This window comes from Numenius arquata, chromosome 10 (assembly GCF_964106895.1).
Source record: "Numenius arquata chromosome 10, bNumArq3.hap1.1, whole genome shotgun sequence".
NCBI classification, from domain to species: Eukaryota; Metazoa; Chordata; class Aves; order Charadriiformes; family Scolopacidae; genus Numenius; species Numenius arquata.
The window spans coordinates 46,256,469-46,328,557 of NC_133585.1; the positions used below are offsets into that span (position 1 = coordinate 46,256,469).

Genomic DNA, 72,089 nt, shown 5'->3' on the forward strand with positions numbered 1-72,089 from the left:
CCAGGAGGCTTTGACCTTCTTGGGTGCAAGGGCACATTCCTGGCTCATGTTCAACTTGTTGTCCCCCAGGGCCCTCAAGGCCACCTCTACAGAGCTGCCCTTTGGCCCCCAGCCTGTACTGGTGTCTGGGCTATTCCTCCCCAAGTGCAGGACTTGAAATTTTCCCTTATTGAACTTCATGAAGTTCCTGTCAGCACATTTCTCTGGCCTGTCCAGGTCCCTCTGCATGACAACACAATGGTCTGGTATATCAACCACTCCTCCTGATTTTGGACCGGACTAACTTGTTGAGTGTGCACTCCGTCCCATCATCTAGGTCATTCCTGAGATGGGAGAGCCTGTCAATGCCCTTGCATGAACAGTGCATCTCTTACAGTGTTGCAGAACAATCCCCTGGAAGACAGACTGAGTCGCCTGGATGGTGTACAGGCCATGAGTATGTGGCTTGGAGACAGCCAGCAATATGAGCAACCCAGGGAAACAGCTGAGAATGAAGACAAAGGCATGGGGGCTTGGGGTTGGGAGGGAACCGGATGACTCTACCTGAGCTGCTGGAGGACCACCAAAGTCACGTATTCATAGCGGATAAGAAAGCTACCAAGGATTTCCAGGATAAACTGGCAATAAACCAACTAACAGGCTTTCAGCTGGTCTTCGGCTTATGGACCAAGGTCAGTGGATGGGCGCCAAATGACTCTGAATGGCTTTGGAATTTGCCATGTTACTTACATTTTTTGTTGTAGTATTGCACCAGAAAAGGAAGCAGGTGCTAGCAAGGAAGATGGGTGCAGATCATTATGAGCCTAGTAACTCCAGCTCTGAGTCTTGCTGAGAATCAGCAGTTCTGGTATGACTCATGAAAAAGCACGAAGAACCAGAAAACAATTCAATTCAGTTTGTAATGGGCAACCGTTCAGTTTCAAAAATAAAGAAAGGGTCGCAAGGCAGAAGAGGATGGAGCATCAGAAATACAAATCACTCTCTGAAGTGAATAAAGGAAGGGACATGGAGCAGAAGGGGAAACATCTGAAGGTATGAAAATCACCTTTATGGTTAAGTCTGGATGTGTCGAGCAATTGTAGGTGTTTCACTACTGAGTACAGCATCCAAAAGAGTAGCAAACGCTGTAGTCATAAGACAAGACACGCAAGGTCGTCTGGAGACTGAGGGATTCTGGCAAAAACTGGGGTTGAAAACCAGACATCTCATTCCTCTGGGAAGAGGTCAACTCAAAAATCTTTTTGGACAGCATTACAGCTTCTGAATTTGTAGTAAAAGCCTGGAGTAGTATAATATGCTGGCAGATCCAAACATGAAGATTGTTTTTAACAAGTGGTTTGTGCAATGCTTGGGTAATTTTCAGCCAAACCAGTTAACCTGCCTTCAGAAACTGCTATAGCTTCCACTCACTGAGAAAGGTACCTTGCAAAGCAAAATTGGGGAATGATCAGGCTGCACCCTGACACCAGCGTCTCAGTTGGCTTTATCTGCCCAGGTTCTTGTGGAGCTGAAACAAGAAATTCTGTTTTCTTGTGGATATTCACTATCCAGCAAAGACAATGAGCTCCATCACTTGGTTTTCCTCCTAATCTGCAGGACCCCTCATGTTGGCCAACCATCCATATGAGAAGAGTATCTGCTGTACATTCTGCCATGCATATCCATACTTTTCTTTGCTGCCCCGCCACCCCCAGACTGTGCTGCAGCTGCCACAGAGACTGTGTAAAGCCTGGAGAAGTCTCTCTAAATACACCCCGCTCTCTGCCTGTTGCCGCAGTCTGGACAAGAATTTGAAAAGGTTGTTCTTGCTGTATTACAAGCGTCGCTACCAGAGCAAACCTCGGCTGTGTTTACTCTGCTTTTTGCTGTGCGAAAAAAAAAAAAAATTAAAAAAAAAAAAAAGATTGTTTATCACTGATCTCAGTTGGAGCCATTTGATGGTTTCTTTCTGAGCTCACTTTGCTTCCAATTCAATAAGAACTAAAAATAATAACGTGGATAATCTAATTGCAGATCAGTAGATATCCTGAGCGCTCTCAGCCTCGGAACATGTATCCCACGTACACGAGACGCACACGCAGTGCACAAGCTTTCCAGCAGCAGTAGCTTTTCACCTAGACCAAGGGTGGCATTTGTGAACCGTAAAGCCTATCAATGCTATCCTGCTCGGTTGATATAGTGCAGAGACTTTCTTAAAATAAATAACAAATGTTGATCTCTCTCCCTGATCGCATACCATGGCCGAGGAAAAAATAAAAGTGTTTAGACCCTTGAATTTCATATGCGCTGGAGAAATCTTGGAGAAAAGAAAACAGGAAAGCATTTGTAATATTAAAAATAGATTGCTTCCTGGAAGTAAGAGCCTGATGATCTTGTTGACTTGTTTGTTTCATGTTAAATGCCATATCATGCAGAAGCACAGCCAGCCGGCTCCTGATTTGATTTGAAATTTGCCTGAAAAACAACATTTACATGGTGTATTTTATACTTTGTTTTTATTATTTTATATTTAGTTTTATGTAATATATTTCTATGGAAAAGATACTCTTATAGGCTGTGATGTGAAATACTGACTTCAGAGCCCTCAGAGAAGTATCTTAACCTTAGAAGTCATAAGTAGGAATAAGATAAATATTCCCCATGATAATTAATATCCAGGAAAATAAGTGTCATTCTGAAAAGCTGGGCATTTCCAGGGGAATTCCTCACAAGGAATATCACTGGAAATAGTAGAGATTTCCAATAAGGGAAAAACATTTAATATATCTCCAGGCTACACTCCAGTCTAAAACACGCATCAGGGCTATATGTCTAGATACATACGGCCACCTCATTTGTTGTTATGATTTTACAGCGTGGCACCCCAGCTAACACAAGCTGTTGAGACCACAACAACCTTGCATTCTGCTGGCGTTACCAGTTTCCCAGCCAGTAAAAGGCAGGTTTACATGTGCGGTTTCACGTCAAAGCCCTGCAGCTCGAATGCCGGCAATGATTACCCCTCGCTGGGTAATTGTGAGCTCTTGGCGGAGTTTTCTGGAAGGAAAAGGCCAACCTCAGAGATGGGGTGGGCAGCTCTTTTTCTGCAGCTGTGAAGCTGATGTGCAGATTCCAGCAGGCAAAGTGTACCTCTCAGCATCACCTCAAGCTAAAAAAATCCACTTCTTTGTCCCAGTAGCCCATCAGTAGTCCATCACTATTGCATAGATACAACAAACCAATGCAGCGCGAACTTATTATAAAATGGGGCAATCAGGATTACATGAGGACTTACATGTTATCAGCACATGCCCAGTAACAGCCAACCAAATGCAGAGACCAGAGAAAAGTCCTGTTCCCAATTGCATTGCATACTCTTTCTTCCGATTTTTGCCTTCTAGCTTCTCAAACTTACAAGTGAAAAAAGAGCATCTCGAGATGATACCTGAAGATGCCTTTTGATTTTGATTCTCATCAACTTAGTCTGTTACTCTGCAAAAGTGGAGATAGAAAATACACTTTTTGAATTGATGTCTCTTCAGACAATCTTGTCTATTGATATCTTAAATACACTTTTTTTTTTTTCAAAAAAAATCAATGTAAATGTTATTTCTGCTGTTGTAGTTTTCTGCTTGGGAAGGATTAAAATGAGGGCTTTTTTTTCAGTGAAAGAAACACAGCTTTTCTTTAAACAAAAATTTTTCTTTAAAATTTCAATAAAACAATGATTCTAGTATTACTTGAACATTTTTACTCTTTCAATTTCTACTCAAGTGCTTCTCTCAGGTTTTTCAAGGCAAGGAAAGTGAGTTTTCTGACTTTTCCTTTGGCCACTGGGCAGTTGTGCGTTCTCCTGCTCCCAGTAAGACCCCGGTGCAAAAGACCTGTGAGGAAGCAGGAAGACATTTCTCACACAGCTTTTTCTGCAGTGCAGATTTTTTTCACCGCTGAAGACAATGGTGGTTCCTGGTACATTCCAGCCTCTGAAATCAGACAGTCTGCAACTGTTGCTAGAGATGCTGCGAATTTTGGCATATGGGTATCTTTCAAGTCAGTCACTGAGATACGTTGAGCTCCAGAAGTGGCAGGAACACTAGTGCTGTGCTGGGCTGCCAGAACAGGCGTGCCCTCAGTCTCTCATTTCTAATCTCTGCACTTCTTTTTCCCACCTGTTAAGGGGGGAGAGGACGTTTTCAAACCTTCACATGAGCCTGCACAAGTACACCTTTCGGGTTTTTTTTTTTTAATTTTTGTTTTTATCTCAGCTGTTGCCAGGTGTCATTGCAGATAAAAACTTATATCACAGCAGAAAAATGACTTCAAAGTTAAATATTCTGAATAACATTATATATTCCACTAAAATTCTTGCCATAGACATTTTTGAGATTCAATGGAAGCTTGAAGCACATGGTACCTTGCTGCCCTGTTGATCCTTGAAATACAGACTAATTCCCCATGAAATTAACTGTTTATACACACCTAAGTTGTGTCCTGGATAAACATTGGCTTGGATAAACATTGGGCAAAGTGGTTTATACGTTAAGGCTGTTTTCCTTCTGAAAGATGATCCCTAAAGTAACTTCAATCAAAAGACGTGCAAAGATGAATGATGATTTTCTTCTTCCAAGGGTCTTTCAACAGAACAGTTTAAGGTACCCTTCTTCATTTATGCTCAATTTGTCTATGATTGAATCACTGTTAATTACAAGTTTTTATTAGTCAAGCGTATTTTTTTTCTGTGAAAATATTACACCTCAAGATTAAGATACTGCCAGTCATTTTTATTATCTAGATAAACACAATGCTCTGGGTTTTTTTGAAAGCATGCAGCTTAATTCCTGGACAGATGAGGCAAATGGTAATGACATCCAAATGGTGATGGTAAAATCAGTTTGTTCATGTGCAAGTCTATGAACTCATCCTTTAAGTACTTAGACATGGCTCAGTGTTAAAACCCTGTCCCTCCAAGCACATCTGATTTCACACCCCTCAGGCCCTGGGATATAACTCCGTTATGTGCTGGAAAACGTGAATTGGGTTATTGCAAAACTTAACTCCTCTTATGCTCACTTATAAAATCTTGAAAACTAAATCAAAATAAAATAATTGCTAAGAGTAATAACACAACAGGAACTTGACTTAGAAAAATGGAAGCAAAACCAGATGATCGGATAAATTCAGCTAGCAGCAGCAGAAAGAGAAGAATTCATCTCTTTTACCGAATGAGGAACACAACATTGGGAACCACTTTCAACTGTTAGAGTACCAATGCCACGCACAAAAGCTAGGGCTGGTGAGTTCATCTTTCCCCTTAAGGACGGATTTCCGGGATTTCAGCAGCTGATGTGAAAGAAGATCCTACTTCTTTAGAGAAATTCGCCAAATGCTTCAAAAAGGGGATGTGGCATAGCTTCTGAATCACAAAGCAGAAAAAGGCTTCCTGCCTCAGTCTGGTGGTACATCCCTTTCATCACTCAGATGATAGAGAGAACAGAATTGAAAGCAATCCTTGATAACACAGCCCATTTTCTCTCTGGAACAAAAACATGGGTGGCTTCTGGGTAAGGCAACATATAAGTAGGATGCATTTGGGGTGATACATTTTATCACTTCTGTGAGTTAGTATATGATTTATAGTTGATAGAATTTCTATCTGCATTTTTTCAGGTAAGTCTGACTTTTTTCTCAGAAAATAACTAAAAGTATGTAAATTTTTTGCAGAAAGTATTCCCAACAGTGTGAATTTGGAAATGTCATCCAGACCTGATCACAGTCATTTGATAACATAGAATTTGTTCCTTTTCACAGTAGTTCTGTGTTACAATAGAAAACATACATTTATGTTTATAGTATGATTTTGTAAAAAATGTATATAGATAATGTAACAACTGACATAATAGGTCCTATTTCAGTTTGGAGTTGTTGAAAAGAGGTTTTGAGATTTTTTTAGAGTTCCATGTCAAAATACACACGGTCTTACAAAATAGTCTCAATTTTACTAGAACAGAATTGTTCTATGGAAAGATTTCTGTGGAAACATTTTCCTAGTACAACCTAACACTTCGAGTCATAGCATAATTCAGGATTGGAGGGAGCTCTAGGAGTCATCTAGTCCATCCTTCTGCCCAAAGCAGGACTAACTTCAAAGTTAGATCAGGTTATTCAGGGTCTTGTCTCCATCAGTTTTTAAAATTTGCACGGTTGCTTCTCTGAGCCACCTGCTCCAGTGCTCGTAGTGAAGAGCTTTTCCTTATACCCATCTGAAATTTCTCTTGCCCTTACCTGTGACCATTGCCTCTTGTCCTTTCGCACTGTACCTCCAAGAAGAACCTGGCTCTAACTTCTCTCTATGCCACAACAGGTAGCTGAAGACAGAAATTAGGTCCCCCTGAGCCTTTTCTTCCACAAGATAAACGTACCCAGCTCCTTCAGCATCTGGGTTGTGTTCAACTTGTCCAGCAGGTCTTCCTTTTTCCACAAAACTTGTCCCAGCCCATGTTGCTGTGTGGGGTTAGGGCACCAGGACACAGGACAGCTCAGTTCTCTGTAGGTCTCTGCTGAACTTTGTGATGTTCCTGTTAGCCCACGTTAGTCCATTCCTCCACAATCTCAAGATCTTGCTTCAGGTGGCCTGGAATGGTCTGGAACGGTATGAGAGTCCCCAGCATTTATGTCCAACACATTATGCTACTTATAAATCAAATCCCTTACGACTATGAAAGGCATTCTGACTTCCAGTGATTGTCAGTGCACATTGGCTGTGGAAGGGTATTGAGCATCATGTGCTGAGAACCATGCTTTTTTGTTTCCGACCATACCCGAATGTATGTGCCCTGTGACTATTTTCAGACATGCAGAAACTAGGCTGTCTTCCCAAAGTCAAAGTAGAGAAAAGCACTTCTCATTACCCCAGAAGCCAGAACTTCTCAAGGTGACGGTGCTGACAGGTGTTCCACTCTCTCTTATTCTTTTTTTGAAATTCTGGCTTTTAAGTTTTGGGACTGATTTAAGTGCAGAATCCCATCTTCTTTCATTTTTTTTCTTTTTTTTTTTTTCTCCTTTTTTTCCCCCTTTTTTAAATGAGGGAAATGCTATAATATCTCTTTCAGCACTAACACTTCCATTAATCTCAAGCCGCAGAAGCCGACTTTCTTATTATCTCTCATTTGCCATTTATTACAATGGAAATAACCCACTTAACTGACATACTACCTACTGAATGAGCAAGGAGGTTATAGAAAGGTAAGCAGTAGTAATAATGGTTGTAATGGTAGCAATCAGAAGCCAATAAAACACATCTGATGCTGACCTCAATTAACACCGACATGCACTCCCATTTTAGCAGTAATATCAAGTGACTGGTACAACATAGTTAAAGCCCAGAGCTCTGTTTTCAAGGGATGCTGGTGACAGTTCTGTTTTCAAAACAAACAATTAGAGGCCACAAATCAGGATACCAAGTTGAAACGTGGTCTCCTGAGGATCTCACGATCCTGAGCTTGAGCTCTCAGATAAACACAGCGCTGCTACAGAGAGACTCACGTTGCTTTTCTCATTCCAGATGATAAACAGGTGTAACCTGCAATTTTAAATTCCTGCCAGGAGTGGAGCAAACATCTACAGCTGGGGTGACACAGGCCCTCTTCCAGTTTATAAAGGAAGATAATATAAGATACTCACTGAGTAGCAGGCTTAACCTTTGAGGTTAGAAAGTTCAAACCAATTTGTTGAGAAAAGCTACAGGCTTATATTAACAAGTCTCAGGAAGGGTCCGGGCAAGGACAGGGGCCTGGTAACTCCTACAGTCAAGAACAGTATTCATGGTGGGAAACTCAGGCTGCACCTACATTAGCATTTTTGTTCCTTTTTGAAGGAAGAGTTTGGAAGCCAATCTCCCTTTTTCCCCACAAGTGAATGCTTTGGTCATGTTGGGTCACTGGCACAGAGTGTGCAAACTGAGGTCCCTTCAGACGACACTGGACAGAAAGGTGAGCTCTAGAAACACAACTGATGCGTCCCAGCCACTAATGGGCATTCTGACTATGAGACCAGACTAGAAATGGTTCAAAGCAACCTCCTCTCCCCACGTACAATGTGGTCACTGAGTTCCTTGGCACCAACTGATTGATTCTCTCTACAGAGCTGCATTCATGCTAATTCAGAGATAGCCATCCAGATAATTTCTGTCGGTCAACACAAACAAGTCCTCTTGGAAGATATTTCCAGGCGTATAAGGGAATGAAGGTGATCGGGAGCAGTCAGAATGGATTTACCAATGGTTAGTCATGTCTGACCAACTTGACTGTCTTCTGTGATAAAATAACTGGATTTGTAGATGAGAGGAGAGCCATGGTTGTCCTTTACCTTGACTTCAGCAAGGTTTTTGAGACTGCTGCTCACAACGTTCTTGTATCCCAAGTTAGGACATTACAGTCTGGATGGGTGGATAACGAGATGGCTAAAAGTGGTTTGATAATCAAGCTTAGGACGTTAATGGGTCATCCTCTGCCTAGGGGCTGGTAACAATGGGGTACCGCAGGGGTCTATCTTGGAACCTCTTGTGTTTAACATCTTTATCAATAACCTGCAGGGGGTGGTGAAGCATGTTTTCATCTGATCTCAGAGCTGACCCTGCTTCAGCGGGATGCCAAACTAGAGACCTTCTGCAGTCCCTTCTCACCTGAGTTACCCCATGATCCTGTGAGAAGGTATCAAATGCATGTTGCATGCTGTTGCTTCAGAGGCTATTAGCATTTGAAAAGCATGATGCATCAGCATTCTTTGCACTTCATCACAGCGCCTGCTGCAGGCAGCTTCCATTTTTCTTTTTCCATGCCATGTTTTGTTAATCACAGAAGACCATGATGGGTCAAGTGGCTCTGTTGCTTACAGACCACATGCTGAAGCTGTGATTTAGTTTCCTCTCTGTTCTTACTCAGGCAATGAATTTCAGTGTTCAGTGCGTACTTTATATATTCTGGCTGTCAACTTGGTTTCAAATCATTACAAGGGTTTCCACTCAAAGAGTTAAAAAGAGGAGAAATATTCCAACACTAATGAGTCAAATACTATAGCTGAAAAAGGGCTGCATGTCCTGAAATAGACTGGAGAGGATTAGTGCTGGAACTAAGTTTCCGTGTGAACCTCTGACTTTTATAAATACCAGAGACTCTTTCCTTTCAGATCCCAAGTTTACCTTCCTCATCTGGCTTGTTGCTTCCTTTAGCTGCGCTGGGAGGGGACTGCTGTTTTGTAGGGAGAAGCCTGGGTTATTGTTGTCTAATTTGCCTCGTTGTTTTTTATCACAGACACTGTCCCATGGGCTTCAGAAACTGTGAGACCAGGGAAAGGTGATGTTTCTATGCACAGTTTGTGCGATCTTGAAGAGATAGCAACAAGTAAAATCTTGGCTGGATTCAAGTCAAAGGTGAAACACTCCTGAATTTCAATGAGGACAGAGTTTCGCCCAGTTCCTTTTGCAGGAAGATGTTCCTCAGAGGGAAACGGCTTGTATAAAGGCAAAAATCTGGCTAACTTTAGATAAAACACTTAGGTTTTCCATGAACTCTCAAAAAAAAAAAAGGTTTTTAATGGTTGTGGTATGTTGCGTATGGCATTTAACTTTTTGTGTAACATCACTGATGGTTCCTGCAGACCTTGGGCAGGAAATCACACTAATGTAATCACATTGTCTGTCCTCCCTTCTTGCCCCATGAAGTGACTTTTTAATCCACTGACCATTTTAATCCATTAGTTTTCCATTTTATTCTTTTATATATACTCCAATGCTGAGGAAAGCCTTCAAATGGAGTTTGTGACTTAGTAGGCACTAAGAAATCTGACCATGAAAGCAGGAGCTGCAGCTTGTTCAGCTTTGCTGGTTCCAGGCTCAGGGGGCAGACGAGGAGCCATTTCTGCTGAGGGATTTCCCATGCCTGCTCCCAGCCCCATTCACCCACAAGCACCCACAGCTCCCAGCTCAAACCACAAATTTTGGAGGAAAAGCAAATTTCCTCCAGATTTGTTGGAGGGAAAATTTGAGCAGCAAATTTTGTGCACAAGTTGATAAGATTCCTAGGAAAAATCATGGAGTTGCAACAAAACAGATTATGTTCCAAGTGCATTAAGGAGGTCTGATGAGGCTGTGTCAATGGGGGCTCAACTCAGTTTCTCTCTGTGTTCCTGCAAACAGACCTGTCTGCTTTCACCTTCTATTCGAATCTCGGATAAAGTTAATATACTCTTCCTCTATTAAGTTTTATTTTTATTTTAAAATGCACTTATCTGAGCAGGACTCAGTTTAGAGAAATCCAGCTGTAACTTGAGTTTTCCTTACTGCTTTCCTAGCAGAACAGTAAACACTTGTTACCAGGGGCTGATTAGGTCCTGCTTTGGCAATGCCAATCACAGCCTTACTTGCGTCTTCGTCTACCCCCAGCAATAGTTATGGAAAGCTGGAGCAAGTCTATACAGCCTTGCTCTAAAGACAGAGGGAAGGATGGCTGGAATGTTAAAGTTTCAGTGTGCATGCGAAGCAAGAAAAAAACTATCTGGATATTTAACACCTAAGGGCTAATCTTCAACTTTTAAGGTAGAGTCTTTTTAAAGGGGGAGCTAAGTAAATCACTTCTGAAATTTCCTCGCCCCAGACTTACAGCAATATTTGCAGAAGCAGCTTGTTTACAAGCTCATATCATATCTCTCACATGGGAGAAGGCTTAAAGTGAGACAGTGGCTTGCTGGAAAGGCACACAGATAGTGAGGCGTAAACTGAAAGAGGGAGCTGGACTTTCTGGAATGCAGCTTCATCAGGCTGGCTGCTCGTTTTCTTCAGCCTTATGGGAAAGGCTTGGAAGCAGTCAGACAGGTTAACTGCCGTGTTACGGACCTCTGAAGGTCTCTTACCTGTATGTATCACACGTGGCTTGTACAAATCCTGGATCCAGATCTCTCACCTACGTGCTGTGCACAGGCTGGCAGAGCTGTGGTGATACTGCCGGGTATTTGGTGCTCACCTGACCCATACACCAAGCTTCAAATCTGGCTGGGCTTTTTTTGCTCAAGATCATATTCTGGGCAGTCATTGTCTGTGGAGAAGATGTGGATGTGCGAGTCCCAGCAACTTCAGGACTGAACTCACTGTATCTAGCTACATTTTGTCACTGGAGATTTTCCCAAAGAAAAAATATCTGACTATCTCTTGAAGGTTAGGCAAGGCAACACGTGAAGACACCGAAGTAAACCATGTCTACATCTCATGGACTTTCAGCAGTTGTTTAGCACTTCTACGCTTTAGTCTTTGGGAAGTTTTTCCTTGTAAAATTGCTAGCTGCACATGCTTCCCAATGATGTCAATGAAGTCTCCCTCTCTCTGCATTGCTGAGCACAGTCTGACCCCATGTTCAGTGAACTTTGAGCTAGAAGCATGGAGTGGCAAGAAAAATGTGATTTAGTTTTTCCTTTATTAATCCCCACTTTACATTTACCTTATGTTTTCCTCCGTCTTAAAAAAAGAGTAAACAGGTTGACTTCTTTGCCAAAACTGTGTGGAAATACAGGATATATATATTTAGTGCTGGTCAATCTGTTGAGAATGAGTAGGAAACCCATCAGTTCCTGAGGCTGTAGTAGATTTCCTCTGCACAACTTGTCAGCAGCCTGCTGGAGCTGAGGATATTCTCACTGTGTACTTGAAATGTCAGGAATGCATTGTTTATTTGCAGCCAAAAGGCTGAAAATCAGGGCCTAAAGTCTCTCACCCAGAGGCTGGACGGCTCTTGGACAAGCTACTGACATGAGGTATGAGCTGTGCAGCTGGTACACGGTAGGGCTGAAGCATCATCGTACTCAGACCGATGGTTGCAGTTGCTCATGAGAGCTATGGTGTCTGACCCACTGCCCCTTCCTTCTCTCTTCAGAGAAACACTCATTCTCCAAGGGCTTGGGACCCCTTAGCGTAATTTTAGCAGAATTCCCTTTACAAACCTACACAGTGCTCAGTGCAGAGCAGTTTAAGCATGGCTTGAAAAACGCACGCTTACGATCTTCTACGTGCAGCCTGAAAACCGTAATTCTTGCAGAGAATTACTGTGTCAAGGTTTTAGTTAAGTGTAAGAGCTTACAAATTAACTTATAAAAGCTTCAGGGGGGTCATACCACAGTACACCAAAGCACTCTTCTAGGAGCATTAGCAGTTGGGAGTGGAAGCCTGAGGAAGGGAAAAAGAGCAGAATAAGAACATAGGAAACTTCTCCCAAATATCCCATCTCAGTTTCCCACAATTTGCAGCTCAGAGATTTCTTGAACTTGTGATGGCATTTTTTTATATTTAGGACCTTGGAATGCTTTCTTCTTCCAGTAATTTGCTCCACAGTTTTCTGAACTGATGTAAATATTAGCAACCTGTGGAAAAGAATTTCACTGGTTCAGTGAGCACAGATGAAAACTATATTCCCGTGTTCATTTTAAACACGTCTCCTGTTACTCTCAACTGACGCTCACTAGTTCTTGTGCTGGAAGAGACAGAAAACAGCTTTTCTATACAACTTTTCCCCTTCTGTGAGATACGTACAACTCACGTGAGAAGCTAGTGAAGTATTATCGTTCTTCTCTGTAACACAAACAAAAGAAATGCAGAGAACTGTTTTGCTGAGGAGTTTAAGCATCTGCAGGAATGTCCCCATATTTACTTGAAATCTTTTCAGGATTAAGGAAGAGGGTGAGCCAGTATATACTGGACAGGGAAAGATGTTTTTCTTGCCATTTCAAAAAATACTCCAGATGGAGGACTGGGTCGCTCTCCCCCTCTGATGCTGTGCTGGAACCTGCTAACAGCTGCACAGGCACATTGTGCTGCTGCTGGAAGAGGCCACAATGGCTTTAGTTTCCCAAGCCGTGTTGGCCGGAGGCAGGAACGAAGCTGCCCCTCTCCACCGCTGCCAGCACCCACCGCTTTCCCTCCTGTGGCTGCCACGTCCCTTTTAGCCGTGGGGCTTGGCAAACTGTGTCCTGGGACTTATTTGGATTTAAAGTAAACTGAGAAAACTAAGGAAACAAACAAAAAACCCCACTCTTTGTTTTCAGTCACCCCTGTCCTTTGGCTGGATTCACTCTGTGGTCAGGCAGCTGCTTTGGTGGCACAAAAAAACCATGTGGCATTGGGTAAAGGTTAAGCCTGAGGAAAGGTAGAACAGTTTCTTCTGGTGATTTTGCCACCTTATGTCAGAGTAAGTGTCAGAGAAATGCTGGGCTGAGCTACACCGAAAGTATAGATACTGCAAGTATAGCTCATGAAACAAAAGCTGCCTGAGATGCACCTTCAGGTTTTTACACAAAAGAAAGTCAGGATATTTAAGCTCTAATCAACTGTCATATGCCCAGACCTAAGGAAATGCACGCACTTTAAAAAGAAAAAACACTATATAATGAAAAATAAAAAGCACTTCATCAATTCAGATGAGAAATCTGTCACAGACCTTTCTGTGGCAGACCGTTCTCCACCTTAGATCACCTTAGATCAGTGAATGTTTTCAATGGGTGACAAACATATTTATGGCATGGTGATTTCAATAAACATATTTATATGAATATATCAATTTGCTTGAAAGTTGTGTAGTGGTCAGGAATTTTAATGAAGTCTAGGAGTCAGAATGGGGGGAAGATGTTTATAAACATACAGCAATGATTTCGTGTAGTCTACTCGTAAAACTGTCGCTTGAATGCAAAGATTCAAGACTGAGGACAGATTTTGCAATCCTCTCTTCAGTGTCTAAGTCAGTCATCTATCTCATCATGCAAAGCCCAATTCTGGCAGAATTATAAAGATTCCTCCTTAAATTGACTTCAAAGCTGGTCCCATAACAGACTCAACAAACTGTATAGCCATTAAGAGACTCTACATTATACAATATTGATTTCTCTAATATCCATATAATTATACTGAGATGCAAATTGCTAATAAAACTTAATAAACCTCCTGAAAAATTAGTGACATTAGCCTGAAAGCAGGCTTAAAATGCCTAAAGCCATTGTTTTGATAGCATTACCAAGCCATACGTTAATAATTGCATCGCTTTAGCTGCGTGCTCCCTGCTGTTTTAGTACTTAACTAAACTGTAATGTTAAATAGTTGTTGCCGGCTTAAGAAGTTTATCAGACAATATAAAGATGTCTTTGTGATTGTAATTTAAAACTAAACATAAGTGCACCCAGAAAGTTCCGCTTGCGAAGTTATCTCCTAAGGGCTCCCTTTACGGGTATTACCCAGAGTTTAAAGATAGTTTTTATACCCCCGAGTCTTAACTCGGTAAGTAACTGATAAGATAGGCCCTGCTCTCACTCTGTTCTGCTGGTTTGGGGTAGTAAATGGTGCCCCTGCTCGAGCCATACGTGCTTTCTGCATCTTATCCCTCCCCGCAGCCAGCCGGGAGCCAGCCCAAACAGCCTGGGAATGGGGCGCACACAGGGGACAAGTCCAGCCCAACCCTCAGAAACATTTCACCAGCCAAAAATAGCAACGCCGAGAAGATGCCAGCAGGGTCGGGTCTTGACATGGACCGATGTCTGCCCATGCTGCGGTACATCCGTCACGCGAATGGGCTGACAGAACGCTGTCCCAGGTTTTGCTGACCGTCCCACGCCCCTCCTTCCTCCCGACGGAAGCTGGGTATCTCGTGGAGACCTGCTTGGGCACCGCGCCAAGCGGATGTCACCTTCTCACCACGGGGCCCTGTTTACAGGTTTGGGGAGATGCAAGCCGGTTTTACTGTGGGCTAGGAGTATTCTGGCTCAAAAAGGAATGGCTGAGGGGATAGCTGTCCATAAAATCCAAAATAACATGGAGAAAATGAGTAGGGAATACTTGGTCGGTGTACTGGGAAATAACTGGGGCCACCAAGTGAAAATCTGCATGCAGAAGTTCTTGCTGCAGGACGTCGCAGATGATAAGGGTTTTACATGGGTTCAAAAAGCAAGTGCAAAATCCATCGATGGATATGAAACATAAGGGCCCGTTGCTGGTTCAAAATCCTTGCCCACCTGATCAGCTCTTAAGACCTAGTCTGGACGTGGTGAACAGAGTAATAGCCAGTGCACCGTGCAAGTCTGCAAGTGAAGCTCTAGAAAATAGTAGGGATAAAGAGGGCCTGTTCCTGCACAAAAGATGCACTGCAAAGCAGCCTCCCAACGAGAAGCAGTAAGCAGTGACGGTCTTCCAGTCCTACGGTGCAACCTGATGTTCTCTAGCGAGCAAAACCCCTTTGGTCTTCCTGGGTTCCAAGTGCTAAAGTCCAGCTCTTGGCTATAAGGACTTATGCATATGTGAAATGGACACACACAGTCATTAAAACTTTCTTTCAGTCTTTTGCTCCTCTCCCCAGCCCCATGCCAATGCAGCACTGCCGGGTCCAGGCAGAGTGTGGGTCCCAAACCCAAGGCCACTGCTGTCCACTGGTCCCCATCAGCTGCGGGGTGAAACGGTCCACAGAGCCGGGGTCTGGTACACCAGGAACTGGTGGTGGAAAGCAAACTGCAATCTCCAGTCTCAACCGAGTCTGGGAAGAGACTGTGGGAATGACATTCTGAAACCAAAGAAATCAAACATCACAGATGATAATCTCTGCAACCACAGTGCATGACACAGGTATAATCATAGAATGGTTTGGGCTGGAAGGGACCTTAAAGATCATCGAGTTCCAACACCCCTGCCGCAGGCAGAGACACTTCCCACTACACCAGGTTGCTCAAAGCCCCATCCAGGCTGACCTTGAACACCTCTAGGGATGGGGCATCCACAGCTTCCCTGGGCAACCTGTTCCAGTGTCTCACCACCCCCACAGAAATCATGGGTTAGGGCAGCTTGCCCAGAAGGGGAAGAAACTCCAGTAACCAAACAGGACTTGCATCCATGCAGTTGTTCCTTGATGTGGATACGCTGCAGCTGAAGGTGTGACTGTGGCACATACAGAGGTGTCTCCTGTGGCTTTCTGCCAGTGAGCTTGGTGCCAGCAGCACAGGCTTTGCTGCGTGCCCCATATCAATGGGCGACGCTGTGCCAAGCAGAAGCCCAGGCTGCAGAACCCTCGCTGTTACTGCTGGGTAGCCTGGCAGGATGAAAACTACCTTGTGTCTGTCTACAGCCTGGTGCCATCATGCTTCTGACCATAGCGTAAAAACAGACTGAGAGAAATTAAAAGTAGCTACATTTCCACTGGCTTTTGTGAAACCAATTCCTAATCATGCCACTTAGCATGACTATACTGAAAGAGAGAGCCGCATGGAGCACAGGGAAACAGGTCAGTGGGATGCTGAACAGCTTCAGCTCCCCCTGCAAAACAGAATTAAACCTCAGTTCATACATTCCACCTTTTAAGAAGGCCTTTTTTGACCGAGACTCAGGAAACCGCATTGCGCTGCCATTTTTCCTGGCACCAGAGATTGTGTGCGATGCTAGAACTGGACCTGGAAACTGAATTCATTTATTTTCCCCCCAAACTTACAGAGCAGCCATCATTCACCATAACATGTCATCCTAACAAGCTGCAAGGCAGAGATACTTCACATTTGAACCAACCGGTGGCAGCCAGTGAATAACATCTAGGTAACCAGAACACTTTCCGTCATGAACCTGATACGTTTAACAGCTAATTAAATCTGTGTAGGGATTAGGCTTTACATTGTATACTTTTATGGCAACAAAACCTGAGCTTCCTAAGATTACGTTGACGAGCTCCTTATCTCTGATACTGAGATGTTTATCAGCACCATATGGTACGAGCTCCTGCTATGTTTCCCAATGACCTTCTGGGACTTAATCAGCCTGAATGTCAGAGGTTGAAGAGCTGAGGACATATATTATGACACAGAATGCAACGCTCAGCCAGGCAGAATGAAAATCCAGGGCTGAAGTCCAAAGAAAAGGTCTTTGTTGGTTAACTTCTGTCCCTAATAAATTTGTCAATTAGGAAGAACAAACGTTAACTTTGTTTTCCTTGCCCTTGCTGTTGCTTTGTGAGGTCCCATGCTGCGAGGTAACACAGGGCGTGTACTCAAGTATCAGCGATGAGGGGAAACCTCAGATGATTCACGGTTTGGGAATGTTTCACATAAAAATAGCAAATTCCGGCTTTATATCTGGAGGCTATCCATGCTGCCCAACTATATTTTCCAGCCTTAGAACCATCCGAAAGAGATGCAATTAGCAGGAATTTTTTGTCCCCAATTTCAGCAGCTCCGTGATTGTAGCCTGTTTTAGTCACATGCTGCTTTTAGAATTAACAAGCATGGTCCAGGCATGGTGCTTGGGGATGATCATATCAGAAGAAGACATGGTAGATCATCGTAACACTTTATGCTTGTATGAAATACAGTTGCTTGTGATTAGGGTTGCGTTAATAAGAAACACTTAGGCAAGGACTGGATTTGCCAAGACATTTCCATGCAAAGAATGAGACAAATTTTAGAGTATCTTTTGCAGAGAGAAGGACCTAACTACCATGCTTGAATGCCCCTGCATTCTTCAGATGGGCTGTCTTTACATTGGTAAGAGCAAACACGGGCCATCTTCAAGCCCCAAAACTGCCTATTTCAGGCACAGCTCTGCTGGATTCCCCACATCCAAACCCACCAGCAATTACAGCTCCTTCTGGCAGTTCTTCTGAACAAAAGAAGACAACCCCATCACTACTCCTCCCCACTCCTCCCCAGCTGCTCACAGTGATATGTCTGGATCCCTAATCTCATGAGGGTCCCTTCTGTTTGCAGCTCATTGGGCTCAAATCCAGGCTGGAATCTCCCATGCATTTCATGGATAAGGATGCTGATCCAAATGCTGACACTTTGCTGCATGGCTGCAGAATGGAGATAAAGCCAGGACTGGCGAGACATTCGCAAATCTGTGCACTATACATCTGTCGTTTCATTGAAAATATCCTTTTTGGAATTTAAAAGAGCTTCCAAGACAGATGTGGCCTGACTGGGGTTTAGCTGAACGTGCTGTATTCAGAATACAACAAAAAGCCCAGGTGTTGTAAAGGATGTAATGGCCATGGTCTAAGAAAAGAATTGTGTTACTGGATGCCAAATATATGAGCACATTTACAGAAACATTGCTTGCTCCTGAAACTGAATATATGTAATTTCTTTTTTTTTTTAAAAAAGAAGTTAATTTCCTTTCCTAAAGCAGGTGTGTGCTAGTTCCCACATGTTCCAGGCATCTTTAAAATGATTTGGACCCACCAGAGAGTTTAATTGGCTGACAAGGATTATAAATGAGAACCCATTAGCTGAAATGGTTATATTGCAACTTCATCAGTCTGCATTGTGGTGGATGACTGTTTTAGAGGTACTACAAACACACAGGGATGCATCTGACTATGCGAATGTGGCACATATTGTGTGTTATACCAAACTGGAGAGGAAACAAAACTACAAAAATTAGATGTTTAAATTGAACATCCCAAACCTTGGGAAGCTCCAGATCTAGGGCAGATGGACATCAATGACAAATGTCCATCTCCACCTCTGTGCCAAGACTCTCCAACATGCAGCTTAGCTGGGTATCCATCAAGATTCTGCCAGTGTCAGTATTTTATAATATGTATAATTCTATTGTATAGTAATACATAGAAGAACACTTTCATTAAAGATATTGAAGAATACTGGGGAGGGGGGATTATTAAGAATGTAGCATTGTCTATTGAGCATTCTCTACTGGCTAGACTCTTGCCTGGGAAGCAAGATAAATGTCAAATATATACACGAAAATACAAGTCCTTCCTAGAAACCCTTACAGCAGATCTAGGAAGCCTCTCCCTTATTTTTCTAGCTGACCTCCCAGCTCCTGTTTTCCTGGCTGTAAAATGCTTTAGATTCAGGGAGAGGAATGGAGAAACATTTGAAGCTTTACATCCCACAGGCTTGTAGCTGTGTAGAAGGAGCACGCACGTAGTGTGTAGAAGGAGTTATTCCCATATTCAGCCTGAGAAGAGTTTAGCAGTGAGATCTCCTACTTCCTAGACAAGTGCTCTCACTGTGCAGTAGCCTACAAAGGTCTCTTTTCAAACTGTAATAAAGAGAAGTTGAGTTAAAGTCTGCAGTTTGTGGTTTAGCTTCCCTTGCGCTTTTTTTAGCATAAGCTGTTACGATTCTTTGAGTCCTGATACCCCAGGTGGTCAGCCTTGCTCTGAGAACAAAGGTGTACATGGTGCAGAAGAGAAGGTCAAAAAGTGGACAACAGAGTGAGAAGGTGGGAGCTTTAAGTACAGATGTAAAATAACGGAAGACGCTGTTACAGAAGAGCAGGGATGACATTTCAGCTATACGAAGTGAGACTGAAGAAACACAAACGGGAAAAGATCAGAGAATCACAGAATCACAGAATCTTCTTGGTTGGAAGGGACCTTTGAGATCATTGAGTCCAAGAAAAAAAAAAAAAGGAAACAAAAAAACCCCACAACACCAAACACGAAAACCAAGACAAAACCAAAACAAACACCCACAACCACACACCACACTCACCCACAGACAGACGCAAACCAACAATTTCGGGCACTAGAGCATGCCCTGAAGTGCCATGTCCACACGTTTCTTAAATACCTCCAGGGATGGTGACTCCACCACCTCCCTGGGCAGGCTGTTCCAGATGAATAAGGCTTTAAGGGAAACTGCTGCTCCCCAGGCAAAAGCCACAACACAATTAGATCAACCATTCCCTAACTGAACATAATAAGTTCTTTCAGAGCAGCTTCAGTCTGTACAAGCAGTCTACTCCTCTGACCATCTCTCTAAAGGCACATTGCCAACTGCTAAAAATCACTGAAGTTTCTTTACTATAGGTACCCACAGAAATATTCATGGACCCGCACAATGGTATAAAGAACTAAATTCATTAGTAATTATTTTAGTTCTGCTTAAAATAAGTAGAACTTGATAAGCTTCCCTGTCAATAGACAGGATATAAGAAAATATATGCAAGTAAAGCAAGCAGATCTACTCATAGCCCCCACCTCTCAATTTCCAGTCTTTTTTAATAAAGCAAAAAGTTTTAGCTGTTAAAAATTTTGTTGTGACCCTTGTAATGCTACAGAACCCCAATACAAAATGTGAACAGTAAAATATCCATTATATAATATATATATTTATATTTTAATATATTACATTTATTTCTACATAAAGAGGCTATAAATACTGTATATGCCTTATATTCATGGTTCCCAGCATTTGACATTATAGTAAGTACAAACAAAATAAAACCCATTATAAAAATACAAAAAAGGACTCAGTAGAAATAGCTTTACATTTTAAAATCTTGTAGCCTGCATTGTGTCTATCAACAGAGTGCCGGGGCTACAAGAGCACAGGTAAGAAGTTGTCCAACAATCAGTCACAATCTCACCACTCGGAGAAGATCAGAGCTGCCATGAAACCAGTCACGGATTCCCAAGACTACATAAACCAAGATCCCTGCCAGTGCAAACAGACTTGGAGTTTGCAAAGTGAAGGAGTCAGACCTACATCGGAGGGATGGGGGGATGAGATGAGAAGGTAGGGTGCCCTTAGCACACCCCATCAGGGCCACAGGGCTCCCTACAGTCCTAAGGTAAATTATATTGCCCTTTCTACCTCTTGTAGAGGATGCCCCAGTGGTGATTCAAAGCCAGGGGTATTTTCTGCAGCCGTTTCAGGCTAGCTCAGAAGCAGGCAAGTGCCTGGCATGAGCCATGGGTGCCAGGGAGGACGAGGGGGCAGAGCCACCCCGAGGCCACCCCCAAGAGAGGATGCATAGAATCATAGAATGGTTTGGGTTGGAAGGGACCTTAAAGATCATCGAGTTCCAACCTCCCTGCCACGGGCAGGGACACCTCCCACTAGACCAGGTTGCTCAAAGCCCCATTGCATGCCCCCAGCATCCACGTCCCACCACTCGGCTCGGTGCTCTGCCTCCTCCCTACTAACCAACCCCACCGGGCAAGTCTTCCAGGGAAACGCAGCTCATGAGGGCTGGTACAGCAACTTTTTTTTTCCTCCACCGAGGACAGAGAGCATCGCCCCCACCTATATTTAGCCCAACCTATGTTTAGTCTCAGGCTGTCAGTGAGTGCCACAGCCTTGAGCTGGAGGTTCCTTTTTTTGTTTGTGGAGGTGCAGGCAAGGGATAACTCTGAGAAACAAGGAGCCAGTGCCGTGCTGTTTCCTTCCTGGAGTCCAGCCGCAAGGGGAAAAACAACAACAACAAAAAAAAAAAGACCAACGAGCAGGGCTGTGCCGTTATTTCGTACAACTAGAAACAGTTAAGTTGAACGCTGCGCTGCTGTCTGCATCGGGCAGACGCTCAGCATGTCACCGGGGTCCCAAAGGCCACCACGCTGCCTCTGCCACAGCACCCACACACCGCAGCCACCAGTGTCACTCGGGGTAAGCAGCCTGGCACGGAGCAGTTTTGCTGCCGGATGCTCCTGCATCCTCTTCAGGAAAAAAATAAACGTCTTTTCTTAGTCTCGTGGACGTGGTCTTTCTATACATCAAGGCTGGATACCACCAGCCCTGGAAAGGAAGGCACATCCCGGGGGGGACCCGGAGCTTGGCCCTAGAGCGGTGGGGAGGTGAGTGGTGTGGTGTTGTCGTAGCCAAGCCCGTGCCCCCGGCAGAGCGAGGGCGAAGCCTCCCGGGCGCACAAGAGTTCGGTCTCCTCGCTGGAGTAGATGGTGGTGTCCATGTCATCCGAGTGGTACCCGGACTGGTAGCCGCTCGTCTGGTTGGAGGCTTCGGACATGACGGACTCGTTACTCTTGCTGGGCACCAGCGTGCTGTGGAAAGCAAGGAGAAACTGAGAGAGCTGTGGAGATGGTCTTCTGGGGAGCAGGTGGGCTATTCCTGCAGGCAGCTGCTTTCCATCACAGCAACAACCAAAGCAAAGTGGTGCACTTAGCAAATCTGGCTTCAAGCCTTTTTAAACATGCATTTGACTATAAGGAGAGAGCCTTTTATACACCCTAACTTCACTAACGCATGAAAAGGATATTTAATTTTATGACAATACAAAGAGTTAGATTGCAACCACAGATGAAATGGAGAGAAAAGTTTGAGAGGCTTCACACGTTCCAGCCGTGGTGCAATCGTAACTGCAGTATACATTTTTTTGAACTGAAGTTGTCCTAAGAAAAATAATTCCTGAGAAGCTCTGAGGGAGCATACGTGAGATCTCAGCTCCATGAAAGCCACTGTTCTTCCTGTGAACAGCACAATGAAACCCCTGTACAATGCTCTGAAAATACACCCAGGTACATCCTGAAAACTCAAGTCAGCTTTAGTAAAAAAGAAAGAAAAAGAAAAAAAAGAAAAAGAGCTCTTTGTCATTGCAGATAGGCCTTCACAAATATGGTCAATTGTGTGCACCATCTCAGTGCCTTCAAGGGGTGGTTGATGCTGTTGCAGCTGATAAATACAAGTCCTTCAGCCAATGCTTCCAACAGCTGCATTACCTTTCGTCTCCTGGTACCAAATGTAGATAACCAGGCACGCAGTGCACAATTTTAATTTTTGTTTTTAAAAATACAGTAAAAAAATATTTTGTCTCCTAAAAAATTTTGCAAACCAATCAGTCTTCTGACATACTGCAAGCAAAAGGTCATATTCAATCCTACGTACAGCCTGAGCCTTACCTAAAAGGTATTTTCACTTGTTTATCACTCTCTTCCAATGTCTTCAGCTCTTCAGACGCAAGAACCATCCCACTATCTGTCTGGTTTTCCTGAAAAGGTGTTAGAAATGCATTAAATGGAAAAGGGTGAAAAAAAATACAAAAAAAAAAGACATCAACAGAAGGAAAAGACACACAAACAACAGACAAACTCACCTCCTGAACAACTTTTACAGTGGTTACCAATGGGACATCTTCAAATGTTTTGACACTCACAGGGCGGCTTTTTCTTTTGCTACCTTGTCGGTACTGACTGAAAACAAAACAAAACAGAACAAAGTTTGGTGTCCACTATCCACAACTTGGCTGCAAACACCACAATGATATCAGAATCCTTTTATCTCTCTACAGAGAAGTTAGTCCTTTTGTCAAAACATATTATGCAAACCACAAAATATCCATTTATTGAAAAGGATGAACCGCCTAGAAAGTGGCATGTTTCTGACCTTCTGCTCCTGACAACCTCAATCCCTGAGCAAATTCTAAGAAATGGCTTTGAGAAAACAGCTCCTTTCCTCGGTTATACGGGAAGGCTCCACTTCCTGCGAGCTTTGCTTAGAAGTATAACAAACAGAGGAGCCTGGAGCACAGACATGTGTCTCTTCCTTTGGACCACACTTCTGAGACCCCTGGCTGGACCTAGGACAACAACAGCAGACTCAGCAGACTGCCGCCCTCAAACCATGGGGATCGGGACAGGGAGTGCTACATCTCTCTTGAAGGCTCTTCTCCAAAAGAAGCCCTCTGGTCAGGATGACATCCATAAAAAATACTGGACAAAAAACTATAAAATAAAATTGACTTTCACGGAGGTACTAATAGAGCAAACAAAACAGCTACCCGCAGCTTTCTGTCTAAGTGGTTATGGAATGAAATGGATGTTGTCCCAGTTAAACATCACAAATTTATGTTCCTAACAGCTAATGAAGAAAAAGCCATGGAGGTAGAAGACAAGCCTGCATCCACCTGAAGCACAAAGCCAGAAGCAATTAAGAGCATCATTCATCCCATCTCCCAGCTTTGAGTCTAGCTATGCTAAGCTCTGCCCATCTCGTCTATTTAAACTGGTGGGGATTTTACAAGTTCCCTCTGTAGCCTGCTCACGTGCTCAACCACACTTCACAATGTTTTTCAGATATTAAACCCAAGTATTTGCTGCAAATAAAATTTGCTGAGGACAGAATAATTAAGCAGTACCCTCTTTTGAGAAACTTTTCATATACTGAAAACTGTTATTATGTTCCTTCTGCATTTTCTCCTCCTAGACTTAACAAAACCAGTTATTTCAAGATTTTTGCAGTGATCATGTCTTCCATTCCTATTATTCTCCAATGGTATCTAATCCATTCCCCATCCAACCCTGCCAGGATCAAAAGTATCTAATGGACAACCTAGTCCACTCACCCTCCTGGACTATCTGACCTTGAATGACGAGAAGTTCGTTCCACAACTTGCCTTCTTAGTCTGAAAGCTCCCTGCGTGCTTACATTTAATTGCCCACACAGGCCCAGAACTACATGGCCAGGAGGACAGTTACCAGGGCGGTGAGGACTGGGAATCCCAGCTGCATGATCTGAACAACCTCCCAGGAATGGGAGTCCTGCTTGGCCCAGAGAAGAGTCAGATGATGTTTTCCACCTGGGCTACCGTGAATGAGATCCTCCTGGTTAAGCCGAGCCACTGCGCAAGCAGGACCAGAAATAGTGTGCAGGCAGAGGGGCCACACGTGGAGTCTGACTCCTCGTGCCAGACTGCCGGTGGCAGCGAGGGCTCAGCTAATGTCCTGACAGTATTTCCTGACACGTGTTTGCATTTTGCTATAGCCTGTCCCATAAAAAAAGGGCCAAAAAATGCCCTACATAAAATCAAAATCCATCTTCCCTGCTATCCACCAGACCAAATATGCCCCCTAAAAATTAAATTTAGATTGGTTTGACTTGATTTCTTCTTGACAAATCCATGCTGGCCATTTTCAGTCACTTCACTTTCCTGTAGGTATTTATCATTATTTATCGAACCATTTTTTTCCACGATCATTCCTAGGATTCAAGATAACCTGATTTAAGGGTTACTCCTTTTCTGTTCTTTCTGAAAACAGGCATTATTTTACACTTCCTTAAATCTTCTTTACTTCACCTGACTGTTCTTAATGACAATATTTCATAGTTCAGAAACTGCATATCTATTTCCTAAGCCAAATACGGCAGATGTTAGGAGGTCCTGCTGATTTTAATTTACCTCAGCAACCTAAAAATTCTTTAATATTCTCTGTGTTTTCCCTGTGCTTGCTTTTCCTCTTCCAGCTTTGATTTAGCGACTGTATTTATCACCCTCTCCTCACAGTTAGTACTTCCATGAAGATTGAAAAAGACATTACTGAGTAGATCAATCTTTCCCACTATGTGTATAGCAAGATTCATGCCTACAAAATCCTTTTTAGCTACCAGAACAGAAGAATAAGGCCCCTAAGCATGTCTTAAGCTCCCCACTTTGCCTCTCCCAGCATGGTTTCACAAGTGTTTTCACAACCCTGTCACACTGTAAGACAAGAGAAAAGAGGTTCAAAGTCTCTTTAAAAGGTTGATGGAGAGATTTTAGTTCTGTTCATAACAGGAAGTGGGGACCAGGAAAAGCCATATAGGAAGTATTAGAAGTGGAAAATAACTGTGATATTTTAACATCAGTGTTAAATCATGTTTTTGTGCCTTTTAAATATTTTTATTTTGGACTGTCCCACTACTAAAACATGGGGTTGAGAGTTCAGCTCTAGGACCATAAGTTCAACTGAAGTGTGAAAGGTACTTTGCCTACCTAGTCTTTCCCAGGATCACATATAAATGTTATCCTGCAGAACCTAAAATCATTGGGAACTTTGTTTGCCTTTGGTGGATATTACAAGCAGCGAGGGAGAGGGCTCCACTTTGTGGAAACTACGTGAAACCTGCCAAGAATCCATCTCTGCCCTGATGGTTGGATCCATCCCCTTCTATCCTCCTCCTTCTTCTGAGATTGCAGCAAGCAGCCCAGGGCTCCCAGCATCTAAGTGGCTGAGTTTGATCTTAGGCAGCACTGGATGAGAAAATAACTTTCTCCTTACATCCCATGCCCAAGGTCCACCCGAGGTCCTCCCAAGGTCCAACATAAGCCCTGCTTAAGTGCAACAAGTACAAACTCCTTACGGGGAAGTCACCTCTCCCATGATACCCAACAGCACCTACCACTACTGGTCCATTGTGGATGCCCCCGCAGCCCACCAGAAGCAAGCAGTGGACAAAAACCAGAGACAACACTACTTAGGTTGCATTGCCCTTGGTTATCAATTCATGACCTATTTCACTGAATTTCACTGAATTTTTTTTAGAGTTGGAAGGGACCATAGAGATCATCTAGTCTAACTCCCCCGCTGAAGCATATTTACCAACATTTCACTTTAGCAGGCAAAATGCCAGCAAGGTTGTTAATGATAAACCTCTTACCAATAACATTTTAGGGATCTGCAATACAAGAGTATGAACACAACTGAATTGGATTGGTAAAACTTTGTATTTGTTCTGGTTCTTAAAAACTAAATAACAAATACTTTCGCATTGGTGTTTTGTTGGGGTTTTTTTTGGATGAGAATACCAAATCTTGAAAGGGTAGCAAAAAAAAACACCACAAAACATACAACCCCCCCCTCACACACTAGCATTTGGAAAGGTAAGAAACTAGTTTTTGCCTACAAAAACTCTACAGATTCCTTCTTATCCCTATGGAGGATGTTAAATATGGACCAGGCAGCTGAAGTCTCTTCCTTTCATTTTCCCTGCCCCCAGCATGAACAAAACCTGCCCAGAGGCCCCAATAGGATGTCCACCATATAAAATACCTAATTCCTGCTGTGTTGTCATAATGGAATTTAGGATCACAGACTTCCTCTTCCTCCCTACAGGAAGCAGGTGAAGTTGGGAGAGAGAGACCCGAATCCTCTTCCACATTCAGCGATACTGACAGAGGAAGGACAACGTAGTCTTTACCATCCTGTAGAATGCAGTGAAAAAAATACAAAAATTAAATAGGCTACAGAGATACACAGACATAAACAGCTACACACACGTACACAGAGAATGTATCAGTCCAATGGTGCTACCTTGGTTGTTTTATTAAACTGTGAACATTACACTACCTTTGCAGGACCAGCTACATTAAAAGAAGGAAACTTAATAAGAGCCACTGCCAAGTAGTTTTAGATAAAAATTTGAGAGTTTTATATGACATGCTGTAAAATAATGTATAAACTGAACTTTTTATCGATGTCTTTGAAATAAAAAAAATGTAGGTTTTAGCAGTGTTTGAATCCCAATGGCACAAAGAACATGAACCTGAGAAAAAAAAATAGCCTTAAATTGAAACTGAGACTGAATCAGACTACAGTGTATTAATCAGAAATACTAAATTAAGCATAAGAAGTAAATGAAAAAAAGAATGGAATGGAGAGAGCAAAAAAAAGGAAATTTTCTATTAACACTTTGGCATCTAATTTGATTTCTAGTAACGAGGACAGGACATCATTTTTAAAAATTTCTTCCACTTGTTTAAATTTCTGCTTTAAAGTATGAAGAGAAAAATGGATTATGCATCCTTTGCATATCCTATGCATACCTATTTATAGTCCCATAAGAAATCGTTAGTAGATTCCACCTTTTCTCTAATTTTTTTGCATCTATCCCCTTTGGATTACAGTAAATCATGTTTGCCTTTCATAGTCACAGTACATTACAGCTCATGACAGGAGGGTCTAAATCATTAGCAATCCAACTGTATTAGGATATGGGCAAATATACACAAAGTATGTTCTGATCATACAAGGAAACACTTTTTAGGGTGAGAGTGACCGAGCACTGGCACAGGTTGCCCAGAGAGGTTGTGGAGTCTCTCGCCTTAGAGATATTCAAAAGCTTTCTGGACATAGTCCTGGGTAACCAGCTCTAGGTGGCTTTGCTTGAGGTTGGACCAGATGACCTACAGAAGCTCCTTCCAACCTCAGCCTGTCTGTGATTCTGTGATACGTAAGATTCAAGCTGATCTCTAGGAAAGTGAACAAATTGTATCCTTTCTGAGTTTTGGTATGCACAAAAGACATGATAGTTTGGAAGGGCAGGTAATTCCCATCATTACCAATAGGTCAGAAAGGGAGAACTCATCTAAAAGGAGAGCCCGTGGCCAAATCCAGCCTCCTTCATCCGAATGCTCACATCTATTGCCTTGGCTTTGTCCACTTCCATAGTACACGAAGAGGGAGCCACAAGATGGAGAACCTGGGAGGGAGTCCCATGTACCCCACCTGGACAGTGGGCTCTCTTACCACACTTCCTGCACACACAGCCCACACCCTCACATATGCTAAAGATATCCATCTTTGGCACAGGAAGATCAACGGGAGCTACCTGCCGAAATGCCTCTGCAGAGAAATCCTCAGCAGAACAGGGACTTGAGCCTGTGCCAACACCTCCCCAGCAAGACAGCTAAGTAATGACAGTGGTGGTGTCATGGGAAGCCCTTGCAGGTAGGGTAAATTGGTTTTTGGTTACCACAACAGACTTCTATGATCTTTCCCACCCCCAACTCATTCTTCTTTGCAAGTTGTCCCAACTGCTGGTCAGTAATGGGAGCGGTGGAAGAAGGCCAGGCTCCCCAACGGCTCCAGTGGATGGTACCCGACTACAGTATTTTGTGGTGGCTGGCAGGATAGGAAGGGTCCAGCTGGTGGTTTAAGCAATCAGAGAATACATTTCAAGTACCTGACGGACGTTGGCTTGTAGTAAATTCCCCAGGTGCTCCACCAGCTCTGAAAAAGTTGGTCTCTGCTTAGGATCTCCGTGCCAGCAATCCAGCATTGTTTGGTACCTAGAAGGACAAAGCCCATTAAAATATCAGCATAACGAAAAGAGCACCTATTGTTTGCTCCAGCAGTTGCTATTATTGTGGGGTAAATGTGGGCAGCTGGAAGAACAGTTTCTCACATTTCTGGTGTTGTATAGTCTGGTGCTCTCATTCTTGTTCCTTCTTTCAGCCTTCTGCAAAATTCCTCATCAATTTTCACTCCAGGGTATGGTGACGCCCCTAAAATGAGAGCAACGGTAAATTTAATGCATTAGACTCTTAAATTCTGGGATTAATTTTCAAACAAATAATTATCTGTGGGCTGAGCTAATAAGGTAATTTACTATATTTGGATGTGCAAATGATTTATGTTTCTGATGGAAACAGCAACTGATTGAGTAAATGAGGCACATCATCACATACTGAAATTGTATGAAGAAGCGTTTCAAGTCCATGTTCCTCCATTTACATTGTTAAGGAAATTTGAGCATTTTATTTTGATGGAGAAAATAAACAAGAAATTTTCAAGAAGTAAAAAATAAAAAAAGCTAAAGAGGATCCAAGAACACTTTGACTGCTTTCTTCAGGCGCTGCGGTTTAAAATTTAAGATGGCTCAGCAAAAATTAAAGTGACTCACCTAATGAAAATATTTCCCATAGAAGAACTCCAAAGGACCATACATCACTCTGAATGGTATATACTCTGTCAAAAATGGTTTCCGGTGCCATCCATTTTAGGGGTAGTCGGGCCTGAAAACATTTCCATAAACAAAAAGGTATCACAGTTCAGCAAATCATTGAGTTTCCACAAACCCATTTAAGGCGAAACAAAAAAGAGGAGTCCTGACTTCACATTAGTTCTCTCAAATAGAGAATCTGAAACTTACATCTCCTTTCCTGACGTAATCGGGGTCTTTGTAGATGTCTCGAGCCAAGCCAAAATCACAGATTTTGACCACATTATTGTCTGACAGGAGGATATTACGAGCAGCCAGGTCCCTGTGGATGCACTGCAAAGAGAAGTAAACAACTTCATATGCTGCCTGTCGTCACAGCTCCATCCACAGCACTGATCTCTTTCACATATGTGCTCTCCTACCCTCAAAGGCCAGATAATTCCTAAAACCTTTTAAGAAAAAGAAACCTCAGCATCAACAGTTACTGATTTTAAGTGCTTTTTTTGATGGTCACAACTGATTTGGCTCGGGGAGACTTGTGTTCCCAAGTCCAAACATACATCTGTTTATCCACTATGCAGAGAGGGCCTTTGAAGTTAGCTAATTAATTATCCTAAGAAGCTGACACAAAACAGGTTCAGATCTGATTACCTTGAGATTTACTTAGGTTCACTCAAATCTGTGTGCTTCACTCTCTCTCTGAAAAACATACCACACTAAAACGCCGACTTGATTCCAACACAAACTACTCTTGACTACAGAGAGAAAAGTCCATGTCTTTACCTATGCAGAACAACAGCTTAGGCAACGACCCAAAGACTTCAAAACTCAATCCTCAATAGCTTGAAGTAAAAAAGCCAGGCTCTGAAAGTAGCTGCAGATTTGCTTCTAGTACGGACTAGAACCGCAGATGCTGGAAAGACATATTTTTACATATACCCACCAGCCAGGATGGATGAAATGTAGACAAATGCATGTTTTTAGAAAAGATTCTGAAGCCTTCTCTTGGACACCTAACCTGCACTCTAGAGCAGTGTCGTATTCCCAGCTTCTGTTTCCTTTTCCCATTTCTAAGTACTTTTTGTTTCTATACAGCTGTGGGCAATTCCTCGCTCTTGCTGGAATTTACATCCTTTGAAACATGTACTATGTGTATTTAGGATCAAACCACAGAAAAGCACTTCTAGAAGACCAAAATGCAGGTGAGGTGCTACTGACTGCCAAGAGACTCGCCAAAGAGTCATCCATGAAGTTTCATAGGTGGGCGTTGTCTGTCCTCTCCTCACACTGGCCTTCCAATCCTACTGCACAAGATACAGGCGACCTCCTCAGAGCAAACTCCTTTGCTCTAGTTTAGCTCCAGTTACCAGGGATTTGTCCCTAATTCCTTTAATCGTCCTCATAAGTCAGCTCCCCTCCTCCAACTACGTAATCACTCTTCTATGAATCGGTGACCCATAAACCTTATACAGATCACTAACATTTGTGTCAATAGAAGCATGGGCTGTTTCCCTCTGTAGTATTAATGATTCGGGTACGTCTTAGGGCAAAAAGAAATTGTTGCGGGTGACTGCTAGTCCAAAGATGAACATGCTGTTTCCTTCTATAGACCTACAGCACTATTTCCTACAGTCAAATAAATAACATGCCACTCTTCCTGAGAAGTTCCTTACTTTGCGTGAAGCCAAGAACTCCATTCCCCTCGCCACCTGGAAGCTATAACAGATGAGGTCCTCCATGGTCAAAGGGTTCTTGCAAAGGTCTTCAGGACCAGCTGCAAAGAATCAGACAACAGTCAAACATGCCCTTTGTCACTGATTTCACCCATAACTGCTTTTTAGGTAAAAGTCCATCTTAACCTTACGCCACATTGAACTGGAAGAGCAAACCTAGCCTTTTTTTGGCTGAGTAATTATCACTAACAACCCATTTTATACCAAACCAGTCCTGTGTAAAATAAACTTTGATATGATGGGTTATACCCCAGGTCTCCTTGCTTATTTGCAGAGGTCCCACCAGTGGAAAGATTTACAAAACAATCCCAAAAGAAAAACAACCCAAACTCACAAGTTCCTAGGACAGGAAAGGCTCGCTGTGGTTTCAGCAGATGTATTTGGAAACCAATGAGAGGGAGGCCCCACCTAGTCCTTACGGGGGAAGAATATGCCATGGGGAGAAAGACTTGAATTTGGCACAAAGCCCTGCTAATTTAGGGTAGAAGAAGCCTAACCTCATCCTCTAGTGACCTGGAGAAATAATGTACTCAAGTATCCAACAAAGATACCTAGGCATTTAGCTCCTGCTGAAATAAACAACTCAATGGCTTTGCTCAGCTCTTGATTTTAAGAAGAAATCTACCAAGAAATTCAACAACGGTGGCTAAAAACCTCATCTCAAGGCCTGCTATAGGTCTACGTACTTCTTACAGCATCCCAGCTCAGAGGGTCAGTGGTTACACCAGAGAGGTCTGAAAAGGACCAAAATGGTGCGGAAATGCATAAAATGCATGCTTGACATTAGATATTAGGATCAAATTGAAACCGCAAGATCATTTTCGCTGTTAACATATTGATGTTTTCTTTGCATGAAATGATTTTTAGTGGACATTGAGGCTACAGCCTCCCTCCTGACCAATCTGATCCAACCGCTTGCTGAAATTAGTGGTCTCTGAAACATGTTGGCAGCACTGAGCACTTTGCTATCTCTGCCAAAGGAGAACATGGCAAACGCATCAGTGAAATGCCGAGGGTGTGTGTATCCAGGGGAGGCTTTGAATGAGTGGATAATTCAGGTTTCCTGTTCCTGACAGACCACCTGCACAGTGGGAAGGCAAATCAACCCCTCTGCTAATCAGCAGTGAAGCAGATGGCATTGCATGATATTTAACTTCTGGGTAAACGTTGAAGAAATTAAGTTAGCATCCTGGCGCATCCCTCTCTGGCCTTCAGAGTTTGTGCTCTGCAATTTTCCCTGAAGACACTGGGACATTAAGTAGATGGATCTCCAAGAGGCAGGGCACTAAAAATGCACCCTTTTCAGGCAGGACACTACCTGGGGTTGGACTGAGGGTTTCTAGGATGCTGCACTAGATAATCCACAGCTTGGGAACTTTGGTCATCTAGGAATTACCCTGCACACAGCTTTGAGGGAGCTTTGGAAATGACACTGTCCCCAGTGTCCCTCATCAGCCCCCACCAATGACAGCTGTTCCAACACCAGGAGAAGACATATCCTACCATCCTCCTCTTCCACGTCACTCAGGGACCTCTCCTCCACAAAGCCAGAGCTTGCTGAGCTCTGACTGCTCGTGATGCTGTCCAACCGTCGCTTCAGGTCTGCGGAGACGTCACCAACATAGTTCTCCTTCCCCTGCCGAAACCTGGCACTTTTGGTCTAGAAATGGGAGGAGAGGGTGGGTGAAATCAGAAGCAGAAAGCATGCCAGAAGCTTCCTCGGGAGAGACTATGATGCTCCCCATGGTCTGTGCCACTGGCACCACCAAAGGCAGGGAGGGCAGCCCAGTGCTGGAGCGACCAGCAAATGCCTCTAGGGAGGATGCCAACCCCACAGGCTTCCTCTACCACATTTCCATTTTCTCCTGCTTTGGTTTGGTGACTTTTCTCCCCTGGGAGGGCTGTTTTTTTCCGTTGCCGATTCCTATCCCCATAGCTTATGTAAGCAAGGGTCAGCACCCTTGTGAAACCCTGCCTCTTCCTTCAAGGCCTCTCAGATATTTGTTTATCCTTTTTACCTCACAAGAGGATGCAGCGAGTTGCCTTTGCCAATATAAAATAGTAAACAATGACTCCAAGGATAAAGAAAAATAACCCCCTGGAGAACTGACAAGCAGTTTGAAGAAGCTCTGACCTAAACACGGCGGCTGCAGGAAGACTCAGGTCTACCAGCGTGGCAGAGCAGAGCCCAGGGGCTTCCCTCTGAGCCCTGGGTGAAAAAGGGTAGGGTCCCGAGCATGATGCTCAGAGCTGGGTACATGCAGCCATGTCCTTTATCAATCTGACCCTTGGAGGGGATGGGTCCTCCCAACCAACCCTCTGCAGATATCAGACCCCCTCTCAGAGGCATCTAGAAATGAGTTTGAAAATGCCGTCTCCATCCTCCCCCTCCTTTCAAATGGGGGTGCTGTGATGGAGCTCCCCTTTGCAAAGGACTTGGGAGGTGAAAAGCTGAACATGCACTCATGAGATACATCAATTGCTCAAAATGATTAACAGCACAAAAAAAAAATAAAATGTATAGCCTGGTTCTGCAAAGAGCCAAGGGGATCATGGAAAGGATAATAGCATGACAGAAGACACCTATGGATATCTGATGGATATATACAATGAGCAGGGAGTGCAGTTATTTAAGGTGGTCTGGAGCTTAACTAAGAAAGGAAAAAATTCAGGCTGATAATCAGAAAAAACTTCCTGACAGATACGGCCAAGTGTAGAACAATCTGCCAAGGGAAATAGTGGAAGCCCAGTTCCTTTGCACATTTTAAGCTAACAATAACAAAATAGCTACATTGCAGGGGCCAGGGGAAAGACTAGATGACCTCTGATGTCTTTGCCATCTCTCATTCCCATGAGAAGTACTAGATATTCAGCATCCCCAAGGATTGCCACTTCAGTCTGCACCAGGAACAGAAACATCGCGTGTGGAAAAAACCCACCAAGTCAAACATTATGCTTTTAACCTTGACTCCTTACCTTGTACGGGACAAATTCACTCCTCTTGCTCCGTAGGTAAGCTGAGAGATTTCCGAACTTGCAGTATTCCACGATCACCATGAGTGGGCCTGTAAAACACATAAAGCAATTCCTTAGAAAGACCATTTATAGACCACCTTATCTCACAGCATAATTTATGGCCAGAAATACATACATTTCAAAAAGCATTCTACTACCCAGAGGTTTTTAAAAATATCAGTAACAAAAAAATATGATAATCTAATCAAAGCAGGGAAATTATTCCTTTTCTGCTGTATAAGGAAGGAAAAGAAAGCACAGACTTTTGAAAATCACTGGTCTAATTTGATATGTGAAAATGTATAGCCGTGTGCTTATACTTAAAGTGCCAATAACTGCCTACACTAATTGACATTGTAAAGATGCGACATACATATTTGAATGAACTTCAGTGCAATTAACCACCCATCTGCAATAAAGTACACACATGATTATCCCTGCTCTTTTTGTGCAGGCAGTTTAAGTCCTTAAAACTTAAAATGGGAATCTTGGTTTCAGATATAGATGCCTTAATGTACAGTCCAAATGTGGTATTTCATGCTCAAATTGCTTCATATAGACATATGCTACAATGATAAATTTCCGTCCCAGGTTCCAGATACCGGCCATCTCTATTTTATTATGGAATAAACAAGAAAAGAAATATTTATGGATTATGTTTCCCTCAACTACTGCACTTCTGTCATGGAATTTCACAAATTAAATTCTGATCCTACAGTAAGCCAACAAGTCAGCTTCCCTGAAAAATTATTACTGAGTTACTTTACACTGAATTTCTTCCAAATTAGTGTGCAGTACTGGATTTGTTAAACAAAACATCTGTCCTCGATTATAAAATAAAATAGATCCACCCAGAGCTGGACTCCAAATTGCAATCTTCCCTCCTACACACATACAGAGGCACCCACAGCCCATCCAAAGCCAGGAAGGGAAGTCACAACTTGCAGTTGCACTGTAGCCGGTAACAAGAATAAGACCAACTTTGTCAAATCTGGTACTAGACTTAGCTCCAAAGTCTGTTGGATGTCCACTATAAAAGTGGATCTGAGGTGATAGCAAAGTGACAGAACAACTAAGGGATGGAGCTGGATGTGGAATTCGGATCTTGAGCACTGACCTTCTGGACCTTCTCACTCTTATTAGAATTTTTTTTTAAAAAAAAGACTATGTTTTCCAGCCCTTCATTTTGAAACTCAATTTTCTATGCAGCAGAAATGGCAGAAATAGGGTTTTCATTAGCACTTTCCCACCCACCGAGAAGTTACTCACCTCCTGGCTTTGTGCAGGCTCCAAGTAAATTGACAACATTGAGATGATGGCCAATATGAATGAGGATCTTCAGCTCTGACATAAGAGCTCTGTGCTCACTATGGGTTGCACCCTCTGCAGAGGTAAAACAACACAGATCAGGAGCATCACAAACAGAAAGATTTCCCCTCCTCTGTGTTCTCTGCTGTTATTTTTCCAGCCCATCTAATTAAAAGTCTTGTTGGTTGGTAGCCTGGGTCAGCTATGCCACAGGACACTGATGAAAGCTCAGAACGTGCATGACAGGGTTGGGTTTGCTCTGCTTTTAAACATTTTCCAAAGTTTGCCAAGGGCGGTACATCAGAACAGCGACACAAACAATCCAGATTAGCAAACACCTTTTTTCCTACAGACCTTCCAATGGGTCCACAGACTGGAGGAGACAGGGCGAGGGCCAAACATGCCTCACCCTGCAGCCTCACCAAGAGCACGGAGACATGGTTGGTGTCCTCACCCCACGGGGACAGAAGGGGAAGAGGAAAGAGCTGAAGCTGTGGGGAGAGAAGGGCAGAGGAGGCAGCTCTCTGGAGGTTGCCTGAGCACTGGGAAGCTGGAGGGACAGGGCTTCCCCATTTTTATTGTCATTACTGCACCCTCATCCCATTGCAATGAGTCTGCAACAGGTTTTGCCTGCACTTGTGACTTCTCACACTGTACTGTCAGAATTCCCCTGGGTTTCCCACCCTTCCTCCCGTACAGCAGAGGGTGGGATACAGCCCCCGGCTGCTGGCAGCCACATTTTGCTGGCCCAGCTATGTCTTCTTCAGGAACAATGTGTCTGGGAACCGCCGCTTTCAACTTTCCTGTGGCGAATGTGAGGCAATATAATATAATTTAAAGTGAGGAGAAAGCTTTTCAAAACTATGACTCGTTTTGGAGCGTGCCTAAGCTGTTGTCTGAGATGTGCAGCAAGCTCCCTACCAGGCTGAAGAAGGGAAAAATGGACACGTGCAAATTGCTTGCAGGAGCAGGTTTATATTCCGCACCTGAGTAGATCTGTAAAGCAATGGCTAAGAAACCACGCTCACATCGCTCCAGTTATTGATGAGGGAAAGGGATGTGCTTTCCCTAATCATTGCTTCATGACACCAACTGTTAAGCTAAACTTGTATACACCATTGGTACAAACATTTTGACTTTTTTCTATCTACTGGTTACATTATAGGCAATTCTCACTCTATTGTGTATTCAAGGTGAATTTTTAGTCAGCATTTTTACCTTTAAGCATCTTGACTGCCACTGTTTTGCAGGTAGCAGTTTTGTCGATCCCAAATGCGTCTGCTTCTATGACCTGGCCAAAAGCTCCACGCCCAAGAGGTTTACCTTGAAGTGAGAAGATGAACATACTCTGATTTATTTGCCTGGCACAGTGGGAAAAAGGCACAGAATAAACAGCAACCCTAAACTGAGTTTATATATCAAAAATCAACACAGGCTGATAACGGGGAGAGGATGCATTATATCCTAGGGGACCGCAGAGCCCACCCGGGGGTTCCTGTATCAGAGCAGCCCCATGGCAAGCCAGGACCTGAACTCCCCCCAGCACAGGGCTGGTTGCAGTATCACTAAATGGCCCGTGCAATGAAGACATACCTAGTTTTAACCGGTCTCTGGGAAACTCCCACTTGCTGGCATCATATGGGAGCCGTTCGCAGTGCTCGTCTATAGGGACTTCATCAGGATCCATGATGATTGACAAGTAGCCAGTCTTCATGTCCCCTCCGTTGGCCTGGAAAATTACATTAGTTGCAGTTGCACAGATTTTTTGCTGGCAATATGCAGGTAAAGTGCCATTTTCTCACTTTGCAGTGTTTCACCAGTTCCCAGAAATGCCAGGCTACCATTTCCCTACGCCATGTCATCATGAGAGCGACCATCATTAATTACTTGCACTTTTTTTTTTTTTTTTTTTAATAAGCAAAACCAGCTGAAACATTTTTTCTCTTGCAAGGGCCTGTTCAATTAAAAACAAATTTCTTTGCCCCCGGTTCCAGTCAAGAATGTTATGGCATGGAGAGAAAAAATGTGTCTGTTGATTTAAGAACAATGGAAAGAAACAACACAAAAGGCCTCAAGTCAGCTCTCATTTGTCATGCAAGACCAGTGCTGATAGGACAGTATGAGAATTTTTTCATTACCCGCTTAACGGTCCGGAGGATGATTACAAGAAGCAACCAGAAGAACATGGCAATCACTGCAGTGCCAACGAGGATAATGAGCTCCAGATTTGTTTTCTCTTCAGCGCCTGGGAAGAAATAAATGAATATCTGAGTGATAGTTGGAAGCGTATTGGTTTTGTTCATTCATTAAAGGAGAGAATGGAGGTCCTTGTTCTGAAGGTTCGTTTTAAAAGTGCAACACGGAGCAAGGAAACGAAAGCAAAACAAAACAAAAAGCTTGTGGGTTTATGTTGGAATATTACGCTTAGTTTCATGCTGGTTTACACACCACCCAATTTCTTACCATCAGCTTTGTTCCAAGGACATTATCTGGACCGTTGGAAAATAATAAAAGTAAAATCCCATGTTTTCAAATAAATCATTGTTTTGGAATACTCAAGATCAGCGACTCCTTCTCCAGAAACCAAAAAAAAATCCATCATACAGTAAATAAGCGCTGAGAGAACAATCTCTCTCTTGTCTCTTTACATGTTACATCTGGGGCATGAAAAAAATGTGGTTCTACAACCACACATGAAAATAAGGACTTATTTACAACATCCCTTTTCCAGTAAAACAGTCTCCAGCAGATATCACTTGAACATCTATCAATGTGCAAGAGCAGCTCTCTTTTCCAGCTCCCGTTCACCACACCATGCTCCTGTATTTCACCCCTTGCACCAGACAAATTTTCCTACAGTAGCATACTCTGTTGCATGACCTCAATGAGCTGCACTATAAATTTCCTGGAGTGAAACAGTACGTCCTACATAGATTTCTAACTTTTGCGGACGTGCCCCAGCCATATTTACCACATAGCTGAAATCTACATTGATGTCAGCTGCAGATAATTTCCACCCCATGTAAACATATTGCTCAACATCTTAATATCCTAATCTAATGGGACCAATAAGAATAACAGGATGCTGCTTTAATTACCTGAACAGAACAGATTGGACAATCAATCTGACTTACAAGACAGAGGTTTGTGAAGGATTCAGTGCCTAAATTTTGCAAATATACTAATATCAAGGGCAAGGAGTATTTAGCTCAAGGTTTCTCATTGCAGTTCTTGGTGGAAAGACCGTTATGGTTCCATTTAATCAGACTGAAGACTAACCTCTTGTTAGGGTTTATTGTTTATCACTGCAAATTGCCTTCCAATATACCGCAATAGGACATGTGAGAGATAGGTCTCACAAGCACTACTTTCAGACCCTGGTGCACTAAGGCTGGATTCCCCTAACCCAAAACTGCTACCTTTTCCTATCACCGAAATGGGACGGCCATCACAACAGACTGCACAAAGTCTTCACTCAGTTTTTCTTAGGTGCTATGACCGTAATTATATAGTTTAAAAAGTTACAACTGTTAAACAACGTACTATAACAATTACATTACCAGGACAACAGAGATGCCCCAGGTTATCTGCAGGTTTAGGTAGGCTCTGTTGCATAGGTTTACATGTCATGTAGACTGGCAGAGTTTTCTTTGCAACCACAAGTAAGACAGATTCAGCTTTTGTTGAAAAGCACTAAATAACATTGTGGAGAAGAAAGCATCAGCCTCAACAGCTGAGATTACAATGGCCATGACAGCACTCAATTTGAGCTTGATAGGAATGGTCAGGACTTTTTGCAAATCTCATGGTGTATTTTCAGATCTCCGATCAGGATAGCCAGTAGATTTTTCCTTTTAGCAATTATAAAGATTTCATGCACACTCAGGAAAGAAGCTAACACTAACCTTCCACTGAAAAAAAAGCCATTGCTTTTCTGCATCCAAGGACATTGCAGGCAAGGCAGGTGTAGAGCCCTCCATCTTCTTTCCTCACTCGACGTATGGTTAGTGTTTTGTTTCCATCTTTCAAAACAATACCTGGAAAATATCATGATTCTTTTAGTTCTGTTATTTTTATGCTTCTTTCTGTTAAAAATTCAAAATGAGGCTTTTCATGGTGAAAATCAACAGCGAGTCCCATGAAAGAAAGCTCTTAAGTGACAGACAATTCATAGCAAAGAAGCAATCCTCACCTGAATCTTCAACAAGGGTTTCATTATTTTTAAACCACATGATGTTTGGAGGAGGAATGCCATTCGCTGTGCATGACACTTCTATGGTTTCACCAATGTTTGTTGTTTGATTTTCCAGATTTCCTACAAGAGTGGGTGCCATGGGCTCTGTTGGTTTGAAAATATGGCAAAATTACTGACCATAAAGAAAATATCCATTTTACTAGCACTTGATGACACTCTACATGCTTGGCCAGGTAACATAGTCTCAAATCCTTTTATAACACCAACAGCTACAGTGTTCATGTTAAGATCATAGTTAAACTTCCACATGACATAAAAAAATGATAATAGCCAAAAAAATTTTAACAGTATTGATATAACCTGCTTTAGATGGTTTAAGCTGTAACTGCACAGGCTGCTGAGGGAAGAAGGAATAGGTGAGAAATTGCTTCCCTCACATTTCTATTTTCAGGGTCATTATGAGAAGTCTGATATTGCTGGTGCATCAGGCGTCCACCCAGGACAGCCCTTGAACATGTGTAGGTATCTATCTGAATCTGCCTACTCAACCCAGACATCGAGGCCCCAAAGCAAAGTCATCTCTCTTTGTGTGAAAAGCTGATTGATTACCAGCTTGCACTGCTTGCACCTGAATACCAGCATCACTTCATGAGAGTTTTAAGTTGTGGACACTACTTCAAACTCAAGAGTCAGTGACACAAAGCAGTAGCATTAATGCTATGAATACACACCCATATACAGCTAGAGGGAAAAACACATTTTGAAAAGTAAAACTAAGAAGTTATTGAGCTAAATATGTGCTGTTATTTGTGCAAAAGCCAGACTCATCTCCTTGCACAGCATGGTGGCTCGCTCAGTGTTTCCTCACTGGTACTGATGAAATAAATAGTAAGTCCCTGCTGCCTGAACAAGCCCCAGGCTTGTGTGCTACAACAAATGGTCTAAATCTGTTTCACAAACTGAGTGCACCATTGAGCCAGCCCATGCAAGACCTGAAGATACCAAAAACTCACACTACTGCAGTTATTTTCATACGCAACCACACTTTTTGGTTCACAGTAAGAGATCCGTACCTTGGACAGTAAGGTGCTTCACCAGGCAGTGCTGTGTTTTAGCCTTCTTGTCCTGAGCGATGCAAACATAGTCTCCTCCATCCTGCAGGGAGATGTTACGGAGGATGAGCTCTAAGGTGACATTTTCACCGTTGGTATTGGAAACCGTCGCATTCAGCTTCTGGAGAGCATTGAGGTTCTTGCAAACAGGCATGGGCAGCCCTCCAAAGGGAGTCTGCGAAGTGTGAGCACTGAGTTTGTACCACGATAGCTTCTCAAAGGTGAATTTGTCTGCTGTGCACTGCAAGGACATGTTATCTTTCTCTGTGAGTTGATTCCGAGGCTGGAGATTAATTTCAAGACCTCCTGCAAGTTAAAAAAAATAAAAGAAATTCCTATTAGGTTGCACATTTTGTTGCCAACACTAACTTGAAACAGCCTTTTTACAAATATCCTGACCTTATCCAATTGTAAATAAGGAAACAAAATATTGAAAAAATCAATCAATCATCTAAAGAGTACAATCTCATTAAAAGCAATACATTTAAAAAGGATCAAAGGAAAGCCTGTGTAATGAATAGAGTTCCTCTTCCTATAGAAACTAACAGCGTTGTAAGATGATTCTTAGCATTATCTTATAGACTTGGCTTAAAATAATATTTCAGCATCTGAACATGGGGACTGTTTTTTAAGAAGACAAAAGCGCTTTGCCATTGTTTTCAAAAATGTTAGTCTTAGCTTTTACAGTACATCTATACTCATTTTGTGACACTACCATAATTTCTCTGTAGCTCTTTTAAGTGACTGCACAAGCCTAATAGCAATCACTCTCGGGACAACAGTGCCCATTTTGCATCATTTTCATGGGACTGCCACTCCAGGGACGCCAGCGGAACTAATCACTTGGCAGCACTTAAAGTTAAGCGCTGACTTTAAAGGCTGCTTTAGGAAAACCTTAGGAAAACCTAAATTCCTAAAGAATGAAAGGATTTTATAAAGGATAGGAATCAGACAACAACATTGAAGCACCTATCATCGGCGAAAGGGATGAGATAGCATTAATTTAACATGGCTGTCCTTGACAGGGAATACTTACTGGTGACATGAAAGGAGATAACTCTCTCGCTTGACCCAGCTCTGTTCGTAGCCATACATCTATACAAAGCAGACACATTCGCTGCTTGGATCACGAGGGTGCTCACGGTCTACGGAAGAACAACCGAGGAATTTCATACCGCATCAGTGCTAAAGTGCATCCGTGAGCCTGACCACCCTGACAGCTCAGCAAAGTGCTCTGCAGGTATCTGCACAACCAAAAATCCCTTCAAAGCACAAATCGCCGGCACAGGAAGAGCACAGTCCCGTCCTCATGTCTACATTTTTGTCCTTAAGTGTGTAACAATCAGGCAAAAGAAACCAAGAAAAAGCAGCCAGCCAGAAGGCAGACTTTACTATATGTGTTAATAAATGCTGCACCCACAACTTTTTCTGCTCTTCAGTCTCTCCCGCTTCTGCCTATTATAGTTAATTGTCAAGATTAACTCGACTAACTTCAGACTGCTAAAAGGTAAGCACTGAAAACTAAGTAAGTTCTGTTCATCAGTGGAGACTCACTTGGAGTCAGTGTCTAAAGGACTTGAAAATGTGTATCTCTGCCAATTGGCTTCAGTAGGAGCTTGCAGGACTAGCTGAGAGCAGATCCCCAAGTTTAACGGCAGGTGGAAAGAGTCTCGTCTCTAGCGATATATTTCCAGATATGTGGACTGCTGAACAGGGCTAATCATCCCCAACCAACAGAAAAGAAAATCTGCTCACCTTTGTTTTCCCAGCAATAGTAACGACTCGGTTCTTAATTTCAAGCTGATTCCCACCCTTTCTCTCTGAGATCACTTTCCATTTTCTGCATGCGTATGGATTGGCTCCTGAGCGAACTTTCCTGATATATAAGTAGAGATATATATTAGATAAGACAAATATTTGCCCTTCAAGAGAGTGGTTTTGTGCTCTCTTTATAATATGTAGATATTTATCTATAAATCAGACGCATCACTGGCCACAGCCTGCGTCTGGGAGGGAAGGGTTTGTTTCTGGAAACATTTCTATTAAATTGCACCCTATAGCCTTCTGAGACCTTTGTGCTCTGTAAAATAAGGAACCCCCAAGCCTAAAGGTGAATTTCCTAATTAATCTGCCTGTGTCAACTCAATCAGGATGCTTGGAGGGAAGCAGCTATTCTGGGAACAAACCTCCATTCATAAATGGATGATTCAAGTTAATTTAGTTCAAAGGAAGACAGACGAGACATAGAAATCACTGAACTCCCTACAAGAATTTCTTGAGGACAGTAGCCATTGTGCAGGAAGCAACCAGGCACCAAAGGAAGAAACTAGTGGAAATCACTTTAAAAACAACAACAGGAAAGAAGAATGCTTTTTTTTTTTTTTCCTGGCCTTTTTTTTTTTTTAAAGGAAATCTGGGCTTATGGCAGACCCAGATAAGGGAAGCTGCGTGAATCTCAGTCAGGCACTCTCTCTATCATTCCCCAACATCAATCAGTGCACCTCCTCCCAGATACACTTTCACACAGATAAGGAGCACCATCACACTCAACACTTGAGCCTAAGACAAAAAACAAAACAAAACAAAACAAAACAAAACCAAACACCACAAGGATCTGTAATCAGCATAAACAGCAAATTTCCTCTGTTTGGGATGGAGATTTGGGCCTGCAGCCCATGGGGAGATCTGAGGGGAGGGCCCACATATTGAAACGCCATGCAAGCCAAGATGCCCTTCCAGAAAGCATGATGGTAGCATGAAGGCATTGCAAGCTCCTTGCTGCGGGTGGCCCTTGCCTCTGCCGACAGCGATGACCTCAGCAGAGCCTGCCTGGAACAATCTGCCTATTAAGCAGAATCATAGAATCATAGAATTGTCTAGGTTGGAAGGGACCTTTAACCATTAACCTAACACTGACAAAAAACGTCACTAAACCATATCTCTAAGCACTACATCTACCCATCTTTTAAATACCCCCAGGGATGACAATTCCACCGCTGCCCTGGGCAGCCTGTTCCAATGCTTAATAACCCTTTCAGTGCCAAAATTTTTCCTAATATCCAATCTAAACCTCCCCTGGTGCAACTTAAGCCTGTTTCCTCTTGTCCTAGCGCCTGGTACTTGGGAGAAGAGACTGACCCCCACTTCTCTACAACCTCCTTTCAGGGAGTTGTAGAGAGCGAGAAGGTCTCCCCCCAGTCTCCTTGTCTCCAGGCTGAACAACCCCAGTTCCCTCAGCCTCTCCACACAAGACTTGTGCTCCAGACCCCTCACCAGCTTTGTTGTCCTTCTCTGGACCCGCTCCAGCACCTCAATGTCTTTTTTGTGGTAAAGGGCCCAAAACTGGACACAATACTCAAGGTGGGGCCTCACCAGTGCCGAATACAGGGGGAAAACAATCAACAATCTTTTCTTCATTGGCCATTGGGTTTGCACTCAGTAACAAGCCTAGACAAGTGATGCACCCAAAAAAACCCCAACCCAACCCAACCATGCCATAGGAGCTACGTAAGCCTCAGAAGTTGGCTTAGGACTCACTGGGGGCTGAAGGTGCACTCCTCCTCCAGCTGCCAGTGCCAGAGGATGGTGGTGGGAGGCGGGACGGCGTAGACAGTGCAGGTGAGTGCCTGCGTCGAGCCGTACTTGTAGGAGTCGACGGGGGCCATCAGCGCGTTCTCTCCGATCTGTGGGGGGACTGGAGAAGAGAGCAGAAGGTTACACCTCCTGCTAATGGCTCCCCAATGGCACCACGTTAGACCCACAGCGACTAATTCACAGGGTGCCCCACATCCAAGTGCAACACAGAGTATCTCCAAGGTTATGTTGGGAAGAGGTGGACCTGCCCAACACCTTAAGGAACAGGCCTTCAAGACACAGTGCTTAAGGATGTCCTATAAACTCTCCTTGCATTACCTCCTGGTTTAAAATGCAGCTGCTGGACTCCCACCACCATGCCCAGTCATTAAATGCATATTATTCCCCAGCCCTGATCCCACTGCACGTAGCCTCCCTGCCCTTCCCAAGACCTACTGGCTTCAAAGCGTGGGGGCTAAGCTGTTTCCTGGTGAGCAGAGAGGAGGAGGAAGAGGAGGAGGAGGGTTGCATGGGGCAGGGCAGAAGAGGAGGGACAGCCTGTGTGGGGCAGGAAGGATGGGCGAGTCGGGAGAGGGCCAGGATGGAGCAGGGTGGGGGAGGACTCCGGCAGCACGGCCAGCAAGAAGGGCAGGAAAAGAGCAGGATGCAGAGGCAAAGGAATAATATACAGAAAACAAAAAAAAGACCCACACACAAAGTATCAACACAACAACACCAGGACCCTGCAGCCTCTCAAGCAGCACGTCCTGGGGCCAGGAGAGAAGGGCCACCTCTGCCCTCCCTGGGCTGAGGTTCAAATGCTCTCCTCCCAGTCACCATCCCCAGTCTTCACAGCTCTGGGATGAATTTAGTTCTAAAAATGGTAATACACGACATCCACACATGAAAGAAAGGTACCTTTTTGGTACAACACTTACCATTCACAAGCAGGGTAAACGTATGTCTCTTCTGCATCTTGTTGGTAGGGTTCGTGAGGACAACAGTGTAATTCCCAGCGTCCTTTTCAGTGGCTTCAGTGATCACTAATGTGTAGCCAAGTTTAACTGTATGATTTGCACTGATGGCTTTTCCATTTTTATACCTGCAGGAAACACAGAGCACTTTGAATACTTTCAAGATTTACCTTAACTAAGAATAGCCCAGTTTTCCAAACAGCTCGTGTCCCGGTTCTTACCATTTCACCTCTGGTGGAGGATATCCTTTAAACTTGACAGGAATTTTGACTATATCACCCAGCTTTGTCTCGACCACATTCTCCATCCTCTCCAGGTGAATAAAAGGACTTTCTGCAAAAAATCAAATGAAATTGTCTTTCCATGTGGACAAAAGCATAAGTGGTCTCTGTTTGGGTTAGCACTTAACAGCAGATGGCAAATAGAGGACAGTGACAGGATGCCACTGGTAAAGCACAGTTGGCTCCAAACTGGGCTCTGGAGAGAGCTGGTGGGCTCTGGACCCACCATAAAAACCCAGTCCTTTCCCTCACACAGAGGAGCAGACCAGCTCCCCTATCGGGGAGCTCTGGAAAGCAGAGACAAGACTCAGCTCTCAGGATGGTGTGCCAATTGCCAGACCTGTATATATATATATACATACATATATATGTATATAAATAAATAAAAATCATAAAACTGGCTTGATCTACTCGTTCCAGGAAATAATACTATTCAAAACTACAATGTGATAAACTTAGATACTTTCAGCCTCTTCTCGAGTATGAATTTGAACTGTTGCAGTCACAGAATACTTTGAAATTATTTACATTGCTTGTTATATGTTACAAACTTGCATTCAGACTAAAACAGCGATTAGCCTTTTGGCTAAGATTTAGCATGGTATGGACTTAGTATCTGATACACTCACTATAGCACATGGTCTGGTTTTGGGTCCTGAAGAGAAAGAACCCAGGAGAAAACTGAGTCTATCTTGAATGACTGTGCCACGTAGTAAATTTGAATGTTAAAAAAAAAAAGAAAAAAAAAAAAAAGAAAAAAGAGCCATTAATATTCTGGCCCCTGAAATCAGATCTCAGGAAAACCAGTCTCCTTGAAAATATAAACCCTTTGTCTGAGTCAGTGATTAAAAATGGGCCAGTCTCATGCTGGCAATTTTTTTTCTAGAAGTAAGCTTGTGGAGCTGCTGGGGCTGTGCCCAAGAAGGGTTTGAGAAAAGGCTGTAGGACGTGGCCTCGTACTTATCTATGCGCTTAGCCAAAGTTGTTTCCTTTGCATCATTTCCGTACGATCAAAACTCCATTTGATTCATCTATTCATAATGTAAAAGTTCAAAATTTTATTTTCCTAGCTTCATTCTTGCCCACCCAGACTCTTGTCCCACAGAGCCACCAGAATCCAGCCTAAGTTCACCTGGGGTGAGAACAGACAATCCATGTACAAAGTCACCTACACAAATTCAGCTTTACAGGACCTCAAGGAGGTCAACACTGAGGAGGACCAGAGCCTTACTTCAGTTTATTTTACTGCCCATTTTCCCATTCTATAGCTTTCAGTAACATACAGCATCCTTTAAAATCTTATTAGCTAAACTTGCGGTATAAAAATAATCCTACAGTGGGTGCAAGAGAAATACTGTAGCTGCTGTTCCATTCATTTGATTCATCCCCAAGATGCCTCTGCATCCCAGCAATCGATCCCAAATCTGAAGCAACCAACAAAACTGAAGTGGAAGATGCAATACCATGGATAATGAAGTAACTGCTGTTTTTCATGTTCATACGACCACTGGATGCTGCGCAAGTATATCGACCTTTGTCACTTAAGGACACGCTGTCGATGGTAAGAGTGCTTACAAACTTCTTTACTTCTCCTGCAGTGGTTTTTAAATCCCTTATGGTGGCACGTTTTTCCTGCAATAGATAAAAAGACAGGGGTGTTTGGGAATTTTATTGTTATTCCTCTTGTCACCCTTTGCACACCTGTATATACTAGCAAATTCTTTGCGTGTTATCATCTGCTTTCTCAATATGATAAAGGGGGGAGTAACATTATACCTAAATCAAATTTCATTGTGATGTTGGCACCTTTAAGTTATTACGAAATTACCTTGATGGAAGGGTAGTCCCATTTAAAATCGATCCCTACGTTCAGCTCTGTCCGTACGGTGCAATTGAGAACAAGTTTTTCTCCCACTGCCAGCTCTACTTGGTAGTGCGGGCTCATCGTCAGGTCATAAATGCGGTACCCTAGAGGAAGAAAAAGGCACAAGCAAAACACAGGGGTAAGAAGAGATTTCTTTACAGCACCTGGCACCAAATTTCCCACATAAATTCACCGAAACCCCAGCTACAAAGAGGCCTCTCGATGCCCCAATGCAGTATGATGATGGGAGTATGAAAGAGCCTGGAGGGAAGGGATGTGCCTGCCCTGAGCGTTTCCCATCTGAGAGCCACGTCAGACACGGCACAGCAGGATGTATGCACTTGATCAGAGCCCCCCCAGCAGGAGACGGTGACCCACATAGTTCCTCTGCCTTAGACACCCTCTTCTCACCCTTTCAAGTGAGACCTGAAACTAAAGGAGATATATCCCCCTCCCCAGCAGTAAGCAGGAATTTTATTAAGAATAATGGTTTGGCAGTGGCAAAACTATCCAAAGTTTACTTTGTGCAAAAAAATATTTAAAACATTCCAAAACATAATACTCTGAATGCAGAAATTCTGAATTTGCTCCAAACCAGAGTGAGGACTTGTGAATTTGGTGGAGAGGCAAGAGCCTGCAGCACAGAGTAAGGGCTAGAGGGTTACTGCGCCTTCCTGCCAAGCAAGGTGAGATTGCCTTGGTGCCACCCAGCTACTTGAAGTGGTCACCATGTCCTCGGCCAAAAGAGAAAGAGCTGCAGTTTCAGCTCAGGCTTGAGCCTCCACAGAAGCATCACGTTATTTCTGGGCTTTGATGAACAACTGACAAAATACACCAGGAGAGCAAAAACCCCTGTGAAAGTCAGGACACCGGCCTGAAGGAGAGAAGACAACCTAGCTCTTAGTGTGACCTTCAGATCTCTCATTCCCTTGGTAACCCCTCAGAGAAACTCCCTCCCCTCTGCTGCTGATGGATACCTGCCTCTAATTCCCTTCAACTATGACTCGGATTCTGGATACGTGAATAAAGTACAGAACAGAGTGATTTTAGGAAAAAGGCTTGCATTGTTAGGAAAAAGAAATAATCCTTGGCATCTATGTAAAATGATAAAAATAGAAGCACTTATCCCAATGATCAACCAGAAAGAACACAATACATTGCATTTAAAAGAAAAGTAATATCTATCACAACATCCATTTTGCATTAGCTGCATTGTCAGTATTGAATAACCCTGAGTCCAACCAAATGTAATTGGTTCAGCATGTTGTAGCAAGCAAAATAACATTGGCTATAGGGAAAAAAAAAAAAACCCTTTGGCTTACCTACAACTGCGACTATGTATATCACAGACTGGTAGCTTTCATCATCTATTTTAGCTTCACAGAAGACCATGCCCGCATAGTTGATTAAATGACTGGGTATAGTGAAGCCTTTCTTATTATTCCACGAAATTGATTTACCATCAGGAACAAATATCTTTTCTGGATATTTCTGTTGGAAATGTTGATAAAATACGTAATCAGATTTAAAAAAAAATAAAGTCAAACAACCCTGAATTTTCAAGTCCAATGTTTTCTGTAACCGCAGGGCCCCAGTTTTAACATCCCAGCTCAGGCAGTATCTCCCTTTCCCAGGCGATCACTCTGCACTTTTAGAGCGCAGGAGCATGGATGAGTGCCACGACAGCACTCACCTTGTAATCACAGGCTGTAAAATTCCCAAAGATGGAAAGAAGTTTTTCAGAAATGTATTTATACTTCAAGCAATGTATTTATGTCACGGTGATTTCAACAAACTCTTATAATAATAATAATAATGGGCTTTTTCCTTACCGCATGTAGGGATACGTTGAGATTTGATACAGTTCCAAGGCACGGCACTACAACGGTTTTATTCTTAGTGATGTATACGATGCCAAGCTGATCACTAACTGAAGTCACAAATGGAGATCTGTAATCTAGAAGAATATTCAATTGGTAAATCAATATTATTTGTCATGTGATTACAGAGGAAACTTTTCCAATTTTGTCTTTCCCTGAATATTTCTTCTGAAATCAATGTTATTCTTTTCTATGTGGTGAAACACAATGACACTAAATAGAGGGTACATATTCTGACAGACACCCCCTCTTGGCTTTACAATATCGCTGTTCTCAGAACAGTTATCAGCAGCAGTGCGCACTTAGGAAAATAGCTTCCTGCCACCGCAGTCTTCGTGCCGACAAAAATATCTGATTTACCTTCGTGTGACTTTCCTTGCATAAGTATTATAGGCAATACCAGTTAAAAGCAGTGACATGCTGCATGGGCTCCCCCAATGGCAGCATCCTTCTCGAAGTCAGACACACAGATAAAGTTCATGATCTTATAAAACAAGCTAAGACATGTACATAATAGCACCCCATTTTTCAAAATGGTGACTATAAGTTACCAATAAAAAGGAAACAAGGTGCATAAGAAACCGAGTGTGAAGCCATTAGTGCAGAAAGGCGGATGCCTCAGTGAATGCACTTACTTAAGCTGAGCGTTATCACTGGAGGCTTCGCAGCGCCTGGGACACTCAGCTGCGCTGCCACCCACACGGCTGACAGCCGGAGTCTGAAAACTTTGCTCTTTCAGCCTCAGTAGATTTTACCATGACAGTCAGCAAATGTATGAAATTTTATGGTTTGGGTTTGTTTGTGGGTTTTTTTGCTTTTTTTTTTTTAATAGATAGTACAAATTGTAAAAGGGATCAGATCTGTCATTTTTAATAAACGTACAATCTCTATCATCCTCCCTCGTATGAAACTCCTGCAGAGGTCAGGAATAGCTCTGCATTCATGACGACAGGCTCAGAGCCCAGCGGAGACATGTATGCTCAGTTCTGGGTGGTGGAGAAGAGCAGACCAAGTACTGCATGTGGCAGGTCAGTTCAAAACTACAGCTACAAAGGCTTTTCTATTGATGGCAACTAGCCTACTGGCATGTAATTCCTCAATAGGAAAACAAGAAAAACAATAGTGTCACAGGATCAAAAATTCTAGGACTAATAAATTTCAATGTCAAAACCGGTTTGAGATACACGATATCCCTTTTTTTCTCGAGGGCAGGGGAAGAGCCACCTAAGAGATGTGTAAGTGCTTACCTTGAACGTAGACATAAATGGTCGTAGCTGCCTGGCTGTCCCTGTAAAGGCACCTGTAGTCCCCTGTGTCATTGCCGATGACTTTGAGGACAGTAAGTGTCTTGCAGTAGGGGCCATCACTACAGTCTGTCACGGAGATACGCTTCTCAGCACTGCTCTGGTTGCTTGGCCAGGACCACTCCAGGGGTCTCTGACCACTGGGAAAGCAAATGTTAGAGGAGCATGAGTGTGTGATGAGCGCCAGTACTGATGCCAAGGTGGCCAACCCCTGCCCCACTGCCCTCTACGGTTATGGAGAGGAACGGGCTTCATCCCATCACGGGGAGCATCAAGCCATGTAGGGTAAATTCAGGTAAATCGACTTATTATTAACACCTATAAGGAAGCTAATTGAGATTTACGTTCTGCTGAATCGAAGTGACACAGCTCCCAAAAGGGAGCATGACGAGCATGGCTCACCAGTGGGCTGGAGGAGGACACAGCTGATGCTTCCTCCTCCCAGCCACCCTGCACTCCCCAGCTCTCCCTTACTGCAACCTTCTGAGATCATTCCTAAAGTCTGCCCAGGAAAAAGCCAAGGGGGGGGGGGGGGGGGGCACAAAGGGAGTGAGGAGAAACAGGAGCGATGATGGGAGAGAGACTGAATCACCTGCGATTCTGTACAAAAACTCACTACATAAATTACCCCCTTCAAAATCAGGCTGGACAGATTGGCCCTTACCTGCAAGTAATATTTAGAGTGTCGTTTGCCGTTATTGTGAGGACATCTTTTTGGATGCTAAGGATTGGCTGATCCAGAGAAATAAGTAAACCTGCAAAAACATGTAAAAACGCCCTCAAATCATTGCAACAAACAAAGTAAATGCTACTCAATCAGAAAAGCGTTACATACAGGAGTATGCAGCATGTTTTAAGAGGACACTTTCACATCACCTCCTTAGCAGTGAAGGGTAAATAATGACTTTTCACACATCCCAGAAAGTTCAAAAACTCTGTCATAACAGGAAGCAAAGGCAGATGGTCAGGAGCTAGCTGCAGAGCACTACAATTCAGCCAGCCAGGGTGGAGTTCCTGTTTTCTTGCGTTGCCAACTTCAAGGTCTAACAAGAGGATGTGGGACATTGAAACGAAGTGAACCTTCATCTGATGATCTCACTCCCTGGGGAAAGGGATTACCAACTTTTCTTACAATAAGTTGCATATACTTATGTTCTTCGAGACTGCTGATCAATGAATTATGTAAAGAAACTATTTTACAGTTTGTCACAAATTCGAGATCCCATGAATTTATTTTAATATGATTTTCTAAGGTTATCTCTTTCCTCCTAAGCAGTTAGGCAAAAATCTATCACTACCAGACCTTGTCTTTGCAAGGGCTTGCAACGATGCCCACCCTGAGCCACCCGCACTCATGAGGGCTGCAATCTGGGAGCCAGCGCTCGCCCGGAGGCAACATCCCAGCTTGAGCAACATTCGCAAATACCAAAGGGAGAGATTTTTGGTCCACCCTGCCTGCTCCCATCACCATCAGGAATCCTGCCTCACCAGAGTGAGCCACCAGCCCCGACCGGGACAGCTCAGCCAGCTACCACGGGCAACAAGAAAGCGTGGCCAGACCGGGACCTTCCTTATTTCCCTAGTATTTCCCCATGCTTTAATCACTGGCACCCCGAGCAGGTTCTTCGCTGATGACGGGTTTCCCGCATTTAGCTCCAGGGACATTTTGCTCTCGGAAACGATGGCTGATGCTGGAGCCAAATGAGCAGGACTCTATGCTGTGGTAGGCAGCCCTCTCCAACGGGCCAGCACTGGCTGGCCAGGAAGGAGAAGGAGAAGGAGAAGGAGAAGGAGAAGGAGAAGGAGAAGGAGAAGGAGAAGGAGAAGGAGAAGGAGAAGGAGAAGGAGAAGGAGAAGGAGAAGGAGAAGGAGAAGGAGAAGGAGAAGGAGAAGGAGAGGAGAGGAGAGGAGAGGAGAGGAGAGGAGAGGAGAGGAGTACACAGCAATCCCGCAGCATCCCGCCCCGTGGTTCGCACTGTCTCATCAGCCCTGACAACCCCAAGGGAAACCCGCGCTGTTCCCGGCACCCGGTTACCCCCGCGATCCCTCTCCTTGGAACTCCGTGGGGCTGCCGTACCCCGGCGGCTCTCCGACGGGTCGGGTCCCCGAGTGCTCCCCGAGGGCTTACCGGGAGCCAGGCACAGCAGGACCGCCAGCAGCCGCGCCGCACCGAGCTCCATCCCGCGGCCGCCGGGCGCTGCGGGAGCGCCAAGCGAACCCTCTGCCCGACGGCACCGGCGGGCCGGCAGCAGAACCCAGCCGATCCCAGCCGGGCTGATCCAAACTGAGCCGATCCGAGCCCAGGCGAGCCGATCCCAGCAGATGCTCGCCGCACGGCGGGGATGCGGGAGCCCGGCCGGCAGCACCGCCTCTCTTGTCCCCGGGGGCGGGGCTTATCGCCGAGGCCCCGCCCACCCCACCCCGAGGCCCCGCCCCCGCCGGGATGCTCTGGTTTAGAGCCCCAGGATCTCTCCCCCCTCGGAGAGAGGGACCCTAATGTGCCTTTGAATCACAATTATTAACCGGGGACCCCTGAAAGAGGAGTTCCTGAGGTACTCCTTTGGGAAAAGCAACTCAAATTAATGCTCTGTCCACACACACGATCGTAAAGCCTCTGGGGAAAATAAATACATCTGCATAGACAGATACATAGATACATAGGTAGATAATCGGGTAGATAGGAACACAGCTATGCGTGCATATAGATATATGTGCGTCTACATGCTACGTTTTTGCCTTTGCCCACAAACCCGCACGTGAGCGTGGCCACAAATGACTAAGTTAATGAAGCGATGGTTTTATTTTGCACGCTATGCAATTCCAGCTGTTTTACCGTACCGGGGGATGAGTGTAATTTCCTTTGAAATTACACCCCCGTTGCTCACAGAAAGATATAGGCAGTGGGAGAAACCAAATTTCTATACTGATTTTTCCCAGAGATCCAATAAAATCCGTGAAAAGTTAAAGGAGACTCATGTGGTTCAAGAGGCAGCAAGTCAGCAGCCTGCAAGTAAAATGTGTCCTTGCTATTCTTGCGAGCTCTTAAACCAGAAAATTGGTAGCCCTCATTAATATCCCCACCTCCACTGTAGGGCGGGTCAGGTCATCGGTATTTCTAAGTGATTTTGGGAACTCTGGCAGTGATTACTAAACAACTGACCCTTGCTGAGACTAGGCTGCGCGTGGGGTTTATGCGGGAGTGGCAAACACCTGGTGAGAATCAAGGGCACCTACTGCTAAAGAGCCAGTTTTGATAACTTTATTTGTGGCATTGCTGGTTTTGTTGGGTTTAACTACAAAGAGAAAAAAAATGATAGGGGATGGATGACCTGCAAGAACTGGTTTCCTGCAAAGCAGTTCAGCTGGTCAACAAAGCAAACGAAGTTATAGGGGTAAGCTGAAAGATATTCACGTTAAATTATTACGGGATCCATAGAACACAGTTAAATCACTGGCAGCTCACTTTAGTGCTTTCTACGTTCCTACACGAGCTTCCAAAAATGCAATCTGTAGAAAATATCCCACTGTATTGATTTTAACATGTGACTTTTCTGAAATTTAGTCAGAGGATACGCAACTAGAGCTTACTGCAATACCACTTAGGCTCTGTTTTCATGCACAGTCATTGCTATTAAGCGAGTGGTTTGGAGGGGGATGGTTGGTTTCATTGTTGAAAATTATTTTGGTGCCTGAGCTTTATGGGAACAAATACCCACTGTTTGCCCTAAGCGTATCTAAGCAAAGATAGATGAATGCTAGCCCTCCCCAGGCCCTTTGGCATTTGCCATGTCCCCTGCCTCCTTCTCCCCTGCAGTGTCCTGAGGAAGGGAAGGAAAGGAGGGGGGCTGTCCCCTCAGACACAGAAACCTCTTGGCTGGTGAGTGCACACACCGAACTGAGCAGCCGGCAGCCAGGAGTTTGCACGTTGTGGATGTTGGGCATCCTCAGGGAAGCACACATTTCAAAAGCACACAAAGTGTTTTTATCTCCCTGAGTGATCCCATTGAGATCTCATTTTTTATACTGTGCTTCCTTAGTGGGACACAGTCCTTCGGTACTTTGCCTGGCTGTCAGTATAATCTTGTTAACTAGAATAATGCTGCAGGAACTGCTGCTTCACTGTGTGAGTTGCCATCCCTGTAGTACCAGGGACATTTGTGATACCAATGAGCAAACTAGAAGATAACCTCTTTACACTCCAGATACCTGAATGGGGTAAACATTTAAGCGCAAGAATAGCTTCACTCTGGAGAGTCATTCTACACGATGCAAGGCTTTTCATGTGAATCAAATTACTTATCTGCATGGAGTTTGTGGGACTAATCCTTTAGTAATATCAAGTAAAAACTATAGCCAAGAATCACTGGAAATGGTGGGTGCCTGGGGAAAGCAAGAGCTAGAGAAGATGTGAGGTGACTTCACTGACATGGGGTGGATGGTAATATATGTGCTTTGCTACACTGATTTTTCTATTTTGGGCTCTGATGGGGCTTTCTTAAGTGGGTTATCACTGGAAGATGGTGTGTGGGACCTCTGAGAGAAAAATCAACATGAGCATATAAGACAGACAGTCACCTGAAGTCCAAGTGACAGATTCATCTAAATACACTGCTGCATGCGAGCCATGGGACAACTGATGTTTGGCTACAAACCCAAAACCCCGGGATTCAAGTGATGGCAGCTTTCTTATCCGGCCTTTTAGGCTGTAATCTCTGCACAGCCTTTGTGCCATCTTTGAGGCTTGTAGAGTATCTAGCATAGATACCTGGGGCTGGAAGGAGCTCCATGAATGTTCAGCCCTCCTGCCACACCGAGCAGACCTCAGCCCAGTGTGGGACCAGACCTGGAGATTTGCAGAAGAGCTGATAGCATATGGATGGGATGTGATCAGACCACGTGCATCACTCAGTGGTTCATCAGATCAATTCTCTCAGCCCCTCGGAGAGCAGCTCCCATCCTGAAATCTGTGTCCAGCCCCTGGGGTTATTTTCCTCCTTCCCTGCAGCCTCTTTCTGCCATAGCCCTTGTGCAGGGGATGCTCTGTGTTGGTGGACAGTCCCTGGGAACGGTCTGTGGGGCGGGAGGGGGCATGAAGTCTCGCCTTGGCCAAACAGGGCTAACAAGCTTTTGTTTATGCATCTGCTCCTCCGGTCGCCAAAAGCTCATTAAAAACAAGACACAAAGAAGCAGCAGAGGAAGCGGACAACCCCCCCCTTCCCTCTCCTCCCCGACCTGTCACGACTCTCGCAGGCTCGCCGGCTCCCTCAGTGCCTCCAAGGAGCTCAGCCAGCCTTTTTTTTTTTTTTTTCCTTTGCTTAATTATTCAAATAACAACCTGGAGGAAGATAAGGGCTGGCACTGGGAACACTGATTCTGTGCTTTCTGGCTCACGGAGCTCAAGAAGTTTGCAAGCGGTCAATGTCCCCTTGCAGAGCACATCTGGGATGTGGCAGCTCGTGGTCACACTTGCAAGCCACATCTGGGGCTGCAAGCCCTGATAAACATTGCTAAGGCAGACGTGGAAGCACATTCAAGATGCCGCTACAAGAAGAAAATGAGAAGGCATCCATTTAATATCGGAACACCATCAGTTTTCATATAAACTGCATGCAAACGCAGAAATACATTTAGCATGACATGTATTCCACGTGTAGACCCCAGAAAATGTGTTGGTTTTCAAGTGGCACTGCAAAGGACAAAATCAATCCTTCCAGCTAGAAAGAAAATAATAACTGTCCCAGGTAGGAACAGGCACAGAAGTAGGAAGGAGAAAGCATAAACCCACTAATTTTCAGATAGATCTGCCTAAAGGAAGAGATTTGAATGACCCTGTTTTCAGGGGATGCCGGGAAGGTTGGGACGTTTTGGTGGAACCTGCGAACATGTCACTTGTATTTGGCTATGTCCAGCTATAAACAGGAGGTGTGAGTTTGTCACGTGTGGACATCCCCAAAGCGGCTTTATTCTAGCTCAGCTGGATGCTGATGGTAACAAAACTGGAGGAGCAGATTCATTGCTGTCAAGGCCCAGACTAGTCTAACTCGCCTTGGATACGTCTCTCCACTCCTTCGCACCTAATTGTGGTTGGAGACACGTGGAATTTTAGGGACACACCTTTGAAAAATACAGTTTCTTTCACCGTTTATTTGCTTACCCCCATCATGTCCTAAAAGTCCAAATAACTGTTCATGCCAGGACAACAGGGTCCTATGCACCCTTCATTCTGTTCACTTTTTTCCCCCACCGAGCTGGTTTTCCCCACCAAACCCTTTGTGAGGGCAAAGGGTTTGTGGGGAAGGGAAAAACGCCTTTACTTGTTTATGTGGCTGAAGCCTCTGGAAATTTCTCTCCCGCTTGCAGCAGGAAGCAGCGCTGAAGCATCACTTTCTGAGCAGGAAGCAGAGGGTAATTCAGTGTCTGGGCCCCTGGACATGTGGTCAGTCAGGCTAATGGATGGGCAACTGGTGACAGGGACAAGCTACAGATTCTTACACAGAAGTAAGTGATATGCAATATTTTTTTTTCCTATTTTTTCCCCTCTTTTTTTTTTTTTTTTTTTTTTTGTGGGGAAGCTCAAAGTTGATAGATCTGTGAAAAAAATCCCAAGGCCTACGTTGACAAAACTGCTGGAGAAAGACAAAATCTTTTTTTTCTCAATAGCTCACTGGCTTTGCATGCTCTCACTGTGTCTCCTCCCGTGAAGAGATTCGCATCCCACACGAGTACCCTCACCTCTGTGCTCTGTTCTCTGCATCCTCAGTCGCTCTGTCCACACGGCTGTGTTTTTATGCCAATTCCTTTAATATCCGCTGAAGGAGATGGAGAACGAGGGAGCAACCGTCACATTATTCACAAAGAAGGTCCTAGAGGGGAGACCTGAATTCTGGCCCTCACGCCTGCAAATAATGAAGGATTTTGTTCAATGTGGAACGGTGCCATCAAGAAACCTGAAATGCCCATCCGCTATAGCGTGGTGCCTAAGGCTTTCTACTGACCTGAAGCCAGGTCTCCCACAGGTGAATTTGCTCTGGGGTGGAAGTCCAACTGCTTGGGAAACTGTCTGCCAAAAAGTATATGTTACTGGTTAGTTATGAAATAAATAAAAAATATGAACTTATCTGAGAGGGAGCCAGCCTTTCCGATGTATTCTTACAAGAAGGCATTGTGTTAGGAGTAGAAGCAATGCACCCCAGCTCCCAGGGAGGTTGTGTCCTCCATATCTCATAAGGAACAATCTCCAGCTGAAGGTTTTGGGGTTATTCATACCACCTTCCTGCCATAGAGGTGCCTCAGTGTCTGCTAAGGATTTTATCATGTTGCAGCTTTTCACTGGTGAGGGCTCTAACGAGATCTCTCCAACATCCTACCACTTTTTAAATTAAATATATATGGATTTAATATCTTAGAGATATTTCACCACTGTCATGTTTGCTTGAAACTGGCAGAAGGGTTAAAAATTATGAGTCAAGTAGGTAGAAAAAATAAACAGACAGACATAAAATGTGATTAGGTAAGTCCTGTTTCCCTAGGAAACCAGCCTAAAATTTACAGGTCACACCAACTGGAAAAAAATGCCAGCACTTCATAGGAAAGGATTAGAAGTTGAAACTCAGAGGCAACTCAAAGGAGAGCAAAGCGTTGTCAGAAATTGTGAAAACCCAGCCTACGAGGGAAAGCTGAAAGATTTGAGACTGTTCAATCTAGAAGAAGAGGAGATCAGACAGACGCATGTGATAACAGCCTTCCAGTGGGGAAAGACTGGAGGTCCCTGATCAATTATCCTCGTAGCCACCAAGGGCAAGAGGGGAAATAATCAGTCTAATTTTCTGGACGGGGGATTTATCTCAGATAAAGTGGAACATTTTCTGATTTTCAGAGCAGTTAAGGACTGAATAAGGTTGTCTGGGGAGTCTGGGACTGGCATCAATTGAAGTGTTTAAGATTGGGTCTGACAGATCTCTGTCAGTGATGAAATTTAATTCTGGTTTACAATAGAAGTAGGTTTCAGATAGTTTTCCCAGGTTTGTTCAAGTCCCACATCTTCATAATTAATAGGAATACAATTTGTGGTTTCCTGTTCTTTAATAAAACAGCCCAAAAATGAAGCACTTCTTTATTGGGTCAAGCGTAACATTTTATCCAGCCTACAACAGCATTTCGGTATTTCTTTTCAGCAGGAAAAATTTAATATGGTCAATCTGGGCTGATATCTCTTCTACTTCTGTTTTTTTTTTTAGGAGATATCTTGTAGTGAGTTTTTTTGTTGTCATGTTTTTGTGTTCAGCAACTAAACTGAAAAAAAAAAAAACACTGACTTTCAACCCATTATTCCCACAGCCCTCGTTCCAGCTGAGGAGGAGGAGAGACCTCAGGGCAGAAGTTGATGGGGACTTCTGAAATGTGTCAGTGGTCGCCAAATTACAGGGGGTGCTGTATAGTGATTGCTTGAAATGATGTCAAATGACTTTCCCAAATCAGTGCCAATGGCAGTTTACAGTGCACGTGTCCAGAGCGGGTGAATTCTCTTTCAGCTAAAGCTTGCCAGTCCGTTTAAACAGCACTTGGGGAAATGTCCAAACTGGTCCCTTCCAGGTAATTAATTTTCTGCCCAAATATTTTCACAGCCAGGAGAACTGGATGGTAACCGAATAGTCTTGCGGGACACGATGCAGGGTCCCCACAATGTAAGATCATAAGGAACCACATGATGCGGAAAAGGGCACAGCAGGGGCTTCTGCAGACATAGGAGGGATTTCCATCACTCTACCATTCTTCTAAAGACTTTCTGGGGTACTAGCACACCTGGCTCTCACGGTCCCTCTGAAGAAGGACTTTTATCTCAGCAGTGAGGAACCCTTGTTTCAAGTATGCTACAGTCAAGATTTATTTTCACATACAATATCTTAAATGTGATTAATCACTTTAAAGTTGTAATACACAAGTTGATTTTTAACACCCATGTCCCAAAAGCCTTTTTCTTACAAAGTATAAAAGTTCATCACAGCTATTTGTCTTTTTGGCTGTTAATTTTTTTCCTTGTTTTACTTTTATGAGATATTTGCCATCATTTGTCCTAAAGAAAAGAACTGTTCCACTAGTGGCAAGTTCAGCTTCTGCTCAGACTCCCTTTCCAGGACACAAATTAATCAATCAGGTCTGCAAAGGAACAGGGAGAACAACTCAGGTTATTTGTTGATCAAATTCCTCAATTTACAGGGGTGCAAATCACCTTTCTACAGCTTGGGGAAGCAGACTACCTCAGTTCTTGCAACCAGAGTCTTCACCCCAAAACCAGAAACCCAAAACTCTCTTTTCTACATATTTTGCCTATGTAAACAAGTTAACGTATTGATTACACTTTTTTTTTAAACACCTGCCTATTTTCTCACACCTCTCATCCAAGCAGAAACATCATAGCACATATCATGCCACCTTCTCACTGTTTTCTGCTGTGGGCTGTAGCTAAATGAACCCTCTGAACATTTAGTAGCTGGTGTGCAGCAGTGTGGCTCCCAGAAGAAGAGCATCAACAGGAAAGAGAAGGAAGTGACCAGACACTTGACAAGTTTGTCTCATCAAAGCTTAGAAAATACATTCCAATTTGTTTTCTGGAGGGGGACGCCCGAATGCGCCGTGCACAAAATTCATAAAATTGTCATTAAGGCTAAAAGGAAACATTAGGACATGTAGTCACACCTTTGAAACCGCAGGCAACACAGGGGCCCACTGGGGCACCGGTCTTCATTATTTAAGTGAAAATGCTGTTAGAAGAGAAGAGGAATATTTACCAGAAGCTTGAGCCTGGCTGAAGTTAGAGCCAGACAGTGAGTAGTTCGTGAAGGACTCAGAGCCTACGTGTTATCCAGGAGGATTTTAGGATCATATATAATAGCAACCTTAGCACTGTGTTGAGGTTATTCTAAAATGACAAACAATAACTGTACACTTATATATATGGGGGCTATTAGATATACATATATGTATATATACATATATATCTGTACTTTGTGAGAGGTCAGGAATATTTCTGGAATTCTACTAGTATAGCATTTATTAGCTAGAAAGCAAACATAGCTGCTAAGCATTTTGAAATTATTTCATTTCACTGAATTACTGATTCAATGCTTGCAAGAAATGCACTACCATTCCTGTCCTTTCGGTTGTGGGAGTAAACAGGGTCACCCTTCCCTGTAACACTCACAGCAAGGAATGAGGACACTCCTTTCCCCTTGCCCAGACTCAAGGGGAGCTGGTTAAGGCCAAGGAAGCTCCAAGAAAAGCCCAGACCCTTGCGAGGGGCTTGAGGGTTTCCTAGAGACCCATCCTGCAGCCGAGGGAGCAGCCTGGGAGAGCGCCCAGCTCTGTTCTTTTCCATCTCCAGGATCATATTTTCCAGGCGAGCCCTGGATACAAAACAGCACAGACCAGAAAAACTGATACACAGAGGGCCAGATGATGGAGCATGGCCAGGCTGTCCTCTGGGGTGTTGCTTTCTCTGCAGAGAGAGAGAAGCAGAGCTTCAGCAGTAGCATTTCCAGCTGAGACCAGCAGAGTAGCGCTGGGCCATGGAGAAGAGGTGAGATGGGGAACCGTGAGTCCAGGAACTACATGTAGATGCAGAGAGTGGACGCTGCACAGGTGCAAAAGGAGGCAGGAATGGCGAATCTCCAGGCTTAAATTGGTAGGGAGGACTTTCTCCTGAAGCCGCAGCTATCACCACTCAGAAATGAGTGGTGCAAGCAGCTGCTAAGGGTGAAAACCTTGTAGGAATCTCAGGGACCTCAGATTATCTGGGTTTGGACTTCTGTCCATAAAATGCCACAGGACGAGAGTCAGCAGGAATTCTCCACAAGCCTGAAATTAGACTCTTTATTGCAGGAAATACTGTGCCAGCACTGAAGCATTGGCACCACACACCTCCTTATTCTTTGACATCTGCTGACTGTCGTGTGCCAAGAAAAAGGTAACTGAGCACTTCAAGGAAGGAAGACATTGAGCTCAGGGTCACTGATACCTGCCAACAAGACTTATTTTAGATTAATTTGAAATACAGGAATATTTGTTTTATAAAGGGTGAGAATCTAAGCATAGAATCATCATTTCTAAATTTTTAAAAATCACAATAATATTTTTTTTAACCCAGAAAATTTAGCAACTGGAGGCTGTGAAGAATGAATCTCTCTAGCATCCACAGATGTATGAAAACTCATTATGTTGAATAATCCTCTCTGTCTCCCCATTCCTTTACCTCTGACTCATCCATAATGCCATCACAGTTTAACTGTGGGTTTTCTACCCTCTTGTCATCATTTCAGTCACTAGATTTTTTTTTTCATGTGAACCTGTGAAAATATTTTGATTGAACTGGTGCAAAAATATTTCAGGCAAACCCAAGGTACGGATGTCAAAATATGCTGGGAGAATAACACACCTACTGATATATAACAACATTATCCAGTTATTAGAGGAAGCAAGTGGGAAAATATAGGTGTATGGTTTCTAGCTAGTAGGGGGAAAAAAATGACAGGTCCTGATTAAAAGCTGTTAAAGGACTTTGCATTCTGCTTCCCTTCCTTAATCCATTTGACCTACTGAGCACAGCCCCAGCCAGCCAGGGGAGCAGAGATAAGTAGGGAGGTTCACTACGCTCGCCCGGTGCAGTCAGCGAAAGTCACTCTCCGTAGCCTCCAGCCTTCCTCTTGGATGTGCCTGTCATCAGGAAAACCAAGCCCGGGCTCACTACTTTCTCTTCCGCCCCTTTAGCTCCACATGTTTCCTGACCCTTGGCTCCTCTGCCGAGAGGGACTGCCACCTGTGCACCGGCTTTGCCAGCACAACCACATCCTGTACCTTCCCCCTCTCCAGGGTTCATTATTTTCATTGGTCCCTATGATAGTTGTGTGATGGGAACATATTTGGGTTCAAATCATCCTTCATATTGGAAAACAAAGCAGTGTTTCCACTGCAATGCACTTCTGTCCTCTCCTTTCAAGGGGCACGCTGCTGTGAGTGCCAGAAACAAACAAACAGAAAAGAGTCATTTGCACTTTATTCTAAATTACATTCTCTTTTCCCATTTTTTTCCCCTGGTAAGTTTTCCAGGGTAAGCATCTCTCTTATGAGATACTTCTTCTCACAAAACAGAAGAGAATAGCTGCAGCTGGAGGGTGATCAGGAACCATCATCATGGAGGTAGTCTGACAGAGAAATAAACCAGCTTAAAAAGGCAGAACTAGGAGGAGAAATGTATCTTTCCCCAAACGTTCAGGCTTGGAAGAAAAAAAATAAATCTCTGCAGTCCCATTAGAGTTCAACATGATCTTTTTCTTACCTTTATTGACCCAACACATGTCCATGGGAAACTAAGCTCTGCTGGTTCTGCTGCTCAAAAACCCAATGTGTTAATGCATCACTTCATTCAGATGTACTGCAGGTGCCAAGTGCCAAAGTTTCTTGGGTTTCTTTGTCACATGTCATCGCCAACTGAAAGGCCAGTGCCTTACAAAAGAAACCACAGCGCTTCCAAAGGATCTAGGCTTCTCTCAGTCCAGTTCTGCGCTCCTTTGCATTGATATGGGCTATGAAACCCTGCATGGGCATCCTTCACTTATTAATGCTAGCACGTCTAAAATGCCACTTAAAACTAACTCCCACTGAGAGCACCAAAAGACACAGAAAAAATCCCCAACATTTCTGATAGGCTTATTCTGCTGTATAATCCTTTTGACAGTTACCCAAATCAGTAACCCTTAATTTCTCTGAGGCTGATAATGAATTTGGCTCAGTGTGATGAAAGAAGAAATGCCAAGTAGTTCTTCATCTGAGATATGATATTCTGGTTGCTGTGTCTAGAGTCCTCACACGGACACATCTACCAACAAGTAAACGGAGTTTCACCCTTGGGCTGATATCAGACCTCTTTTCTTAACAAACAACGGTCAGAGTTACATGTGAGAAAGGACCCATGCAAAGAAGGACACTGACTTTCATCTATGATGAAGTGTTTGCACAGTCTGTAGAAATCTGTTGTGTTTATAAAAAGAGGAACGACAACTTAAAAAGCTGGATCCCCAGGGCAGGAATTCAGCTACAATTGGTTCGAATACATGGTGAGGTTATTTCTATCAGTGGAGTTAATCTAGATTTCTGCAGTATGAACAGGTTAGACTTCATACTTGATGTTTGGCTTTCATCTATCTGAAGTCATTACTTCTATCAATTGGAGTAGAGAAAGATTTAATCCTCCACCGTGAGTGTGGCAGGGATTTTTATGCAGTAGGAGCAGGGAGCTCATCTTCCTCCAAGTGAACATCAGCACCCAGTGACAGACAGGTGCATTTCTGATACAGGAAAACCCTTGTCTCAAATTTTGGAGATGATATTTGGGGACAGCCTTAACATGGAAGAGATTTACTCTGGGAGATGAGGTGGCGCAACAACAAATCAGGCAGCTCCACGCTTTAACCATTCCACTGAAGATGTTGTACACTGTCCTCTTCCAGGGGTAGACGAAACCACCTCTATGTTTATTTCAGTCACTGTGATCATCTTTAGTGAGAGCCATATGGCACTTTGAAAACGCAGCCTTTGAGCCTCGGAGGAATTGTAATGGACGGCGTGAGGGAGAGCTTTCATCTCGGTGTCAGATGCCAGAAAAGGCTCTGCAAAATAAACTTTTATGAAGGCTGGAAATCTCTGGGTTTGGTACACTAACTTTTTGGTAGAAAAATGCTCTAGTTGTGAGAGAGAATGTCATGGTGGGAAAATGGCACAGTATGTGAATAGTTAGATGATCTTCTCAACATGGTAGTGAGAAAAATATCTCATGAGTCCCCACCTTACTGATAAAGGTCTTACAGGCAAAGAAAATTTTCCATCTGTGAAACTCTTCTCAAAACGCCATTTGTCAATCAAGAAGTCATATTCTCTAAATATTCAGGTTTTTCATGGGTTATGTTAGAGCCTGACAATCATCACCCAGTGTTGGTAACTACAGTTTTGAATTACCATTAACCAGAGAGGGCATAAAACCCAAGCCACCCACTTCTTGGATATGTGAACTGGCTACTGTGTTATGTGTAAAAAGGGCTACCATGGGCAGCCTTTCCAAAAATAAAGGGTCTATAGTCATGTAATAGCCTGGTGAATCCAGCATAGGAACAGTTTCTGAATCGCAGTGGAGGAGAGGGGTATGGAGCTGCCAAAGCCAGCATCGCTCTGGCTGTGGAGGCAGCACAATAAGCAGGTCTGATTTCCAGGTCCTCCTGGAAAACCTCCACCTCCAGACCAGCTCAGATGGTAGACTGAGGTGGTTGTTCAGTGGAAGTTCTTTTAAATCTCAGCTTTGGATGGAGAGTCCACGTAAATCCTGTTTGAGGTGAATAAGTCCTTTTTGTGCTTCTGGTCCTTTGATGCACAAAAGGATTTAAAGAGCAGCTGTGTATTTATTTTACAACGCATTCAGCGTGTATACTTTTGAATGATAAGATGGTTTATCTGTAGTTTGCTTAATCTTTTCCTGTCATTCGTGGAGATTAAGTACCATTTTCACTGTAAACATTCCCTCTGCTCCCCTCATGTATCCCCTAAGGATACACCAGTTCAGATATCCCTCCAAATAATGAACAGGCAAGGACTAATAAATATTTCACACATAAAAGGGATCTTGTAGCACAAGGCTGTGATAGCCCCCTTCATTATGGGGGATACTGCCATTTGGTTTTTACTTCTTGAATCCTTTTGTAAAACTCAGAACCAAACGCAGATTTCCAGTGAAAGTGGCAAGCACACCCAGACCAAGATAAAATAAAGTGATGGCAAATAAACTGCCAGGAAGCAGAGCCTTTATTTTATATGCCGAGTTCCACGCCTTCCCACTTCTATAGCGCATTTTAAAGAAGGGGCTGCTCAATATCCCAGCCCAGTGAAGATTACAATACATTTCTTCATTAACATCTAAAGCACACTGCGCTTTCAAGACTAAAGATTAAGTAAGGGGAAAGTGAAAACATAATTTATGGTGAAATTTCTGAACTTATCAACTCTGAGTAAGAGTAAAGAAAGAAAAATCTAGGAAGACTTATATAATTTTCCTTCAGCTGGTTTTTCATTAAGAGTTGCCAGTCTACTGCATTTATAGTCATCAGAGAGCAATTAATTAGTAAGGCATAATATAAGTTAAAGGATCTCAAGGCTCTGAAATGGAACTAGACTTACAGAAAACACCAGGCTCTTCATCGATAATCCAGCACACTGCACAACTCCAAATCCAAGGCTAAATATCCTTGGACCAGTTACATTCATTTGAGGTTTGATTCTTTTGGTGGGGAGGGAAGCTGAAATCTTGCTTTCAGTTTCAAGGGTTCTATACATTCCAAATGCTCAGTCTGGGTAGAAATTATGCACAAAGCTTTGGTATTTTTTTCCCACATTTTGAAGTTATTCCTTCCTTCATTTTGTCTACTGCCCAAGTACTCACTATATGAGAAAAAAAAATAGAGGAAGCTGTATATGTCTAAACATCTAATTCCTTTTTAACAAGTTTCTTTCAGTACCTTTACTTGGGGGAAATAAGTCCACATATATCCAACATTTTTTGCATAGTCTCTGGTTTAAAAGAAATGAGAATGGTTAAGAAAACAGGGAAATGCTGCTTTTTCTTTGAAAGAAGGTCTGATGCATGTGTAAAAAAGTTCATGATTTCTGTCACCTATTTCTCAGAAGCTGTTGCTTTTGCTTGAAGACATCTCACTGGCTCCTGCGACAACTTTTGAATCCTTGTGGGTTACAATCCAGCAAAATAAAACACCTCAGAATGAGTGCCTATTTTGTGAAAAGACTATAAACTGCAATGGTTCGGTAAGGGCAAGAGCCTTTGGGAAAGGAGAAGACTGAACAGATAGGGACCTGGACACCCAAATCCATCACATCTCACCAGGTATGTATCCTCTCCCGAAGTCTTTCACAACATGGACTCAGCCAGAGGCCTTCCAGCCATGTGACAGTCACAGGCAGATAAGCACCTCTAGAGGCAGGTGAAGCATCACTGAACACAGAAGTAGTTTTGGAGCTCCCTCTTCCACTTTCTTATATGTTGCTGATACCAAGTCATGCTCATCATTTGCTAACAAAAAATACTCAACAATCAGTCGCTGCCAACATGGGCATGAGACCTCTGCATTCACTCAGAGGTGCACTGCTGATGCCATGGCTTGGTGTCTCCTCTTCCCTGTACGTAATAAGTGCCACCACTGCCTGCCATGAAAAGGAACTGCAAATGAGTATGAAACTATGACTTTTGGGAGCTAAACATGTTTTTGACCACATTGCTGTAGTAATAGCCAAATCTGCTAGATGGTCAGCTTTCAAAATCTTGTGGTTGAATCATTCACCGTGACACACATGTACTGATATTAATGGAAAAACATTGGTTTAGGACTTGTGTTTACTAGTAGTGCTCACCTGAACTGGACACAGCAGCTTTCACCTCCATTACCCACAAACAGCGGCAGGTTCAAGCCCTGACGTGGCTTCACAAGCGGCGTGAGCTGGGACTGCTTCAGAGAAAGAAGACCCCAGACTCTCCCCCAGCCTCAGCCATGCACCCCTGTGGCTTTCTTAGGGCCAGCGTTACTGCTACAGCCCTAGAGGAAACACAGATCCTTCCCACCCTCAACGCTGGTATCCCCAGTCCTGGTTTTAAAGCTAATCTGACCACCATTGGTCCAGCTGATGGCTCAGACGTAGCCTCTGAAAACAAAGCTGAGTATTTCACCTATTCCAGCATGATCCAAGCTGCACTGAAAGGGATGAATCCCTTCTTACACCCCTAGGCATAAGTTGTCATGGCTTCTCTTTGCAGCCATAATCAGACAGTCAGAGCGAGTTGGTCCATTGAGCTCATCTGGCAGAAAACAAACCCACTTCCAAGAAACATTTTTCCATCAGATCAACTCAACGGACCCATACAACCCATAATCACGCAATTTCTCGAGGGTAGGGAATGTGTGGTAAAAACTGGGAAGCAGAGATCACCCCCTTGTTGGCCACGAGCAGTTAGGTCAGTTGGTAAATCATGTAATGGCACCGTAATGCTGCTGCCTCAACTCAGCCTCGTGGTCCGTGTTCCCTGCAAAGCTTCCCATTCTCCAAAAAATCGTCTCCAGAACTGTCATAAGCAGCAGCACCGCTTGCCTTTGTAGACTGAATCACATTCACGATTCCCTCTTGGTACTCGCCTTTCCCTTCCCAAGGGCACAGAGCCTGGAGGACTGCTCTGCAAACAGCTTCCACCAGCCTTGACTTCATACAAGAAGTTTTGCTTCTCTTTCTCCCTTTTGCAAGCTGCTGATTAAAATAAGTCCATGCGTCCCTAAAAAGCAGAGTCCTGATCCGATACAATCACATTTCAAGAACGTGTCAAGTTTTGCCTGCTCGCCAGCACCTCATTACAGGCTCAGAGTGGAGGCAGGACTTGAAATGAAGAGGAAACCTCCTCAGCAAGCAAGGTGTGCAGGGCAGGCAAGATGCAGATGGGGAAAGAGACAGCTCTGGGGCTCCTGGCCTGTTTGATGGAAATGAATTAGCATCAGCAAATTCGTAAGAGCTGACGGAGACCTTTTTCAAAGCCACACACCAGCTGCAGGGCTGACTCTGGGGCTGTCATCCTGTGCTGCGCCGTGCACTTTGACCACGTTCTCACAAACACCGTCTTACAATTACAGCCAGGCTCAGTCGCTTTGCTGGAGAAAATACTGCGTGAAGGGACACACCAGCACTGCAAAACACCCAGGCCCTCTGTATATAACAGTTAGCATCAAGGACATCCACAGTAAGATCAATAATAGTGAGGATGATCATAACAACTAACCAAAGCAGCAGCACCACAGTGCAGGAAGAAGAAGTGGGAGAGAACATATAATTTAACTGGGTTCATTGACAAAAACCCGTGTTTTTCAATAAGCAACTTTATTCCCCAAAGAAGGGAACTGAGTTTGGACATCACCCACAATAAAACCTGTGCTCTGACCCCGCACAGGTCCAGTTACTTATGGTTTGCTCCAGCTTGGTCTTGCAAGGTCCTGCCCTTGTTACTCCTGACGGGGTTTGAGCATGTGTGCTCAATTTTAAGCATATATGTTGTCTCCCGTGCCTTCCACAGACAGGAAGAGTGTTTTGGGGCTGAGGCATATGCTGACACGCACTATGGGACTGCAGCTGGGACGCTTGGCTGCAGCACCTCCCGAGACTGAGCCTTACATGATTAAAATCTGCAACTCAACACATTGTCCATCTAATATGGTCTTGCTGGTCTCGCAGAGTTGACATTTGCCTGTGTATCATTGGGTGGAAAAGTGACTTTTGCACTGAGAGCAGGGAAATGTCTTAAGGAGTGATTAATTTTGCTGCGTGCTGCAGCTTCCATTACAGCTCTTTACTTCAAGTGCTGCTTCTTGCCTCGGGGAATATTTTCCCACTCTCCAGTTGTTTATAATAATGAAAAGGCTGGTCTTGATTTGGAAAGAGCAATGTGCACAGATAAGATAAAATTGCTGCTGAGGAACTAAGAGCAGCCCTTTCTTTGCGTTATGGCTCTCTCTGGTATCCAGCCTCTCTCTATCTCACCAGCAAGCAGCAGAGCCCAGCGCCGTAGATGCTGCTCAGCCACTTTCCCAGACATCAGGAAATGAACGTTTTGACAACTTAGCCAAAATAACAAAATTGCTAAAGTTAACAGGATAGCAGCTGTGAGGACTTATTTCTCACATGGGGCTTACCCACAACTGCTGTTGCATGCTGGGGTGGAATGGTGGGACCCCCATCATTAATGTTATGTATTTATTAATAGAAATAGCTTTTGCAGAAGGCAATAGGCCAATGTTCTCTAAGTTTGAATTCTGAAGCCCTCTGCTTGCTGACAGAGAAAAGACAAGGGCAGCCTTTCTCTGTTGCAACACCAGCATTTTCAGTCATCATCCAGGTGACCACATTGGGAAAAGGAAGATAAAGTTCTGTTTCAGCGTTAACACAGTCCTAAGTCTAAAGATCTTTGCAAGAGGGTTTTTATTTGCTGTTGGATTAGGTTTCTTTTGAAAAGGGGACAAACAGGAAAGGGGGATCTCTCCTGCATGAAGCCATGTCCCGGCTGGGCCGTTCCACCCCACCGCACCAGGCAGGAGCAGGGCAGCCCCCGTTTCGCACCTCCCCGTGGCAGCCTGATGAATGATGAGTTCCCAGGGCTGGGGCTCAGAAGGGAGAGACCAGGAACATCCTGCATCACTGTGAACTGTGAAGACAAGACAGGAGTGCAAAGCCTTTTGTTGAGGGGTTAGGAAAGTTCCTGCGCATCAGGACTATCTACACCAACACAGGAGCTATGATGTCCCAGACTCAGCCAAAATGGGCCAACCTGGTTTCTTGCTACACCAGCCATCACAGCAGGACTTGTGGCCATCTATCCTGCTGGAACGGCAAGCAGATCCGTGAGTGCACAGCATCACCATGTGTGACCTTAATTCCCTCAAAGAATGGCTGAATGATGAATTACTGGAACAGGGAGTTTTGTCCAGGAGTAGAAAGTTAGATTTCTGGAAATTTATGCAGGTGTTCAACCTACAGCTCTGGAATGAGCAGCTGCAGGTGGCAATTAGGGAGGACTCAGCATCTTGGGGCTGTGCGATGGGTGAAGTGGGATGCAAAATGCTCCAGACTACCTCCTGATGAGCGGGTCTGTGTGCACTGCCATAGGAAAGGGCTTCCAGCTGGATTGCAGAGGCATCCTCATCCCCAGGTTGGTCATGCCTAGCCTGGATATTTCTGTACTGGGCTCCAGAGTGTGCTCATATCTGGTTTTCACGTAATTAGTTTTAGAAAGGGGCAAATTTTCTCTTCTAGTGAAGGAAGAGAAGTGTTGTGGGAGAAAGCTGGAGCTAGTATAAACTGGTGTAATTTCTCCAAAGTCACTGAAATCACCTCCATTTATACCAACCAATTTGGCCTTTGAGGGATGAGAGAAGAAGTTAGCAAGTGAGCAGCTCGATTAGAAGAGCTGACAGATTACTTAGCTGGTTTTGGGACGGCATTTTTGTACGAAATTCTTCCAATAATTTTCAAACATTAATAAGAAACATATCATAAGGCAACAGTGTCGGCAAACTTTATCCTTGACCCCAGCTATGCTATAACACAGAGAGAAGGAGAAGCAAAGGCTGGTGTTTGGGATGCGAAACAAGTCCCTGGAGAGCTCTGCCATCTATACAGGCTCCTTTCTGCTACAGGACTTTTTTGTCAAGCAAGAAGCATTTCTGAAAGGTATGGCTTGTTCATTCTAGAGAGCTGCAGAAGCTCTCATTGTGGTTTTGTAAATATTTGGCATTTCAAATTGATAACCTTGGCTCTTTGAGTGCCTTGGACCGTAGGCTCTTCATAATGTCACTGTCCTTAAGACAAACCACAGCCCCCTTCAGAACAGGTAGTTGCTTTGGTAATTTTTTCTGCCAGCTCCAGAAAAAATAAAGTCATGTTTCATGCTATGAAAAAATAGCTGCTCTGTGGTGCGATTCTGCACCAAGAGAAGAAAAAACTCTGGAAAAGGCTACTACAAATAGAGGGCATTTTTTTTTTCACCATGGTGTGCTCTTTCCAGTGGTGAGACACTGGAACAGGCTGCCCAGGGAAGCTGTGGGTGCCCCATCCTTGGAAGTGTTCAAGGCCGGGCTGGATGGGGCTTTGAGCAACCTGGTCTAGTGGGAGGTGTCCCTGCCCATGGCAGGGGGGTTAGAACTTGATGATCTCTACGATCACTTCCAACTCTAACCATTCTATGACTCCTTTAACTTGGTACAAGAATGAAGTTGTGTCTCAAACACCTCAAAACTGCTCTGCTTGGACACAACCAGGAGGATGCTTGTCTCGTGCTGACTGAGGGTGGAGTTGGGTGCAGTGTTTTAGGAGTGATGGAAAAGGTGAAGAGGCCTCAAGAGTTGGGGAGCACAGCCCTCCCAGAGCCACCACGGTTTTGGTGCTGAGCAGAGAAGTGGGGCAGGGGATGGCCGGGTGGGGTGAAGGTGACACGAGCACGGGGCAAGAGCAGGAACAGGACTCGCGCTGCAGCATCATTTTCAGGACAAAGAAGGGACAAGCATTTTTTCATGATCATATAACCCTACACCAACTTTATTGCTTTTTCTCTTACACATGCTCAAATTAACTTTGGCTTGACTTCTGGGGAACTAATCTTTTCCTTAAAGTTAAGCACAGGTATAAGTGGTTTTTTGGAGCAGGGACAGTGTGCTAAGCCCCTGGCAGGATCAACCACACACTACAAAGGATCTGAAGAAAGTAAATACAGATTTTATACACACAAGAATTTCTGCAAGAAACCTGATTCTAGGAGTTGTATTCATCCAGCCAAGAGAACAGAAATTTCTCATGCAACCCACAGCAAATCATCTCAGATCTCCAATATTAATTGCAAACTATTTGCAAATGGTCTGCAGCCAAAAGTTATCTGCAGAAATCACTTAGCTAAAAATTTTTATGCCAAATAAATCCATTTACCAGTCATTTCTCTGGGACACAATTGGCCAAGTTCAACAAGTCTTTCAAATGGATCCATCTAGTTTTGTCTGTGAGCAA

At 43.8% G+C, this 72,089-nt stretch overlaps 1 protein-coding gene across 3 annotated transcripts; it reads right to left on the reverse strand.

The window, feature by feature from the left end:
• Positions 1–21,111: 21,111 nt before the first annotated feature.
• Positions 21,112–52,633, reverse strand: KDR (kinase insert domain receptor). 3 transcript variants are annotated; one of them, XM_074154340.1, is made up of 30 exons: positions 52,584–52,633; positions 51,118–51,219; positions 50,397–50,593; positions 49,102–49,226; positions 48,592–48,760; positions 47,234–47,373; positions 46,869–47,037; positions 45,346–45,457; positions 45,089–45,252; positions 44,115–44,271; positions 42,333–42,453; positions 41,614–41,722; positions 40,539–40,883; positions 39,463–39,609; positions 39,176–39,307; positions 37,409–37,515; positions 36,864–36,999; positions 36,489–36,593; positions 35,232–35,345; positions 33,924–34,012; positions 32,451–32,607; positions 30,888–30,988; positions 29,425–29,547; positions 29,176–29,287; positions 28,678–28,777; positions 28,456–28,561; positions 26,544–26,695; positions 22,832–22,928; positions 22,638–22,726; positions 21,112–21,782 (listed from the first exon to the last, which is right to left on the reverse strand). In XM_074154340.1, exons 1-30 carry the CDS (start codon positions 52,631–52,633, stop codon positions 21,563–21,565), a joined length of 4,047 nt encoding a protein of 1,348 aa, XP_074010441.1. In that variant the 3' UTR covers positions 21,112–21,562. The 3 variants fall into 3 exon arrangements, with proteins under 3 accessions (XP_074010441.1, XP_074010442.1, XP_074010440.1); XM_074154341.1 differs by having other exon boundaries at positions 51,118–51,208; positions 52,582–52,633; XM_074154339.1 differs by having other exon boundaries at positions 51,118–51,208; positions 52,531–52,633.
• Positions 52,634–72,089: the final 19,456 nt, after the last annotated feature.

Excerpts from the sequence above, each read along its gene's own strand:
- KDR (XM_074154339.1), bottom strand. The coding sequence starts at position 52,633 with ATGGAGCTCGGTGCGGCGCGGCTGCTGGCGGTCCTGCTGTGCCTGGCT. Across the intron at positions 41,723-42,332 it reads CTATTGCTGGGAAAACAAAG|ACCGTGAGCACCCTCGTGAT; the intron begins GTGAGCAGATTT and ends GTTCTTCCGTAG. Across the intron at positions 39,610-40,538 it reads GAAGCACCTTACTGTCCAAG|AGCCCATGGCACCCACTCTT; the intron begins GTACGGATCTCT and ends TCAAACCAACAG.